The 71621-nt window shown below is 35.8% G+C and overlaps 6 protein-coding genes across 6 annotated transcripts; all 6 read right to left on the reverse strand.

Annotated features, from left to right (window-relative positions):
• Positions 1-13759: 13759 nt before the first annotated feature.
• LOC131643276 (clp protease adapter protein ClpF, chloroplastic-like) lies at positions 13760-17187 on the reverse strand. Its single transcript, XM_058913468.1, has 9 exons — positions 17050-17187; positions 16348-16752; positions 16037-16096; positions 15704-15798; positions 15320-15492; positions 14630-14742; positions 14440-14485; positions 14258-14298; positions 13760-14179 (listed from the first exon to the last, which is right to left on the reverse strand). The coding sequence occupies exons 2-9, from the start codon at positions 16687-16689 to the stop codon at positions 14024-14026; spliced, it is 1026 nt and encodes a 341-aa protein (XP_058769451.1). The 5' UTR covers positions 16690-16752; positions 17050-17187; the 3' UTR covers positions 13760-14023.
• Positions 17188-20833: 3646 nt separating this feature from the next.
• LOC131643182 (acidic endochitinase-like) lies at positions 20834-21884 on the reverse strand. Its single transcript, XM_058913337.1, has one exon. It carries the CDS (start codon positions 21722-21724, stop codon positions 20834-20836), a length of 891 nt encoding a protein of 296 aa, XP_058769320.1. The 5' UTR covers positions 21725-21884.
• A 250-nt stretch (positions 21885-22134) lies between these two features.
• Positions 22135-28485, reverse strand: LOC131643181 (uncharacterized). The gene is made up of 15 exons (XM_058913336.1): positions 28325-28485; positions 27630-28017; positions 27389-27466; positions 27096-27151; positions 26261-26380; positions 26087-26157; positions 25790-25883; positions 25435-25638; positions 24477-24728; positions 23751-23859; positions 23525-23592; positions 22841-22910; positions 22685-22759; positions 22503-22594; positions 22135-22403 (listed from the first exon to the last, which is right to left on the reverse strand). The coding sequence occupies exons 2-15, from the start codon at positions 27945-27947 to the stop codon at positions 22328-22330; spliced, it is 1683 nt and encodes a 560-aa protein (XP_058769319.1). The 5' UTR covers positions 27948-28017; positions 28325-28485; the 3' UTR covers positions 22135-22327.
• A 13193-nt stretch (positions 28486-41678) lies between these two features.
• Positions 41679-42734, reverse strand: LOC131643185 (uncharacterized). The gene is made up of 4 exons (XM_058913339.1): positions 42433-42734; positions 42252-42341; positions 42076-42172; positions 41679-41981 (listed from the first exon to the last, which is right to left on the reverse strand). The coding sequence occupies exons 1-4, from the start codon at positions 42632-42634 to the stop codon at positions 41843-41845; spliced, it is 528 nt and encodes a 175-aa protein (XP_058769322.1). The 5' UTR covers positions 42635-42734; the 3' UTR covers positions 41679-41842.
• Positions 42735-44563: 1829 nt separating this feature from the next.
• On the reverse strand, positions 44564-46181 carry LOC131643210 (UDP-glycosyltransferase 13-like). The gene has a single exon (XM_058913362.1). The coding sequence runs from the start codon at positions 46165-46167 to the stop codon at positions 44761-44763; it is 1407 nt and encodes a 468-aa protein (XP_058769345.1). The 5' UTR covers positions 46168-46181; the 3' UTR covers positions 44564-44760.
• A 3383-nt stretch (positions 46182-49564) lies between these two features.
• On the reverse strand, positions 49565-51443 carry LOC131643174 (uncharacterized). Its single transcript, XM_058913326.1, has 5 exons — positions 51186-51443; positions 50890-51022; positions 50482-50606; positions 50221-50367; positions 49565-49836 (listed from the first exon to the last, which is right to left on the reverse strand). Exons 1-5 carry the CDS (start codon positions 51372-51374, stop codon positions 49705-49707), a joined length of 726 nt encoding a protein of 241 aa, XP_058769309.1. The 5' UTR covers positions 51375-51443; the 3' UTR covers positions 49565-49704.
• Between the last annotated feature and the right edge of the window lie 20178 nt (positions 51444-71621).

Consider the following 71621-nt stretch of genomic DNA (forward strand, 5'->3'; position numbering starts at 1 on the left):
TCAGGAACCTTTCTAGATAGTCTTCTGTAAGACATTACTTCATTTTGATGAATCTCTCCTTCAGATATAATCAATGCATATGATTCAGTCTGAAAAGCATCTGCTTTAAACAAACATCTTGTTAAAAACATCTGAATGGCATCTTTAAGCCCATCTCCAATGACACTGCTTCCTGCACCAGCGAATGCAAAATTTTAGGGCACTTAAGTGTTCAATCATCTTCTACCTTCAGATCACGACCGACAAACATGTCAATCTACCTCTTCAAGTTTAAGAAGATTGAACAGGGGCAGCTGTTGCACCCCAAAATTTGCCTTCATATATTTGCAAATGTTATTTTATTTCGTATAAATGACATAGCACAGTTGGTAAGTATTTGAGGTGAAAATGTACAAGAGCGAGAGGTCCCGGGTTCGAATCTCACCTCCTTACATATTTTAACATTATATAATTAGTTTACAATTTTTTTCAGATTTTTATAAATTAGAACTAGTTTTGATTTTATTAATATTTATTATTAGGATTAGAATGTTATTATTATTGTTATTAAAAATAAATAATTAAAAAAAAAAAAAAAACTAGATAAACTCTTTTGTTTTAAGTATAGGTTTAGTATAGTTTTAATTTTATAATTTTATAATTACTAAAATCTTTAGTTAATTTTTATTTCAAGTAGATTTTCGTCACTTTTTGTTTCTTAGTTTGGAATTAATCCTGTAATAGGTAAGTTTTTCAGGTTCATTACTAGCTAGCTGTATGTCACTTTTATTATCATAAGGAAAATGTCCAAAAACTGCAAAAAGAGATTTACCACAAAAGCACCGGAATCAGAGCAAGACAAAAGAGGGACCAAATCCATCCAAATTCAATGATCATCCAAACATGCCAAGTCCATAACATATAAAGAAACCGTGTGAATCAAATCAAGATCGGAATGTTTACACCTCACAATTATTCCAGCATTTATTTCATGAAATACAAATTGAGAACCAAATCAACATCAAAAAGGGAAAGGTTTTGAATTGTTTGCATAAGACCGTAGAGATTGTCCAAGTTCATACAATCAATTTCTACTATCAATATCAAGCCTTTCCTATTTGTATCAGTCAAAGATCTTCATAATTGAATTTTTTCAATATAAATGGAGACCTTGTTCACAAGTTACAAAAAATCAAAGAAAAGGTGCAATATCGTGTTCTTTATTCCAGCCACTTTTAAGATCAAACAACCATTCTAATTCGTTCTGGAGGTAATATAGGGTGAAATTGTATCGTTACTAGAGCCTTTATAGTACCTATGATGTGCATATCAATTGTCAAATATTCATGCATATTGTGATTTCTATATCTCATGCTTTAATGCATTTCATTCGTATCTAACCATTTGTTTGAGTTTCTGATGCAATATGGAAGAGGTTTGGATCGTTGGTTTGGAGCTTTGAATCCTAGAACACAGCACACCATTGGTAGGGCAAGAAAACTCAAAGCTTTCGTGCTCATGTTTACGGACAGTTTCATCGCGTTCAGAAGATCATTACAGTCGAACCATGGATCTCGTTAACGCTCATGCACTGTCTTTTGTGAGTTTTGATTTTTGCAGGAATTCGAAGAAAAATCCGCAGGAAAATTCATGGAGGATTTCGCAGGAAACTCCGCAGGGCTGGAGGTAGGAGGAGATGAATAGTGGCCTTGGAAGTCTCCCCACGCGTGGCACCCCATCACTTGCTGGTCAACAATTCAGCCTCCCTCTCTCCTTTGTTGATTCACCGTTTCAGGATACTGTGGGCCCCAGTTTCCTTTGGCTTTGACCGTTTCCAATTAGGCTTTTGTTTTTGTATATTTTTCGTTTTTGTTATTTCACTAACAACTTGATAACCATGGCCAAGTGGTGAAGCAGTGACGAGAATTTCTTCTAGGCAAGGGCGTGTGTTCGAATCTCGCCCCTTGCACTTGCTTTTCTCTATTTTTCTTTAATAACTCTTGTTTGCAGGTTACATGCATTCAGCCTATGCATACCCATGATATGCCCCCACTCTTCAGCCATCAGATTTCCAGGACATTTGATCCATCGCTCCAGAAAAGCGTAGCCCACCGTAGACTCCCGGAAATCAACCACACAGGATCCACGCCTGTGTACCCCTTATTTCTTTTATCTATTTATTTTGTTTAGTTTTGTTTTGTTTGTTTAATTATTAAAACTCACTTAATTTTCTTTTATATTAACCTTAAAACCAACACTAACCAACCATTAACCATTAATTAAAAAATCATAAAAAATAGGATTAGGATTAAATAATCAACCAACTTTTTTTTACATAATTATTTTTTCTAAATAACTTGATTGATTTAATTAGATACTTAGTTAATTTTAAAATCATTACAAGTAATTAGTTTTAATTAGGTTTTATTTTGTTTAATTAATTCGATTTTGTATATAATTTTGTTATGACGAATTAGGTCCCGATTAACTCTTAGAGTTTGACAAATAAAATCAATTACTCGTTAAGGTTTAATTTAATTATAATTAGGTCTCTCATTAATATAAATATTTTACTAACCCTAACTTCTTCAATTCGGTTCTTCTTCTCATCCCAAATTCCAATGAATGTCGCGTGTATGTTTATTTGATTATTTAATTATCCATTTACTTTTTTTTAAATTCTAGAAATCGATGTATAGGTCGCATGGGTATTTTTGTAATAGCGTAGGAACTCTTTCTTTTCCGCTTTTACTTTCTGCACTTTTAATTTTCTGCAAATTTAACTGTTTAGATGTATGGTTTAGGATGGTATGTTCAAGATTAAATCAACCGTTAGTTAACCTTAACTCAAGATAAATAAATATTCGAATCTAACACACCTGCACACACTCACCTCTAGGGTACGCCCCTCTCGGTTGCCTTACGATTATATGGTCGTGTCTCTCGAATGTAGAGGTATCTTAGCAAACGATGACCCTTGAAAATATCATCATAGAAAAGATCTTAGTCCCTCGATGACCCTCGATTGTTGCCTACGGTAAAAGATCTTGTCCCTCGGAGTCCCTTCGGAAAATGATGATAGTCCCGCTAAAATGCTAAGGTTCCTCTACTTGTTGCCTTCAACGACCATACGATGACCCTTCGATGACCCGCACGTCCAATATAACAAGGATTTCCTACTTCTATATAGTATGGATGGTCCTGGGAACTGTAAAAATTACGGAAAAGACCAGTTTATTAGGGTAGTTCTCTTAACCTGCCTTGCTCAATAAAAGAAATCTTCTCAAAAACTTTTTCAAAGACAAAGGCTACGCATTTACGCTAAAGTCCTTACGTCCCTTTTCAACTCAAAACAAACAAACATGAGCTAAGCAAGTTAAGAGCCCGTAGAAAACTACGGATGAAAAGGGTGCTTACACCTTCCCTTTTCATAACTTACCCCCCGAGCCCGTTTCTTTCAAATAAGGTCTTTTTCTGTACTTTTTGCCTTTCCTAACATTGGACAAAATAAAAGTCGGTGGCGACTCTTGCTCACCGCAACATTGTTGCTTTTATTAAATTAAAGTCAGTTCACCGTGTTACAGAACTGGCGACTCTGCTGGGGACAATTTAAAAGAGGGGTTACCTTAGAGCTTAGTTCATACTTGCTTGTTTGTTTTGTTTGCTTTACTTTTAAAGGGTACTGCTCGGGAATGTTCTTGTGTGAAAGATCCTACACCCGGATCTAGTGTACCTTAGGTATGTGGCATGAGACTAGGGAGACTGTACGACATGTATCGTTATGGTTGAACTGGTGGCCATCGTTAGTGCGATGCTTTGGTTTGTCCTGATGGCCCTTGAATATGATCGAGGAGACATTTGGCTACCGCGTGGTGTCATAAGCACTAATCCGCCCTTAGAACCCTAGTTGAACTTGACTTTGGCCTATAGGATGTAGCGAGATAGCTGGCTTTGGATTCCTGACTGAAGCCGGTTGATACTCGATGCTACACTCATTGAGATTGGACTCTAGGGATGCTTTTGGCTGGCCGATCGAGTGCCATGTTGAGACAATGCCTGCGAGAAAGATCAGGGATATGAGCACCATAGAACCCGGTTACTATTCTAGGACAGGTTGAACCAACTTAACTTCAGTGGGGAGGATACTTACCTACAAACTTCACGCAGGCCTTTAAACCTAAGGCCACTGGTGTGACTTGTTTGTGCTTGCTACTAACCTTTTGGTTTTCTTGCAGGTTTTTCTTGTGGGACTCACTCGTCCTTACTATCTCACACATTGTGTGATGCATTGCATAACATCATGACATCATGACATCATACGCATAACATGATTCAACTAACCCTTTCAAGGATCTTAGGAATTTAGGGCGCACAATTTCAGGTGCTCTTATCAAGGACTGAACTCTTATCAAGGGGCAAGAGGATTTACTTTCCTCTCGCCACATACCTTCCAATTCAAAAACTTGGTACCTATCAAGGGGCAAGAGGATTTATTTTCCTCTAGCAATATACCGTCAAATTCAGAGTTATCCCGAATCAGAGGCTATGACCCACTGGATATGGTGAGCTTGATTCTCGTAGAAAGACGTCCAAAATGAAAAATTCTTCATACGAAGATGCAATAAACTCTTTTTCTAAGGCTGCAAACTGAATTTCTTAAAGATCCTCGAAAGCCTTGCATTTGCATATCATAACATCGCATCACAGGTTTCCACCACAGGTTTCTCACCTCCTCGCTGTTTATTTCAGCATCATGAATCTCGAGCAATCAGTCAAAGACCTTCAAGCTCAGAATGCACAGTTTCAAGATTTGATCCTGAACTTATCCAAGGGGCAAGAAGAGCTGAAAACCATGCTGAAGAAGAAAGGCAAGAAGACTCTGGGGAAAAAGCTTAGACCGATCTTACAACTCAGAGATGCCGAAGCCTCTGAAGATAGTGACGAAGATGAGCAAGATGATGATGCTAGTGTCAAGACTGAGGCCAAAATTGACCATGATACTGCCAAGCCTTCTGAAGAAGAAGAAGATTATTACCATGAGGACGAACATCCGGATGACAAATACAAGTTGCTGGAGGAACGTATGAAAGCCATGGAAATTCAAAAGGTACCTGGACTGGATTTTGAAGATCTAGGACTCATCTCTGGAGTTGTTATACCTCCGAAATTCAAAGTTCCAATTTTTGCAAAATACGATGGAGTCTCTTGTCCTAAGCTGCACTTGAAATCATATGTGAGGAAGATTCAACCTCATACTGCTGATAAGAAGCTATGGATCCACTTTTTCCAAGAGAGTTTATCTGGAACTCAACTTGAATGGTACTTTCGAACTAACCATGCTTCAGTTAGGACTTTTAAGGGTTGTAACGTGGCTTGGTTCACGGTTTAAGAAACGAAGGATAAAGGCTCAAAATTTGATTGTACCCACCCCTCTTCGTGATGATCTTCGATCCTAAGCTCAGTTAATTCAACTTATGCATTCAGGTTCCAAGAGACTTTTGGATTTGCACCTTTGATAATGATGATGGTTCACAAGCAAGGAAAGCTTTTGAGATGGCAGTCGCTTCTTCCTTTGGTAGTCACAACATTGTGTTGTATATTGACTTCTCTTTTTTCATCTTTTTGATATCCCTAACTTTTGCCTGAACTGTTTATTTCGGAGCTTACAGTCAGCGGGATGCCTTGATTTTGCCTAAGTCGTCTTTTGATTTTTGACTTAGCAGGCTTTTCTTTGTATATATATTTTTCATTTTTTCTTTTGAAGATATTGACTGTCTTGTTTGATGATTGACGAACCATCATTGTCTTTTGATTGACATCTCCAACACTTCTTTGATGTGTGCGGATGACCGTTTGTGATTGAAGCCTTTGTTGAAAGGTGTACTGAATGATTCTCTTAAACTAGAATGCACAGCCAAATTAAATGAGAACTACCATGCCCCAGGTTATGATCAAGGGTTTTAATTAGTACAAGAAATAAACTTCTACTTCTTAGGCTCAAAGGGGTTGACGAGGGATTAACATCCTTATATCTCCACTGTTTAGGAATTGAAACAATGCCTGTACATCGTCAGCATAGTCCGCTCAAAAGCATACTGTATGAGGTTGCGGTATCGTTTTCGTCATCCTCCCTCAAAAGGTATACAGCTTTAGCCAGAGTTGAGTATCATAAAACATATGCAAAGTAAAGACGTAATTTAAAATGAGCGATAACGAAATAATTTATTCAAGACAAATATATGCAATGCACTGATGATGATTATTAAAACAGATAATGTCTATCATAATTCGAATGTTTAAACAAACAGAGAAGAAACATGCAAATGAAAGTAGATCTAATGATCCAAAAGTTCGTTCGTCGAGATGTCAATCAATCTTGTCATGACTAGGCATAGGAGCGGTGATCACCACAGGGGTTTCAAGAGGGTTGGATTTGATTTCTCCGTCATTGATCAGATCTTGTATCTTATTCTTTAATGTCCAGCAATCGTTTATGTAATGTCCAAGACTGTTGGAATGGCACGCGCACCTCGCATTGGGTTTATAGTAGGTGTTAGAATTCTTAGGAGCATCCCTCAGAATAATCAATCTGATTTTCAACAGATGTTGTAATGCTTGAGCCAACGATATATTGATCTTGGTGAATTGACGCTTAGGTGCATCTGGCTTGCGTTGTTGTTGTGGAACTGGTGTAGGACATCAGAACGAGTTATTCATGAAACCATATCTGAAGAGGAATGCCAGAACGGGTCGTACATTAGACCATATCTAGAAGTAGGAAATCAGAACGAGTTATTCATTAAACCATATCTGAAGAGAACATCAGAACGAGCCATACACTAGACCATATCTGATGGAGGGTGTCAGAACGAATCGTACATTAGACCATATCTGATAGAGAATGCTTGCTTGTTAGAGTCGATGAGTTATTCGACGAAGTTTTGGAATGTAAAAGGGCTTGTCAGAATGAATCTCCAGCTCGATTATATTTGAGACGAATGATTGTCGAGGCGGAACCTGAAAACAAAGTTAGAAATATGCAATGTCATGAATGCAAATGAAATGTTTTCAAGGATCTTTAAGGAATTTAGTTAGCAGCATTGGAGAGTGATTCGGTCGCATATTTGTTTGAAGAATTACGACTTTTGTCTTTGAACATCCTTCTTTGAGAATCAAGCTCACCATATCGAGTGGGTCATCGCCTCTGATTCAGGATACATGGCTAGAGGAAAATAAATCCTCTTGCCCCTTTGATGGGTACGGTGTCTTTGAATTGGAAGGTACGTGGCCAAAGGAAAGTAAATCTTCTTGCCCCTAGTTAGGAATTCCGTCCTTGATAAGAGATTGTGCACTTTGAATCCCTAAGATCCTTGAAAGGGTTAGTTTACAGGTGATGTTATGATGTTATGATGTCATGCAGATGCAATGCATTAAGTAAGGCATAAGGTCATAAGGACGAGACGTCCTACAGGAAAACCCTGCGAGGAAATAAAAGGTTAGAGCATAAGGTAACGAGGACGAGATGTCCTACAAGCAAATCTTGCAAGGAAATAGAAAGGTAGAGCATATGGTAATAAGGACGAAATGTCCTACAAGCAAATCCTGCAAGGAAACCAAAAGGTTAGATAACAAGCAAGTCACACAAGAGTCCTTAAGTTTAAAGGCTTGCATGAAGTATGACCAGGTGACTACCCTTCCCCCAAAGGTACTTCTAAGGATAAGGATGATATCAGCAACGGGTTCTACCAAGTGACTCAGAATTGTCAGCCCCCTCTAAAGCACCCTCGAACATGGTACATGCATACCACGCAATGATACTTTAGGAAGAAACCTATCTGAGCTGTAGTATCGGGTAGCGACCATAACTTGGCAAGCACCAAGAATAGCCCTCCCACTACGTTCCTAAAAGTCAGGATGGGTTAAAGGTGACTAAAGGTCCTTGAGCTCCGACGCACCCAAAGATACATGCGTAAACCTCTCTCATGCAAAAGAGGTACACAATAACCAGTGGAGGCCTAACTCAAGCGCGAACTTCATTTTGACCAATCCCAAGCATGCACAAGGGAGGTCTCCATGACTATGCCGCTCCTATCTTAAGGTGCACTCGAATCCGGGTGTAGGATTCATCTTCCATTCAATACCCAAAACATCCTTGAAAAATAAAGCAATCAAACAAACAATTATGTGATCCTAAACTTTAAGGTAACCCCTCTTTTAATTCGAAAGTATCCCCAGCAGAGTCGCCAGTTCTGTAATACGGTGAACTGACTTTTTAATAATGTCGCGGTAAGCAAGAGTCGCCACCGACTTTTATTTTATCCAATTTAAAGAAAGGCTAAAAGAACAGGAAAGACCTTTTGAAAGATTTTGAGTTCGGGGGGTAAGTTATACAAAGGGAAGGTGTAAGGCACCCTTTGCATCCATGGTTATCCATGGGCTCTTAATTGCTTAGCTCACTTTGTTTGTTTGATTTGTTTGAAAAGCGGTGTGCGAATAGTAAAAGGTTTCGTTAAGGACTTTAGCTTATAAATAAGCGTAGCCTTGTTTGAAATTATTTTGAAATAGGAGGTGTGAAAAGTAAACTTTGAAGAAGAACTTTAGCTTGTAAATAAGCGTAGTCTTTTTGAAAAGTATTTGAAAATTAATGGGAAAATAGTTTGATTTTGAATTTTGAATTTGAATGGAGCAAGCAATTACTAGCAACTTACCCTAAGTTTAAAAATTTGTTCTTTTAGCTTTTCGAGGCGAAAGGATCTATCCATGCCATAAGAGGGCAGGAAGCCTTTCAATTGGATGTTTAAGGGTCATCGAGTAATCGTTCGCCATAAGACTGTCCCATGCCATAAAGAGGGCAGGTAGTCTAAGGGAAGGATATAATAGTCATTAATCTTTTTAGGCATCATGCGAGGATACCTTAGCAATTGGGACAATCATCATATAAGGCAACATCGAGGGACAAACTTGATGATGATAATGAACTTAGGGCAACATTTGTTTTGCTTTAGGTATCCTCGGAATCGAGGGACTTGACTATTTAGTACACTTAGAGGCAGCAAGGCAACAGGCAACAGAAGAGGTTACCCTAAAGGTGAGTGTGTGCAGCAATCACGTGGTTAACTTCGATTACATTTATCTTGTAATTAGGTGATCTATGTTCAGTTCATGGTTTGCACTCCCTAAATTACTAACCACGCAGTAAATATAATATAACAGTTTTAAGTGCCTTCAAGGCCAAACAATACAACCAGGGAACAGTTACATAATAATACGGGGAAGGGAACAATGAAACCAGCGGATCCCTTAATAGGGTTTGACATAAGTAATAATAAAGACAGAGTTTAGGGTTACCAACGTAGCTTTGGCAGTCTGACAAACTTTTATCTTTGATGGATGAAGGTTGATGGGCAGAGGCTAGCCTTGAGGCATGAAGCATTGACACTGACCAGATTGTGATGAATCCTAAAAGATGGGCATAAAGAAAAAGGATGCAGTGAGTGTATGGCTGACTCATTGATATTTAAAAGTAAATCATAATTTATTTTATAGGACAAAAATAATATTTAAAATAATAATCAAATTAGGGACTTAGCTTTTGATCTGGCGTGGCGCGTAGGCGGACGAACCCTGATGGTAACCCTGAAAAGAATTGACATGAAGAAGAGAAATGTTAGTGCATTAACTGATTTAAACGTTAATTGATTATAAACCCTAAAAAGTTTACGAACCCTAAAGGGTTATTTAAGAAAACTTATTGTGACCCAAAAGGTTTATAAGGCCTAACAATGCGTTAGTGGAGAACACCTGCCTGAAGATTTTAAGGTTTATAAATGAATCAAGGTTAACAAAAACTTTAATTATTAATTTTCAACTAATTAAATAATTAAAAATATATACAAAAATAAAATTTTTTATTGTTTTAAAAATAATTATTGATAAAATTAAAAAACGAGTTTTCGATTAAAATAAATAACTATGAAATTATTATATATAAAAACTAATTTGGTTAAATAAATAAAAATAAATAAAAGAAAAAAATTATACTAATAATAAAAAAAGAAAGGAATATATATAAAAAATTTCATGCAATTAAAATAAAAACAAAAAAAGAAACTTAGCTCAGATTGGGTGTTGTGCGCTCTTGAGAGTACATGGTGAGAAAGTGGCCAGCAAAATTGTTTGGCCAAAACAAGGTTAATGGCCAAAGGAAGTACCTGCAAACAAGGATAGTAATAATGTTAATAATAATAATAATAATAATAATAATAATAATAATAATAATAATAATAATAATAATAATAATAATAATAATAAGGGTTAGTAATGATAATAGTTACAATAATAAAATAAAAAATATTATAAAATAGGTTTGACCTCATATAATCTAAATTTTCCCAAAAAATAAAGAAAGGTTCAGAAAGTTAGATTATGGCTAAAAGGGCAAAAATTCTCAAAAGTAAAAAAAAATAATTATGATTGTAAAAACATAAATTTAAACTAAAATGTAGCAACAATGACCAAAATAATGATTAAAAAAAAACAAGCCTCATGTATCATCATTGGCCAAAAAAATTGTAATTCTAGATAAAGTATTTGAAAAAGGTTTTTTAAAAAAAGAGAGTTGAAAGAAAATGTTTCGAAACATAAAGAGGATGTCAAAAACATAAGAATTTTGATAAAAGGTGGCCTCAAGTATCATCATTAGCCAAAAACTAAAGTTAGTATAAAAACATATATCAAGGGCCTCATATGATAATCATTGGCCAAAAGGTTTTGAAAACAAAAGGTTTATTTTTAGTTTTGATAAAAAGATTTAGAAAAAGATTTTTTCTTTAAAAAAAGAAGAAGATGAGGCCTCATACGAAATCATTGGCCAAGAACTAAGCAAAAGAAGAACAAAAGATATTGAAGAAACTTGGTGAATTGTTTTGTAGGTAGGAATTAGGAATGAAGAATAAGGTTGAAGGTGTTAAAAAAAAATAAGGGTTTAGTTGTGAGAGAGTAAATTGAGAAATTTGTAATTGTTAGTTTTATTTATATATCATGAATTAGGTTAGAAAAAATAATTATAGTAAAACTATGGACCAAATCAAAGCCCAAAAATCAATTTGTTTTAATTTTAATAAAAAATTAAATCAAACTAATTTAATAAGATTGACTTGTTCTCTAAGTTATAAAAAGTGCTAAAAATAGGACAAATAAGATTAAAAACTTTTTTTTTGGATTTTTTTGAATATTTTATGATTTTTGATGATTTTTGACTAGAAAATACATAAAAGTGAAAATTTGACTATTTTAAAAAATGCATATTTAAATAGTGCGAAAATTAAAAATAAAATGATAAAAAAAATGATTTTTTGTGATTTTTTTAATAAAAATAAAATTAAAACTATAGTTAGAAAAAAAAGAAAAAAAAGTGTTAGAAGTGGGATTTGAACCCGAGACTTTGTACTTGCAAGCCTTACCTCCTTACCAACTATGTTATATTATTTGTTTGAAATAAAAGTCAATTGGAAGTGTATGAAGCATGAGAAAGCATTTTGCTATTTATTAAAATATAAATAATTTAAGAGTAAATTATTATATTTTAAAATAGACTTTAAATTGAATATTTATAAAATTCAAGACGTCAATGTGAATGACCTCAAAATTTTATAAAAAAAATCCAATTTTAAAATAATTTGAATATTTGAATATTGTGGGCAAATTTTGGGGTATGACACTTAGTCTTATTTGTTTTTATTATTTATTGAAACGCCATTATTAACTAATGATTCTTGTATTTTCAGGTCTGTATCCTACAACATTTTCCACGTATCACCGGTTGGTTACTTGATTCTATGTATATTGAGAATAAGCCATGTAATTCTACATTCGACTCGCTCAGAGGGAACCAGACGACAGAGCCGTTCAGGGTGTATATTGACTGTTTGGTCTTTGATGATATACATTTTCATTCTTGTGTTGACCACTGTGTGACAATTCCATTTGATGACATTGTATTATACTCAGGATGGATGGCTTGCGGTTCGTGCAAGACGACTTTTCATCTTCCTGAGCGCGTCATGCACCAGTTCGGCTACATATAGTACATTCCTAGGAATCCTGATGTGTCTGCTCCTCCCCTGGTGAAACACAGAGATATAAATGGCATGTTTGATGATTATGAAAATTATTTGATAGCACATGAGGCACGGAGTACCATAGCACCGAACTATTGGAGCTACGTGGAAGGTTACATCTGATGGTTCTTCCAGGTGTCTCATCCATATTTGGTATGTGATGCTCCAAGACACCTACCTAGGTCAGCTCATCAGGAGATTCTAGAGGAGGAGTAGGCTATGGCTGATCATGCTTATGATGTCTTTCCTAGGTGTCATCGTATCGTGGAGACTAGACAGATGAGTACTGATGGAGAACTTTTTTTTGATGCCTCTGACGCGAGAGGTGTTATAGATACCATGATGGCGAAGGCTTGGGAGGCTCTGTAGTACAGGAGGCAGCGCATGAACGCGTGGAGAGTGCGGAGCCGACTCATAGTCCGACATACGCAATAGTCTTGACATTTGTACACTTGATATATTTTGGATTATATTTTTGTTATCGACTTTGGTGTAACTCTTGATACATTTTGTAGTCTTGGCTATTATCTATATATATGTCGTTGTATTCATATTGCTATTATAGTCGAATCTGAGAAAATGTTATAACATTTTACATTTTGTAGTGTTTATACGAGAATCATTGAGAAATAAGTTGTGGAACTATCTGCATATATTTCGAAAATGCATCTCCAAAACATTTACGGATATACATCTACGGAATAAACATACATTCACCAAAAAAAAGTACGTCCGAAGATATATCTCCGAAAACTGAAAAACTTTTTAAGAATTATATAGGATGTTTCTTGAATATATAGGGTGTTATAAGAAATTCCCAGACAAGGTTCTCTTCCAAATGAAAACCATGGTTCATGGAATGTATTAGCTCAACATCTACATCAATTCTTGTTAATGAAATTTCTGTCGAAAAATTTAAGCAAAAATGAGATTTGAGATAAGAGGAACCTTTTTCTCCTTTCTTATTCTTTAAGGTTTACCTATTGAAGATATATCTCCGAAGATATTGAAGGTTTACCTATTACGTCTGGTTCATTATTTGAAGATAGTTTTTTTTATCTAATTCAGATTATATCATCTTCAATTTTTTTTCTTCTATTTTCCGCACATCTTGTGCTAGAATAAGATCTTTTAAAAGGTGAAAAATATATATATTTTTCATAAATATTATTTTAAAATTTTCTACAAAATTGCTCTCTCAAATAAGGTGAAAAATATCTCTCTCTATTCTTCCCCCTATGTTTTCTCCCTTTTCCCCTTATCTCCTAAACACTCAAACAGAAACCTACAGACTATCCATCAATTTTCTCTCTTTCGCTTTATCTCTTTCTTAATCTCATTCTCTCTCTTGATAATTTTTGTTTTTAATAATGAGTTAGAGTGAAATTAAGAGAGAAAGATAGTGAGGAAAGAAAGGGGAGAAAAAAAATTAATGATGAGGATTCAAGTCTATATATTCAAGACTAGTTTGAATAAGTTATAGTTTTTAGTTTTTGAAAAAATAAAACTACAGTGACCAAAACCTGAAAAAAATATATTTGCAGTAACTAAATTTTTTTTATTTGCATACTCTATTATTCCAATACACTGAAGGTTATATATACTACTGGATTTTGTTGTGTATAGAGTAACATGCTCAATTATAAACACAACCTCTGCCATTTTAGGATAGAAATAAGAGGTAACTTTTTATAATTAACATTATGTACAGACATATGATGAAGGCAGCTTCAGTAGTCACTACAGAATGAAAACATGCAACAAAGTGTAATGTCTAATGTCAATAACCTCACTCAAGGAATGCTTTCAGGTCAATAAGTTTTCTACTTTTCTCCATTACACTTGGGCCAATTCTTTCAATATATCATTTCAAAATTTTCAATCTCAAATCACCAGAAGCAGGCATGAGCATTGCATAGAGTCCTCTAAGGTTTCTTTCCATCTTCATCAGTCGGTGGGTCAAAGGGTATTTCGTGGCGTGGTTTATTGTACTTCTCCCGCAGTTGCTTTATAGGGATGAAATCTCCAGCTGAATCCATTCCATAGAACAGAAACGACATGTAAGGGTGATCAAATCTTCCCTGAAATCAGTTAAAAGCACCGATTAAATAATAGAAATAAAAGATAGCGCGTTTTTTTTCAACTACAGATCCACTTACTTTGTCTGGTTTGTCAGGTATTAAAAGATTCTCCTCTGCAACTGAAAAAAATGAGAAAAAAAAATCAATCTACATATTGTTTGTTTTCAGCAAGAAACCAAAAACATGGAACTGTAAAGTACTGAAAAGAAATTGTAGGTAAGTAACAAGATGTTTGTGAATGACAATAATTCCAGTTTTACCATATGCTACCAGTAGATCTGGCTCAGCACGTACGTCGACAAGAACCTGGACATTTGAAAATAGGGAAGCCGATTAAAGGTAGGAACAATTCTTAATCAAAATCTTTCTGGATATCAACAAATTAAGAAAAGTTGATGAGGCGATATATCAAGAAACAATGAACACATTTACAGTTATATATTTACAAACCTGATAAAACGGTTGAGTGGAACCACAAGACAACTTTTTAACCTGCGCGTTTTGCATCCATGAATTTGATTCACTGCATACTGGATCCATTCCTACGATTATAGCTCTGTAGCCTGCAAGGTATATCGAGTAATAAACTATAACGAGGAAAGGAAATCATACTTTCTACTTTTATTAGATATTAAACATATCTATGTGTTGCCAATTAAATTTTTCCCACTGTTTTATAGAGATTCGAAACTCCCAAAATAGTTCGGGTTTGCATTTGCAATTATAGCACCATAATTACAATTCTAGCTATTGGAAAGCTTCATAGTACAATCAAGAACCTTTGTTATTGTCATGTTGCATTGCACACTTGATGTTTTTAAAAACAGGACCATATCAGCAGGTTCAACCAGTTGAACCGGTAACCAGTCAGTCCGACGATTAGTTTGACTGCAGTAGTGCTTTAGTCTGGTTGAACCAGATTTAACGGCATTTGGTTCAACGGTTTTTAAGTTTTGCATTTTTTATACTTTTTTAATTATCAATTGTTTTCTGGTTCAACTATGATTGAATCAATTGAACCATGACCAAAGGTCTCGCCCCCAAATTCAGGTATAGTTTCAGGTCCTATTTTTAAAACATAGCTCTAAACGCATTTAAAAATAATCTGTTGTATTGATAGGAGAGATTTAAATTACTTACCAAATATTTTATGCTTTACTTTCTGCCCCAAGCGAAACACATATTGTGCATTTTCATGTGCTAAGGCTTTAGCTGACGCAGCCAAAGACTCTGCTTCAAGTTTGGATATTTCATCACGTAATTTAGCCGCCAAGGCATAGTCCTCATTCTCGATAGCACTCTGAAGGTCTGAACTGCAAGAGAAACAGGATTATTTGCTATCAATGTTCAAGCAGACGAAAAACAAAAAATAAGCTTGTTTTTGCGTTGTTGACACCAACCCCTCCAACATCAGTTCACCTCATAAGTATTTTCAAATCTGGATGCTTTGGAATTCAAACACACACACACACGCTTAATCACTAAGAACAAGTAAGCTAAATACAAATGATGAAGAAATCTCACCGAATACGTATAATACTTAGACCTTTATCTTGTGCTTCACTTTTTGAAGACAGTCCCCTTTTTGACTGTTGTTGCTTGATTACCTCTTCTTCCACCTTTCATAAACAATACATAATTGATTACTTTATATATGAATTGCTTTTGCTTCCAAACTTAATCTTATCACTTCTAACTCAACTTTAATGAAATCAATTTACGAAATCGAGCTCATTGAAAATAACCTCTGCTAACACACACACACACGCACATAACCAGTTCAAGTAAGCCTTGTAAACATTATGATCCACATAGGTATAGAATACCAGAACAGTATTAGTCGATAACTAATCTAACCTCAGCAAGTTTGTTTCGCAGCTGCTGCGCAATGTCATACTCTTCCATGTTTAAAGCACACTGACATTCAAAAGTTCCAAACAAACAAAACATTAAGAATTCTTCCAAAAAAACTTATCATGGTTTTAAATTTGTGGTCTGCTACTGTAATTGTGGCCGCAATATAAAATATTTTGAGGTATCAGCATGGCAACCTCAATTTCATCCATACTGGAAACATTTTCCTGCAATATAAAAGGTTCCTGCCGCAACCATATCTGCAACCGCAATTTAAATTGATGCTATTTATAAAAGATTAAAACCAGCTAAACCTGCACTCTTGTGGCTAAATCCAGCTGAAAGAAGAACATCAAGACATCCTCATTCGCACTTTCACTCTGCTCTACACTTGCATCCAACCCTTGTTCTCCTCCTCCTCCTCCTCCTCCTCCTCCTCTAAACATCCATCCCGCTTCAACCTTAAAATCACTTCTTTGTCTTGACACAAAAGGGTACCCGGTTAAGCCTAATCTTTGCACACACTTGTTCCAAATCAAGTGTTTTTCGTCGGCAGACGTAATATGCGATCTTTTAAATCTCTCAAAGGGTGAAGAACCATAGATTCTGCTCTTTCCAAATGTTGCTAGAGTGGTCAATGACACACCCTGCACCATTTTTTGTGAAGCCAAAAATTGATTTTTCAGAAAAAATTCACCTTTTTTCTGAACACAATGTTCCTGCATTATTGGTAATACATGAATTGAAATTATGAAGCTTCAAATCATCAAATTATGTTTAAAAAAATCAACTTTAAGTATAATTATCTTAAAATCCACATATATTTGCAACATGGTTTATCAAATTAAGCTAAAAAAATCAACTACCCCTTAAAAATTACAAATTTTATTGACAAATTAGAGGATTAGAAACGAAAGCAGAAAATAACATGTGGGTATTGTGTGAAGATGAAATTTTGATTAACAGAAAATCATATATATGTGGTTGAAGTGCAAGAAGTATTCAAGAAAGTTTACCAAAAGGTTAGCGGAAAAAGAAGTAGAAGCAGAAGATTCGATGGCTTCACAGTCACAGAACAGAAGCGAGAAAAGGAAATGCGAAAATGCGTTTGTATTTTCAATTATTCTTAAATACTTCTAAATTTTTCTAGTAAAAATCTTAAAATTACGATTGGTTGAGTTTTAGGGAGAAAAAATGAAGATAATAATATCAAGACAAAAAAATGAATATAATTTTTTAAGGATAATTGTGAATTTAGTCATAAACCCCTGTTTCTCAAGTTAATATTTAATTTTTTTCCTTTAATAATTTATTGCGAAAATTTTACCTTTCTAATTATGAAGGGAATGTTATTTGTATCCTGATTAGATATTCATACACATTTATCAACCAAATTATTTTATCACGGCAAATCTTTATAGTTCAACTATAAAAACAGATTAATAATGTGTTTTTTCATCTTTAAAAACTCAAACACAATAAGGATACGTTTGGTTCAAATGAGGGGGAGGGGAGGGGAGGGGAGAGATTTTAATGGAGGGGAGGGGAGGTGAGGAGATTTTTTTAATTAGATAGATGTTTGGTTCAAACGAGGGGAGGGGAGGGGAAGAGAGGGATTTTAATTAAAAATATGTTTGGTTCAGGAGGGGAGGGGAGAGATTTTATTAATAATTTACATTTTTATCCTTATTATCTTATATAAGTGATACAATGTGATATTCAAATGTGAAAAATGTATACATATTTTTTTGTTAGTAAAAATTCTAATATTGAGTGACTAAAAAGTTATAATTTACTATATAATGTTAAAACATTAATTTCACTTAATTCGAATAAAATATTCAAAAACAAATTAAATTATATGTTTATAACAACTTTTAAATTTTAATGAATTATTCAACACATTATATACATAAAATAATTTATTATTAAATATAAATAGTTTAAATGTTTTAATAAAATAAATAAAAAAATTAAAATAAAAGATTTAAAGTTTGATATAAAAGAAAATATGATATGATACATAACAAAATTAGAAAAAAAATATAAATAAACATAAAAGAGTTATAAAAAAATAAAAAAAAAATTACAATGATTATGATTAATATTAAGGACAAATTTTTTTAAATAATTTGAAGGTGGAGAATAATTATAATAAGTTGATAGAAGCAATCGGAAAAAATCACAAAAGAGAGCAGTAATATAAAAGAAAATAAATAATTTTTAAATATTAAAATAAAACTGGGGATATTATAGTAATTATAATAAGTTTTAAAATATCAATGTTCAGATTACTTCCCCTCCCCTCCAAATCCCCCCGATTTGGGGGGACGCAAAAAATGTGTTTTGGAGGGGTTTTGCTCCCCTCCCCTCCCCTTCCCTCATAAAATTTGAACCAAACACATTTAATTAGAAATATTCCCTCCCCTCCCCTCCCCTCCCCTCCATCTACCTCGAACCAAACACACCCTAAAGAAATGTTAGACCATTTACAATGGGGTGTTGAAAAAATTATTCAATAGTTGAATAAGTGCAATGAGGTGTTGAATAAAGAGTTGAAAGTGATGTGGATTAATATGTGTTGAAAACGTTCAACATGTTGAATGAGAAAGTGTGAGCCCACATATATTACTTTGCAAAATTTTATAGGTTGTTGTGATTGTTTAAAATGGTGGGATTGGGTGTTAAATTTTATTAAACAAAATCATTGTAGTGAGTAAAAATTAAATGAGTGTTAAATTATTATGTGGAAGAAAGAGAAGATGATGTGGAGAATAAAAAGTGAAAAAAAAGGGTGTTGAATATGCAAACCATTGTACATAGCCTTAGTTCAATTGACGTCAATCACTGAAAAGTTGCTTTTTGAACTTTGAGATTTATCATGATTCTAGTCAAGATCATAAAAATCGAGATAAAGACCATAAAAGTAAACGATAAAAAATAGAGTGAGAACTTTTATATACTCTTTTAAAACAATAACAATTTTCCTATTAAAAATAAATATATTTGTAATTGTTTTTTTTTACGAAGAGAAATGAAACTCAAATTTTTCATCAATCGCTCAAATAAATGTTAGTATAAGTCCATAGATGATTAGTATCATAAGCAAAACATTTTTTATTTGAGTTCTTCATCTTCCATATCGACCAAACACATGTCGGCCAAATTAAGTTAAACAAATATCTTATTTGTTAATGTTCTGAATTATGTGATTGACATTTATGTTTGGCTAAAATATAGTAGCAGCAACATGTAATATGATGTATAGAACTTACAAATATAAATAGGTACAACAACAAGATGTCTTATGGAATGTTGAGACATGTTCTGTGACAACATGTCTTATGAGATGTTATATGATGAAACTCATGACATCGCGCCTGCTGAGCTGGAATATGAAGATTCAATGTGTACTCAAAAGATGCAGAATATTCTATGGAATATTATGCAATCCTATGTGGCGCAGGTTTAAAGTTCAAGAGAATCAAGTCAGAATATTGAAGATTATGCAGTTTCTAATTATCGGGATAATTTAGGAAACTTATGATTGAAGACCTTTCTTTTAGCAGAAGTTTTCTGCTGATTTGTAACAGCAAATAAGGCTGTGATTGAAGGCCCAAGTCCATTGGGGTATATGTTATAAATAGAAGCTTTGTAACCTAGGTAATAAGCAAGCCGAATTTATCAAAGATGTAACCATTAGGGCTAGAAAAAGTGAACCTCCCGGGTTGTGGGAAGGTCACCGTATGTTCTTCTCAAAGTTGTGAAGCAAGAGAAGTTGTAGTGTCCACCTTGAAGCCTGTAGGTAAAAGGTGTATTGTTCTTGGAAGAAGCTTTGAAGTAACTCCAAGTTGTGTTTGTTTGTGTGCTTAGAATGTTGGTGAAGAGCTGTTGATGTAGTGGCTGAGGTGTTCACTGCTAGACATCATTGCGATGATTGGGAGTGATAGGAGTTTCTCATATCTAGGGAGGACCTAGGTAGAAGGGTCATTGGGTAGAGATTAAGTGCGTAGATCGTCAACAGGTGTGTTGGCTGTAGGGTCTGCAAATTGATACTGCTAATAGTGGACTTCATCCCTGACTTGGAAGCCCCCAGAGTAGGATTGTGAATCCGAATTGGGTAAACAATTCAATGTGTTATTTATTTTCTGCACTTGTTTATTAATCTGGTATAAGATGTCGTAACATCTAATACGACATCATGGAATACTTCCAAAACTTGTGCTTTTACACAGATCAAAATCTGTTTGTGATAACTGTGTTATCATTATGCACAAATGGTTCTGGTACTCTTATTATCTTTTAGCATATTAGTATTGAACCAAAATTGAAATGTTTCTCAGTGCTGATTTTAAATACTATATGCCTGACCATGTGTGTGTTCTGTCAGACCTGATGTCACATGAAATGTTGAGACATCAGGATTCTGCTATACCAGAATTTCAATATTTTACGACATAACACTTCAAAACTCCAAGAGATTTAGTATACATTGTTTCAGATAACGTTTTCTTTTTATTTTTGCATATTTGACGCATCCAAAATTTAAGAATATTTTGAAATGTCGGCGAAGTGTCACTGTAAATCATAGAGTTTATCGAGCAATTCCCTTATTTTTACGAGGAACATAGACACTCATAAATAGTAAAATACATATCTAAATAAAAATAAAATAGTTGTTTAGAATAGAAATAGGTAATATACTACATAACCAAACATAAATATTCATTAATTAAACACACAATAAACATCAAACATTACATAATACAACAAATATATATCTTCATAGGTGTTTAGATTTTAGACATGATTCTTGATGGAAGAACTGTATCCACTCTGACCATCATAGTATCTAGACCAAAGCATAACACCTCCATATTTTGAAGAATCCTTAATTGCTGGAAGCACTTTAGAAGTAAGATCAGTTGCAGCTATGAATCCACTCCCTGCTGCCTCGGGAGAAGCAGGCAGCCCCAAGAAGATTTTCTTGGCTGGAATGTCAGATATCCATTGTTTCCATGCATCTTCAAGATTGCTAATTGCACCCGCACTATATTGACAAGGAGGGTTATTGTAGAATTGGACCCAAACACAATCAAAAAGACCTGTTTTTAGGGCATTTCCTATCCAAGCATCAGGAAAAGGACATTGAGGAGCTGCTGTCAAGTACACATTTTTGCTGTATCCTTTAAGGGACCTTGCGAGATCGTCCCAGTAAAGGTTTGTTCCTCCTTCGATATCGAAATCGATGCCGTCGAGAACGGCGGGACCGAGAGGACGAGACGGAGACTGTCCTCCTAAGAAGTTGTTCCAAAGATAAGTTGCTACTTGTTTTGCATCCTGAGGAGATGCGAGTGAGTAACTACCGGCCCCTCCTCCGATTGAAAGCAACACCTTGATCCCTTTGGCTTGGCAAGATTTAATGTCAGGGGTTAACTTTGTGCAAGCGTTGCTGTATGGATCACAATGCCCTGCTAGGTTTATCATTGGTTTTTGGCCATTTCCAAATGATGGAAGAAAGGCTAAGATAACAAACTCATAGTTTCCTGTGGCGCATGTTTGTGCTAGGGTGCCTTCGTTACCATTTTGACCCCAGTAAATTGCTATGCTGCCAGCATTAGAACCATATGCTAATGCTAATAGTATCATGGAGAAGAATGAAACTGAATTTGCCAACTTAGCCATTTTCATAAAATGCAAGTTTGTTACTTAAATTGAGCTGTTTATAATTTGAATAACTATGGTGTTAGAGGAGGCTATTTATATAGTGAAAATTAACATAACATGCTTCTAATCCCGAACATGGTTTGCTTATGTGACTTGTTCTCATACTTTAGTCCAAAATTGCAATCATTTGTTCATATTATATAAACAGCGTGCAAATTAGCCAGTATTTATTTATTCACTACTGTTTCTATTTTTTCTTCCACTCCACTCTTGCTAATACAGTCAGCATACAAGTCCTACCTTAATGCACAAGATACTTGCTTAAAGACAACAACCTATAGCTTCAACAGCGATCAAAATCACATTGAATTTTATTCAGAAAACTCACTTAGGAGAGATTAGAGAGAATAATTTACAATATTATATTACTTACAGAGAAACGCATCATCATCGACTGGAAAAAAATATTTATCAAAATGTAAATCTTGATTCTTACATACAGACATATAGACCGTCTTCTGCCTATAACAAAGTGAGATTGTGAGAGTAATTGGCAAGGCAGATAATGCAGAAACTACAACAAGTGATGCTCTTTATCAACTGATCTTAGAAATGCGGATGAAATGCTCAAGGTCTATGATAAACATATTTTGTTCTGGGATCGACAATAAGACCCTTTCCTCCATTCACTTCTAAGTCATGCCTACAAAATATTAGTTCAAAACAAATTATAACCAATAATTTAAACATAAGTTATATATTGACAAAAATTAGTTAACAAATGAAAACATTAAGGCTTAACTGAAACACAAAATCTGGAATTGTCAATTGCTCACGCGGTACGTATCTGAAGAGTTGCAGAAGTCTATCAACATATACTACTTTCTTCCAAACCTAGAAATCAAACACCAACGGATATAACACAATTAGGATGTTCTCAAATAGGGATGAATCAATTAAAAGAATTTGATTTTCTTAACATACCACATTGTCCACCAGTAACTGTAGAGCTAATACTGTAACTTTAAGTCCTAAAGTTGGATGAAGAATATATATTGCCTGGACATATCAGACTGAGATCAGAACAAAGACTACAAAGGTCTAACAGTACTGCATCGGGAAAGCATAAATACTGCTTACATGTAGGTTTTGCTGGTGCTTCCGTCCAAGTATTTGTTGTAATTTTTTCATCCAACCCAAGTCTGGTTGCCTGTGCATACAAAAATAGTGTGGAGAAGGGTGACAACTGATCTCTAGAAAACCATATTAGCAAGCATTGCATAAAGTGTGGAGCTACCAATTATAGAAGCTACTTATAAACTATTTAGCAGAGAGTTTAGATTGACAATGTATCAAATGCCTAACATGTGTCAGTGTGAAACACCAACATATGTGGTTAGTTTAGTTCAATCATTTATATTTACTCAAACTATTACCGTTGTTTACGTGTTTGTGTCAGTGTCGTGTTCGGTGGCAGTGTAAGTAGATGTTTCCTTACCAGCAACTAAAAAAAGTACCACTGATACAATGAGATTTTTAACAATCACGTAAAACGCTATATACGCCCGTACATCGAGAGTTGAATTTCTAGTTCTCTTATATTTCTGATTGAATAAAAGGTGAATTTAATTAATTTTAGAATTTAAAATATTTTTTATTTAAGTAAGCGAACAATTCCAAATCCCCTAATTAAGGTTTAGTGCTAGCCAATTTCTGTCAACCATCGAAGTATTTTTCATAGACAACCGTTGGCTTATTTTATACCTTCATTTTTAGCATAAAAGAATAACCAATCTTAAATCCTAGAGGTCCATTAACACTTACACTTGTAGAGATGCGGCAGAATGAGAGTATACAATAGTATAAGGCTTCTGTATTATTGGCTCAAACTCCTGAAATATAACATTAAGATAATTTTCAATATACTTGAAAGCATAACAGGGTGAGGGAAAAAAATATGGATTCAAAATTAATGATAATATTAAATGAGTCCCACTTATGCATGTCAACAGTGAAATATGTCAAACTGAAGGGTGAAAATATGAATCACCTTCACCACATAAAGCACAAATCGCTCCAGATCAAGACATCTGAGCAAAAAATGAGCCCCCACAACAACCATGACAGGACGACCATCACTGTCCACCCCTCCACGATAGCTGAAAAACACAAACATCTTTGAAAATAAATGTCAATTTCATTCTCAATACATGCATGAAAACTTCATTTCAATTGGTTAAGAAACAAAAAGATATTAACCTTTAAAGAGCATAAAACTTCATTATTTGTTTATCATCTATTAAAATATTTTATGTTCTCTTATGTGGATGAACATCACTGTCATCATTATAGGACTTCTTTATAAAGTCTTTAAAATTTTGGTTCAGAAGCCAACAAGAATTGAAGAATGTACGACACAAATGTCAGTTTATCATGTATTGTTCAAACGGCAGAAAACTCCCAAACCCAGAAACCTTACATTTCACTGATTGCATTAGAATCAATCACATTTAAGGTGAATAGTACTAGCTATTACAGAATCATCGGTGATTAGTACTGATTATCTCTAACTTATGAGATGATTTCCCTTATATGATTAATGATTAATACCATAAATAAAAGATATACATGTGTATAATGTTTAGCAATAGCAACACATTTTTCTTCTCAATTTCATGAATCCATATAATGAAGTAAGCAAATATCCCAAGTAATTTTGGAGCTGAAAGTAATCAAAGTATACAAAACAAAGGCGATGAAATAGAAGGACCCTTACACAATCTTCATCTCTGCAATTTCAGATAAATTTAAGGATTTTGCTTTAGAAAGATATCTAGAGTGCAGAGAATATTCTTCAGCGGCAGACAATGGTGGTCCACCTAGGTCACCGAATCCAAGTAAATTAGCAAAATTCCAGCCTCGTTGTGCTTGAACAGTTTTCTCCCACTGTTCCAGACGTCTTTCATCAGGGTCTTTAATCAAAGACATGAAGGCAGGATCTAGAAATGAATCTAAATATGATGAAGTCCTATAAAAGCAACATTTATCAGGAATATTCATCAAGTAAATTTTAGTAATGGATATCCCTTCATTCAAATCAACGGAAAAACTAATGTTTGGGGAAATGATAAAATAACATTATGTTAGTTTTGTTGCAAAAGCTACAAAAATGAAGCAGAAATCGTCATGGTCATTGTTAATGCTGGAAATACACTCTGACAAGATGAAGCACAGCAGCATTGTAAAGAAGAAATAGAAAATTTTAAATTATAATGTAAAACCATATTTTGGTCTGACATTTGCTTTTTCTCAACCCTTCACATTTTTTTCCTTTTAGTGCCAAATATATGCAACCTTTCTTTAATTTATTTAGTCCTCTTGACCTTGTTACTTAATAAACAAAAAAAATGTTCATGTATCATGTTAGGATAATGTGACAGCAATCTCTGCTAATGTGACAATTTGTCAAACTCAACAATTTAGGTAAACTTGTCTAGCATCCTTATACTATTTAAAAATAAATAAATACCTATACACGCCATATATAGAACCTTTCAATATAATATAATCAAAACGAAAAAAAATCATGCCAAGCTGAGATATATATAAGATATGAAAAAATAAAAGTAATCTTGAATGAAATATAAAATATCTTACTAAAATAAAAAATATGAAAAAGTAATCTAGAGTGAAATATAAAATATGAAAAACTCTCTTACTAAAAATTTACTGACCTGCGAAACATGCCAACATCACTAACAGGAAGATCAACTGGTTCTAGAGATGGTTTTGGACCCTTTTTTTTAGGCAAAGGCTTTATTCTGATTTTACGCTCATCTATGGTAGTCTCACCATTCTCATCCCCAACATCCGCAGGAAGCTTTGACAGAGCCACCTCCTCCTCGTGTTTATCCCGAGGAAAGTAAAGTGGAAGCAACCTACATGGAAAAAATGCAAACTGTAACGGGAAAGAATGAATAAGTAATACTTACAGAGTATGAAGTGAAAAGCAAATAAAACAAACTGGCATAATATTTAGAGAAGTTCCTTTCATTTGAAACATTGCAGGTATCAGCAATAGAGAAACACCTTTTATAGATGTCGATATCAATTGTGCTGGTAGTACAAAATACAACAGCTGTTACATTGTTTTTCTGCTTCTCAAGGAACCGCCGCACAGTTCCTAAATAAAAAGACATAAGAAAATGTGAAAGGACACAACTAAATACTCATGCATCTATTTTCCTTCTTATGCTGCACGTTGTCGTCCCCTTTATCATTAATTTAAACAACACTTAATGTTAAACTATTTAATTTATCAAGTCAAGTTTTCAAAAAAAAAGTCAAAGTCAATTTAGAAACTGAAAACATGAGGAGAAAACTCACTTATAGCTACATGTGCAGCTGGCTCACGGGGATAGTTCTTTGCATCTGTATAAATACAGCCCATGGCAATGCTGCATTAACATATGCAGAAAAAATAGCAAATTTTAGATATTTGAGGTGACATGGGAGAAGCTCCAACTATTTCAAAAAAAAAGAAATACAATTTTTAAAAACCTTTGAAGCCCATTTTCAATTAGAAGCTCAAGGCAAGAACGATAACAATGACTTAAAGCATTCTCTGCAGCAGTGTGGTACTTCATTGCATACTTTGGACCAACTGTATGGATAACTTTCCTGCCAGAATTTATCAAGGCATAGAATATCATATTCTAGGTATCTAACTTCTAGCCAAGAGAGCTGCATGCAACTAAGGAAGAAATATAGGTCAGTAAAAAGGGGAAGAATACATTAGCATAATTGGTTGAACACGGCATATGAATAACCGATCTCTCATGCTAAAACATAGAAAAAGATAAAACACGCCATAACATAGAAAACACGTGCCAATATGATGGGTACCCGGAATTCAGAAGCAGAAATTAAGTAAAAATAAATAAATCAAACAATGGAAAATAGAATGTACTTAATTGATGAAGAAAGAAAAACTGTAGAAGGGAAAGAATCCCAATCTATTCCGGAGCCCCGCTCCTCAGCGATGGAGAAAACTCTCTCTGCCTAACCATGGCGGTTCCCTCCAATATTCTTATGTAATAGTAGCCATCAGAACTCACTCGCCTCACTATTTATACTACGAGCTTACTAAGGCATAACAAACCTACCAACTAAGTAGCCTACCCCACTCTTTATTTACTTACCATACCATACTCGTTATTACACCAATGCAACAACATTAACTTCAAAATATTACCCGTTTTCCTTTTTTTCCGGACAGGAGGCAAAAAAGTAAGCCATTATTGCTAATTGGCCTTGGGGCTTCCCAAATGGAAAATGGAGATAACTACTTTCTGATTTTGAAAATGTAAATTTAAAGTGGCCAATATATACAAACCTTGCAGGAAGGTCATAGGCATTGGAAACTTTAGCCATCCCTGTTCGACACCCACCCTGTCAAGAATAAGATATATGATATCATTTAATTTATCATATTTATATATCATTGACAAAAATTGCTTCCCAGGTTTGATGTATATTTATCCCAATTTCCCAGCCAAACTCTTATTCCAAGTATGAATTCCAATATTTTTCAAAAAGATTATATTATAAATACTAAATTTACAAAATGTTATCAACATTGAGCTCATAACAATATACTACTGCAGAAGCAGTTAATACGAAATATACCAAAGTTGCACATTCTTCTGCAAGACCGGGTCCAGCTGCAGCATGCAACCCAGGGCTGCTGTGTGCTTCATCCATGACCTATTGACAAGAAACCGAACCCCGATGAAAAATACAATTTATTAGCAGCATTATATTTTAATTGATCTTTTATCAAGTTTATTTAAAATACAGATCCTTCTTTAATAACTTTATGCAAGCATTCTATCACTTAATATGACAGTAAGCGAGGATTATGACTAACCTCATTTGTTGAGTTCACCACAGCATCCACCTCAAGGTTCCAAGGATTCCCTGTCCACAAATATATCCGCAAATTTATTTCATGGTCCACCGGAAACCTAGCTTCCGAACCACCTGCGCCACTTCCACTTCCCGATTTAAACGCCAAAGGATCAGGAAAATACGGACTGGCAAACGATGAATCTCCATTGCCACTCTCTAACAAATGCTCGACGTCAATCCACCTAGGAACTTGGTCTAATGTCACAACAGAGTCCCCACTGTCATTAGGCAATCCGCCTCGGGACATGGCAGACGAAGCCGCCACATGCCCATACATTTCCGGAACTCCAATGTTCCAACTCTTTTCTTGTAGTTTTATAAATTACCCTTTTCAAGTTCCACAAACACTGTAACAATTGAAACAATGTAGCAATACATAAACAAATTACCATAACCAACCTCAACAATAAAGAACTAGATATACAAGATTCCAAAATAAATTCCAAGAATTAACATTTAACATTTTCTGGCAATGTGATGGAAAATTATAACAAATTAACAAATAGAAAATTCTATCAAATTTTAACGAATTAAGATATGCTGAAGGAAAAACCTAATCCTATACTAGAATTATCAATGTGATAGAAAATTTTAGATATATCTATATAATTGAAAAGGGAAAAAGCTTGATTTGATGTGAAAAACATGAATTACCTGAAATTGAAATCTGGGTTTCGAAAAAGAACACTTTTTTTGTATAGTTTGTCGCTAAAGTTTGATATTTTGGGATCAATGAGAAGGGGAAAAAGTGCAGTGCTGTTATTGCAAGTTCCGCGGGACGAGAGACAGAAGAGAAAAATGAAAATCTTGTTTTGTCTCAATATTAACAATAATGATTAACTACCACTTAACGTTAATTATTATAAATTTGATTTTTTTTTTTATTTCATTTTTGGGCTAAATAGATATTCAATGTATATTTAATTTAATATTTATGAAAAAGAGAAAATATGGGAGTGAGTTTTAATAATTTAGACCATTCCTCTGCCCTGGATATCTTATACACCACGCAAAATTTCAATTTTGTTCCTTTCTTTTGTAGATGCACATTCGGAAGCACCTAATATTTTTAAATAATTTGATTTCTTCCGTAGATACATCTACGAAAACGTATAAAACAAAAGAAAACACAGTTTATTTTACCTTATTTTCAATTTATCAATACTTTCGTATATGCATCTACGGAAGCACCCAATATTTTTAAAACAAAGGTACTTCCGTAGATCCATCTACGAGACTGTCTGCTATTTTTTGAATGTATTGTAGATGAAATTAAGGACTTTTCAAAGATGTTTTCTTGTTGCTTTATTGATCATAAATATACACCACTAAATTCTATATATGTTTATCAGGCTTGTAAATCAATAGAAGAAGGGTATCTACCTAAAGTTACTTTTATAGTGGTCCAAAAGAGACATCACACTCGTCTCTTTCCAGTCAACAACAAAGAGACAGATAGAAGTGGCAATATTATGCCAGGTTCTTTGAAGTTAATTTTATGACATGTCTGTCATATCTTACTCTCGCCAATTGAGAGTTATTTAAACAGTAATGCATTTAAAATACAACAGTAGGTAGACCAATAAAAATACAATATATAAATAATGTCGGTCAAAGTGTTGAGTACATCATCAAATACATACAAAAATGAAATATAAATACACCATCTAATATAACTACTGAGTGTGTCGGGTGTCATGCTGCGTACCATCCTGCGCATCTCCTCTACCCCCGTCTGAGTCCACCAAGGGCTCTGCTGGCTCTACCCCTAGCGTCAAGTGTCCCACGGATCCTAGCACGATGTCGACGGTACAAAAATGCACTATCTGCCAGCCGGATCATATCATCCAGCACACGCCTATAAACACTCCCCTCATAGAATAAACTCTCTACAATGCGTTGATGCCCCTGTCAGCTATCTGACGACATAGAGGAAGAAGATCCTGAGTGTGGTCCAACTGAGTCTGATGCGCACGGAGAATCTCCTCGTGGGCTGGTCTAGGCGGACCTCCCTCTGCAGCTTGAAGCATGTATGGGTGTGAGACTCTGTAGTACCGGGAGATGTACCCCTCGGCACAGCTCCGGTCGTGCTCTACTGGCGTCGCCCGTGCCTCTTCAGGGACCATGTGATGCTCCCAGTCTGTAAAGACCTCATCTAACTACCTGCGGGGTCATGGCGATAGGAGCTGAGACAGTAGGATCGCGAGGTATTGTCTGCTCATATCCAAACTGACGCATGACGCGCTCCGGAAGATAGCGTACAACAATAGTCGAGCTGGCGGCCAATCATCCAGAATATAGAGTTATCTCATCAAACGAAACCGTCTCCCGGTGCTCAGCATAGCAGTAGTACTTGATGTCCTCGACGACCATGCGGTCAAGACTGCGCCTGTAGGGATTCGGCACCTGGTTCCCTCTAAGGGGGTGAAAGCACTAGCACGCGGCATGACCTCTGTGTACTCCTCTACCTTTCCCCAGCCAATAATATTTAGGAAGTGTTGTAGTATCAAACCTTGAAAAAAAACGGTTATTTTAAAGTACTATAAAAAAATATAAAAAAGTAGAAGAGTATAAGATTGTTACCGCCAATAGAGTACAGCTGCCCGCAACTGTCCTTGCCTTCCACAGGCATCCCTCTCCAAGTATGTGGTAATTGTACGTCAGTACAGCCGCTCTCCAGTGATACTCATGGATATATGTGCTATTTCTGATAAGTACGTCAGGTAGACGACGTCTGTGAACGACGAGCTCGTGTCCACAAAGAGCTGAGTTCCTGTCAAATATAGGAAGTAGCATCTCAGCGCCCGCTCTCTGTGTGTAGCATGCTCCAACACGTCCCCCTCAGCCTGGCGTGCCGTAGTGACCTCTGCAACATACTATCTATGCAGGAAGCTAAACCTGACGTAGGCCCCTTGTGTCATCTCCACCTCCTCAATGGCCTCATCGGGATCAGCCCCCAGCTCAGCAATCAGCATCTCTTGAGCTTCCGCCTTCGTCAGCCTACTATGACAAAGGAGGGTACCCCTGAGTACTGTTCCAACCACTACAAACTCTATTTTTGTGGCTTGATCGTTCGTTTAAAACGTCAAACAACCCTTACATTGTCTCTAAACACTATTGCTAAACCTATCAATTCATTTCTACACCTAAATATCACATTCTAATTCAATTTCAAAACTACTCTAAAATAACTAAAAATTCCAAAAACTTACCGATTAAAATATCGCTTTGAACTTGATAGAGATTTGAAGTTGATGTTGACAACGTAGCCGAACTTGATATCGCTTTTGAGGTAGGGGAAAGATAGTTTGGGGTTGAGAGAGTATGAGGTTTGAGAGAGTTTGAATTTGAAAATGTGAAGAATGAGGGAGGGGAAAGGTCTGGCGCGAGTTATAACACCAAACATTTCCGTAAATGCACCTACGGAAGTCTTACGCATGTGCATCTACGGAACAAAACAATGTTAAACAAAAAAATGGTACTTTCGAAAATGCATCTACGAAAGCACGAGGGTATTTTTGTCAATTCAGTGGTGCGTAAGAAGGGCATGAGGTTGGTTAAGAAATCCTCTTAATTTAAATGATTTTATTCATCAATTTTACAAGTGGCTTTACCTACTCTAAATTTAGGGAAGTGGAGGGGGATTTGAATCTAAGTGATGTTATTTTATTTTATTTTGCTATTCGCACCGGTGACGGCCCACCACAGGTGGACCACTAATCCGGCTCGTGCGGAGAGGCATGCTGTTAAGTGCCAAATTGTAGTTATTTTGTGTATCTAAATAGTGGCACTTATCAATGTTTTTTGTTAATACCGTTTGAATAATTCCCCGTTTTTGTGTAAATATGTATACTTTGTGAATAGATGTATTTTCATATACTTTTATACCGTTTGATAGTTTTGTTGTATTTTTGTAGGTATTCTTGCGTTTTTGGAGCCTGGAGGAATAAAGTGTCGAAGACACGGCTGCGAGAGAAAAGAGGAAATAATTCTGCTGTTCTGGTGCAGGGCGCTTCGCGCGCTGTAGGGCGCGTCGCGCCCTCTTTGAGTTTGAAGAACATAAGCTGGCAGAAGTTAGGGCGCGTCGCGCCGGATAAGGGCGCGTCGCGCGCTAGGGCGGTTTGGTAAATTTATACAGGGCGCGTCGCACTGAAGTAGGGCGCGTCGCGCCCACTGCGAAACTCAGTTTTGTATAAATAGTTAATAACAGATTTTTTAGGTTTTTTATCACCTCTTCTTGACAAGTTGAGCTCTGATCCTTTTTTGGTAGTTTAGAGGCTTAGGAAACACCATTGGGTGCGACGTCATGTGGATTGATCATGGATCTGACTCGATTTCATTGTACCGGTGAGATCTTTCCGATTCATCTTCTCTCTTCCCTTTGTTTCATTCCAATGGTGGGTGTTGTATGTATGTTTCTACTCTTATTGTATGTATATTTGTGGATCTTGGGATCGTTTATATATTCGCTTTACAAATCATCATTGTTGTTGTTCTTGATCTTTTTGCTTAAATGCTCTGGATTTGTGTTGTTGCAGACATGGACACCATAGATCTTGATTAGGAATGATAACTGTTAGTTTCTGGGTTGCAGACATGGATTCAGGACTAACAATCGTAGTGGGTATCGAGTCTAATGCCTCCGTGTTGTTTGTGTCGGTGGAGAAATCGCTGATGTGAATAGTACGGTTGAGCTTTCGTCGGTGTTGTAGACATGGACACCGATGTGGCGTCTCGAGTGATGCCCGGTGATGTTGACGCGTATTGTGAGTGTCAAGCGATAGATCTTCAGATTTAAGTATTCGACAGGTAGAACGAAATGCAACTCCATAACTATTTCTCTTAGACTATTGAGATTGTTTATCTGCTTTTATTTACTTTTCCCGCATTTACTTTCCGCACCCAATTCATGAAACTTAGAACGCGAGATAGTCGAACGGCAGTTCTTCTCACCAATCTCTGTGGACACGATAATTCCCGGATGAATACTTCCAAAACTTTTGTTGCTTGCCGCTCTACCGCTCCAACAAAATGGCGCCGTTGCCGGGGATTGGTTGAGATTAATCGCATTGCGATGGTTTTATGTTTTAAGTTTCGTATAGTTTTGATTAAGTGTTTGGGCAGGTCATTTTCTTTAGGTTGCGTTTGAGGCGAAAGCATTGGCGTACCGCGAGGAAGTTTCTTACCATTCGCGAAACAATAAAGGCGTCGAGCTAACGACGTTAAACGAGCGCTTGTTGGGAGGCACCCCAACGGTTTTATTTTTCTGTTTTTCTGTAATTGAGTTGTGTAGGTGTTAAGTGGTGGCTCACTGGAAAATCTGTCTTTTTAGACTGGTCTGGTTTTTCTGGTGTAGCGCGCGTCGCGCGCTCATGGGTGCGTCGCGCGCTGGGTTGCTTTTGGCCAGTGACCTCTTTCTAACGGGTCACTCGGCTCGCCTTTTTCCCACTTACACCAAGGCTTTATAGTATAGTATTTTATCGATTTATTTTTAATTCTTTTGTTTGTGTTTAGACTCAAATTTTGGCCCGATTACTTGGAGTCGCATTTGATAATTCTTCGATTTTGATTGATTCAACAAGCCGGTTGTGCGGTAATGATTGATCGAATTTGTACGTTGCAAGGTACTCGTTTATCGCTTTCTATAGCATAGCATGTTTAGGAGACTTTTCATTTGTACAATTTTCATACTATTCATTCTTTTTGCATAACTTGCTCATGACTTGAATCACAATTAGTTTCCCCTTTTTACCATAAATGTGAGGTGGCTTTCCATTGTGTATATATGTGAGTGACCGACATTTCTTGTTTTAACTGGATATTATTATGTTTAATCTTTCGTTTGTATCGATTTTGTGAATGCACGAAAGTGATCAAGGCACTTGTTTGATTTTGAGCACAACTACCATAAGCCAAATGTCATTTTACCTTGTGAGTGTGTGACCATTTGTACCCCCTTTGAGCCTTTTTGTCATTGTCCATTTTGTTTTTGAACTTGAGACATAGTTCACCCTTTTTGATGGATTTTGATTATCTTTGTTTTCTTGACCTTAACTATGATGTTTAGTTGGATTTTTACCTTGCCTTAGAAAGTAGGGAGTATTCACTTTATGTTATGGTTGAATTCAAGTTGGGGAGAAGGTGTTTGCCTCTTTATGTTGTGATTGATGTGAGGTTAAGAAAAGAAAAAGAAAAAGAAAAAAAAAAGTGAGAAAGAAAGAAAAGAAAAAGAAAGAAAAAAAGAGAAAAGCTTGAAAAAGAAAAGAACAAAAAGAGTTTTGAATAAGAGTGTGCTAATAAGTTTTGTGTTTGGTGTGAAATTTGTGATGAAGAGAAAAGTTGGATTGAAATTGTATTGTTTGAAACTTTGTGGAAGTAATTACTCCCTTAGGTTTAGGCAAGTTTTTGTTTCGATTAGCTTTAGGACTTATCACTTGTTTGTTAACCGAGCCACATTACAACCTTGAAAGCCCTTGTGATTCGTGTCGTTGCATTTTCAATACTATTTTTAGATGAACGCATAATTTTGTCTATTGTTTGCAAGATTGTTGGATGAGTGTTCAAAGTCCTCACCTTTCTGTGTTTTTCATCTACCGATGAGTTTTTGCTAGACGTGATTCGTGATTGAGCTTATTTTTGTTTAGAATGTTTTGTATGATTTTTGTACTTAGGAATCGTTTCATTTTCATGTTGTCGTTGTAGGATAGTGGTAAGTGTTTACTTTGTTCGTACGTTTTTGTTTGAACCGTACAATTGTTTTGTTTTTCTAAACTTTGTTGATTCTTGATTCTTTGGATTTTTACTTTTGCGATTTGAGTGTTTAGCCCTGTTTGAGGACAAACAGATTCTAGTTGGGGAGAGTTGTTAAGTGCCAAATTGTAGTTATTTTGTGTATGTAAATAGTGGCACTTATCAATGCTTTTTGTTAATACCGTTTGAATAATTCCCCGTTTTTGTGTAAATACGTATACTTTGTGAATAGATGTATTTTCGTATACTTTTATACCGTTTGATAGTTTTGTTGTATTTTTGTAGGTATTCTTGCGTTTTTGGAGCCTGGAGGAATAAAGTGTCGAAGACACGGCTGCGAGAGCAAAGAGGAAATAATTCTGCTGTTCTGGTGCAGGGCGCTTCGCGCGCTGTAGGGCGCGTCGCGCCCTCTTTGAGTTTGAAGAACATAAGCTGGCAGAAGTTAGGGCGCGTCGCGCCGGATAAGGGCGCGTCGCGCGCTAGGGCGGTTTGGTAAATTTATACAGGGCGCGTCGCACTGAAGTAGGGCGCGTCGCGCCCACTGCGAAACTCAGTTTTGTATAAATAGTTAATAACAGATTTTTTAGGTTTTTTATCACCTCTTCTTGACAAGTTGAGCTCTGATCCTTTTTTGGTAGTTTAGAGGCTTAGGAAACACCATTGGGTGCGACGTCATGTGGATTGATCATGGATCTGACTCGATTTCATTGTACCGGTGAGATCTTTCCGATTCATCTTCTCTCTTCCCTTTGTTTCATTCCAATGGTGGGTGTTGTATGTATGTTTCTACTCTTATTGTATGTATATTTGTGGATCTTGGGATCGTTTATATATTCGCTTTACAAATCATCATTGTTGTTGTTCTTGATCTTTTTGCTTAAATGCTCTGGATTTGTGTTGTTGCAGACATGGACACCATAGATCTTGATTAGGAATGATAACTGTTAGTTTCTGGGTTGCAGACATGGATTCAGGACTAACAATCGTAGTGGGTATCGAGTCTAATGCCTCCGTGTTGTTTGTGTCGGTGGAGAAATCGCTGATGTGAATAGTACGGTTGAGCTTTCGTCGGTGTTGCAGACATGGACACCGATGTGGCGTCTCGAGTGATGCCCGGTGATGTTGACGCGTATTGTGAGTGTCAAGCGATAGATCTTCAGATTTAAGTATTCGACAGGTAGAACGAAATGCAACTCCATAACTATTTCTCTTAGACTATTGAGATTGTTTATCTGCTTTTATTTACTTTTCCCGCATTTACTTTCCGCACCCAATTCATGAAACTTAGAACGCGAGATAGTCGAACGGCAGTTCTTCTCACCAATCTCTGTGGACACGATAATTCCCGGATGAATACTTCCAAAACTTTTGTTGCTTGTCGCTCTACCGCTCCAACAAAATGGCGCCGTTGCCGGGGATTGGTTGAGATTAATCGCATTGCGATGGTTTTATGTTTTAAGTTTCGTATAGTTTTGATTAAGTGTTTGGGCAGGTCATTTTCTTTAGGTTGCGTTTGAGGCGAAAGCATTGGCGTACCGCGAGGAAGTTTCTTACCATTCGCGAAACAATAAAGGCGTCGAGCTAACGACGTTAAACGAGCGCTTGTTGGGAGGCACCCCAACGGTTTTATTTTTCTGTTTTTCTGTAATTGAGTTGTGTAGGTGTTAAGTGGTGGCTCACTGGAAAATCTGTCTTTTTAGACTGGTCTGGTTTTTCTGGTGTAGCGCGCGTCGCGCGCTCATGGGTGCGTCGCGCGCTGGGTTGCTTTTGGCCAGTGACCTCTTTCTAACGGGTCACTCGGCTCGCCTTTTTCCCACTTACACCAAGGCTTTATAGTATAGTATTTTATCGATTTATTTTTAATTCTTTTGTTTGTGTTTAGACTCAAATTTTGGCCCGATTACTTGGAGTCGCATTTGATAATTCTTCGATTTTGATTGATTCAACAAGCCGGTTGTGCGGTAATGATTGATCGAATTTGTACGTTGCAAGGTACTCGTTTATCGCTTTCTATAGCATAGCATATTTAGGAGACTTTTCATTTGTACAATTTTCATACTATTCATTCTTTTTGCATAACTTGCTCATGACTTGAATCACAATTAGTTTCCCCTTTTTACCATAAATGTGAGGTGGCTTTCCATTGTGTATATATGTGAGTGACCGACATTTCTTGTTTTAACTGGATATTATTATGTTTAATCTTTCGTTTGTATCGATTTTGTGAATGCACGAAAGTGATCAAGGCACTTGTTTGATTTTGAGCACAACTACCATAAGCCAAATGTCATTTTACCTTGTGAGTGTGTGACCATTTGTACCCCCTTTGAGCCTTTTTGTCATTGTCCATTTTGTTTTTGAACTTGAGACATAGTTCACCCTTTTTGATGGATTTTGATTATCTTTGTTTTCTTGACCTTAACTATGATGTTTAGTTGGATTTTTACCTTGCCTTAGAAAGTAGGGAGTATTCACTTTATGTTATGGTTGAATTCAAGTTGGGGAGAAGGTGTTTGCCTCTTTATGTTGTGATTGATGTGAGGTTAAGAAAAGAAAAAGAAAAAGAAAAAAAAAGTGAGAAAGAAAGAAAAGAAAAAGAAAGAAAAAAAGAGAAAAGCTTGAAAAAGAAAAGAACAAAAAGAGTTTTGAATAAGAGTGTGCTAATAAGTTTTGTGTTTGGTGTGAAATTTGTGATGAAGAGAAAAGTTGGATTGAAATTGTATTGTTTGAAACTTTGTGGAAGTAATTACTCCCTTAGGTTTAGGCAAGTTTTTGTTTCGATTAGCTTTAGGACTTATCACTTGTTTGTTAACCGAGCCACATTACAACCTTGAAAGCCCTTGTGATTCGTGTCGTTGCATTTTCAATACTATTTTTAGATGAACGCATAATTTTGTCTATTGTTTGCAAGATTGTTGGATGAGTGTTCAAAGTCCTCACCTTTCTGTGTTTTTCATCTACCGATGAGTTTTTGCTAGACGTGATTCGTGATTGAGCTTATTTTTGTTTAGAATGTTTTGTATGATTTTTGTACTTAGGAATCGTTTCATTTTCATGTTGTCGTTGTAGGATAGTGGTAAGTGTTTACTTTGTTCGTACGTTTTTGTTTGAACCGTACAATTGTTTTGTTTTTCTAAACTTTGTTGATTCTTGATTCTTTGGATTTTTACTTTTGCGATTTGAGTGTTTAGCCCTGTTTGAGGACAAACAGATTCTAGTTGGGGAGAGTTGTTAAGTGCCAAATTGTAGTTATTTTGTGTATGTAAATAGTGGCACTTATCAATGCTTTTTGTTAATACCGTTTGAATAATTCCCCGTTTTTGTGTAAATACGTATACTTTGTGAATAGATGTATTTTCATATACTTTTATACCGTTTGATAGTTTTGTTGTATTTTTGTAGGTATTCTTGCGTTTTTGGAGCCTGGAGGAATAAAGTGTCGAAGACACGGCTGCGAGAGAAAAGAGGAAATAATTCTGCTGTTCTGGTGCAGGGCGCTTCGCGCGCTGTAGGGCGCGTCGCGCCCTCTTTGAGTTTGAAGAACATAAGCTGGCAGAAGTTAGGGCGCGTCGCGCCGGATAAGGGCGCGTCGCGCGCTAGGGCGGTTTGGTAAATTTATACAGGGCGCGTCGCACTGAAGTAGGGCGCGTCGCGCCCACTGCGAAACTCAGTTTTGTATAAATAGTTAATAACAGATTTTTTAGGTTTTTTATCACCTCTTCTTGACAAGTTGAGCTCTGATCCTTTTTTGGTAGTTTAGAGGCTTAGGAAACACCATTGGGTGCGACGTCATGTGGATTGATCATGGATCTGACTCGATTTCATTGTACCGGTGAGATCTTTCCGATTCATCTTCTCTCTTCCCTTTGTTTCATTCCAATGGTGGGTGTTGTATGTATGTTTCTACTCTTATTGTATGTATATTTGTGGATCTTGGGATCGTTTATATATTCGCTTTACAAATCATCATTGTTGTTGTTCTTGATCTTTTTGCTTAAATGCTCTGGATTTGTGTTGTTGCAGACATGGACACCATAGATCTTGATTAGGAATGATAACTGTTAGTTTCTGGGTTGCAGACATGGATTCAGGACTAACAATCGTAGTGGGTATCGAGTCTAATGCCTCCGTGTTGTTTGTGTCGGTGGAGAAATCGCTGATGTGAATAGTACGGTTGAGCTTTCGTCGGTGTTGCAGACATGGACACCGATGTGGCGTCTCGAGTGATGCCCGGTGATGTTGACGCGTATTGTGAGTGTCAAGCGATAGATCTTCAGATTTAAGTATTCGACAGGTAGAACGAAATGCAACTCCATAACTATTTCTCTTAGACTATTGAGATTGTTTATCTGCTTTTATTTACTTTTCCCGCATTTACTTTCCGCACCCAATTCATGAAACTTAGAACGCGAGATAGTCGAACGGCAGTTCTTCTCACCAATCTCTGTGGACACGATAATTCCCGGATGAATACTTCCAAAACTTTTGTTGCTTGTCGCTCTACCGCTCCAACACATGCGCACTGGCCAAGCAAGATTGTTCCGCCTGGGAATCGAACTCGGTATTCCCCGAGTACGTCCTTGGACGGGGCTCCTTGCCAATGGAGCTCAACCGCTTGGTTTAAGTGATGTTATTTTATGTTGCAAACAAAGATCATTTAAAAGGTTTGTCCTTTATTAATAGTTTGAGAAAAATAATTTAAAAAATTAAAGAGGGTTTAAGATTCATTGGGTGAGAAAATATAATACAAATACTAATGTTTTAAAAGTTAGATGAACCCTCTTATTGAATTGGTTTAATTTTAAACCGTAATCTAATTTGGTTCAGTCTAGACTAACAAACCGCTAAGTCTGCAAAACTGGAATAAATCTGTTTCAACAAAAAAACAAAATAAATGCATAATTGGGACCGATCTTGCTAAATCAGATGGTTCAAAAAATAAAAATTAATTTTTATATTTTACTTCTCTTGTTTTCTTTGTTTAGATTAAAAAAATTGATTAAAACAAATAGTTAAAATTATATAAATGAAAGATAAAAAATGAAATTAGAAGACAAGAGATAATATAGATGCAAATAGAAGGAAAAGAAATAATGTAGTGTTTGTGGACATTGGATAAATAATGTTGATCTCGAAATAAATGATAAAAATTATGCTAATGAAGAACCTAAAATTACAGAAACGACACTTACTAGTGTTTACGAGTGTTGAATCATATTGTGTGAGTTAAGGAATTAAAATAAATATATAACTATTAGGCATTAATTAGTTTTTTGATTTTTTATTAGGCCTTACATTACATTTATTTTCTTTTGTAAGACAGTTTATTATATTTGTTTGAGAATTTATTTTATAAATTATAATATAAAATAATTTATATTAACTAACTAAAAGTTAGTGTTGGTTTTTATCTCTCAACTCTATCCGTCGTCACTTTTCTTCTTCTTCTGTATCCTCTAGAGAGGGGTGATTTAGGATCGATTTTGATCCAAAATCACCCCTCCAAAATCGTTCTTGTTTCTCTATTAGTTAAATAAGTTATTTTCACATATATTTAGTGTTTTTTTTTGTGATTTCGTCATTTTAGTGTGTCGTTGTTTGTTTTGATTTCTCGTCTTTGTGCGGTGTATTTTATTTTTTTGTCTTTGTGTGCAGTGTTCATTTGTTTCAGGTTGAAAGATGAGTTTCGATCTAGTGCAGATTCTATCTATGACTTTGGTGCCATTAACGCTACAGATCTGGAGGCATGAATATTTCAGATATTTCAATATAGTCATAGTTATATTTGTAGGCATATGTAATTTTCCGTTTTATGCTATTAACACGGATGTTGTGAGTTTGTTTGCAGATTCATCCTTTTTGTTTTTGGCAATTTTTAATTTGTATTGCAACAATGTACTCTATTGATTGGAATGAATGAATATTTTATTTAGTAAAAAAAAAATATAAAATAATTTATTAGAATGTTTAATCATTTATTTTTTCAACTTTTAAGTTTAAATTTAATATTCAGTTCAACCACAGTTTAATCGATTGAACTTTGACCCGCACGTTTTGTCTATTCATTCTTGTGTTCAATTTTTAAATCACGGCAAAATATCTATTTTGGTCCCTTAACTTACCCTTAGGTTCATATTGATCCCTTAATTTTTTTTTTTCGTGTTACCTTGGTCCCTAAACTTCTAAAACGTTTCATTAGAGATAGATTTAGCGACTGATTTCAAAGTTTTTCCGTCGCTAGACAAAAAGGACGAAAATGAAATATTTTTAAAGTTAAGAGACCAAGAGGACACGAAAAAAAAATTAAATGACCAATTTGAACGCAAAAGGTATACTTAAAACATCAAAATGAATATTTTCCCTTAAATCATTGACAAAATACGTATACATGTTTTTGAGAAAAATAGTTTAAAAGAATTAGTTTGAGAAAAAATTAAAAGAGGGTTTGACAAAAATAATTAAAAAAAAATCATTGGGTGAGAAATATAATACAAATACATATACATGTGTTAGACAGTTTTAATTAAAAGAGGGTTTAATATTTCTCTTTTGTTTTCTCTTATGATCTTTGTGTGGGTTTAATATAAAGAATAAGAGATAGAAATTATAAATTAGTTTTGGAGAACATGAGAAAAATTTTTTAATTTTTTTTTTTTGTAACTTCTTTGATAGTCTTGTAACAACTTTTACATTGCGGATAATTTGAATTGAAATAGAGACAATCATATACAATATCAAATACTTAGGGTCTGTTTGGTAAAAATAGTGGTTGACTGATAAGTTAGCTGATAGCTTATAGCTTATGACTGATGGCTGATGACGGATGACTTATAGCTTATAGCGGATGGTTGAGACTAATAGCTTATAAGCTCATCAAAGTGTTTGGTAAAATTAGCGGTTCAATTAACTTATAAATGTAAAATGACATAAAAGATATTTAATATATAATTATTTTATTTTAAATTAAAAAAATTATAAGAGTTAAAAATTGATTTTAATTGAAATAATAAGGATAAAAAAGGAAGAAAAATAATAAGTTATAAGACATAAGTTAAAACGCTATTTGAAATAGCGTCTGAAAAATAAGCTATAAGCTAGTAAAATAAGCTATAAGTTCGTGATGAAAAGACTGTTATCAAACGGGTCTAAATTATCATATGAGCTTATAAGACATAAGACATAAGCTATAAGCTCGAAAAGTTATCTTACCAAACAGAGCCTTAATCAAAAATTGGGTCTTCAAGTAACACTACAATCATTTAAACTAGTAACAAAATTTATAGCAAGTGTTGTCTTTTAAATCATACATAATAATAGTCCATTGTACAATAAGTAGAATTCAAAAACAAAATTTTGAATCTCTGCAAAAGGCCTAAACCTTTTCACATTTTGTATCTTTTCTATGATCCTAGCTGCATCATATTACTTTTCTCCAACCTTCTCTTTCAACATTGCTATGAATTTATCCCTCTCCTCTATTGTCATTCCTTCTGCTGAACAATCACCAACTCCCCATTCTGCACCACGCAAGCAGTACTTGTTCTCTATTTCCTTACTATTCCTGTAAAGTAAAACTCAAAAATGTTATTGCTGAATGCTTTTAACAAAAAAACACACAGATTCAACTATCATCATAATAAGAGCTAAAGAATTACTTTTCTTTATTCAACTTAGATTGCTCAAGCAATTTCTTCACCAACGGAGACTCTTTGATTCTTGCATCATTCTCAGCATATCTCTTCTGGTTTTCTTCTGTTAAAATAAGATAAACATATATATTTTAGTTTCATCATCACAATCATGTTATAAGAGTTTGAAAGATATATGTAACCATTTATTCTGTTGAGGAAATCAATCTTAGGAAGCTGAGGACCAGGAACAGCTTCTAGTCCTGAGATTCCTGACATGAATCCAGCATGTGCTGCAAGAAAGAAAAAAAAACAGTAAGCAATAAAATGAGTTGAAATGAAATAATGCATGCTACATTGAAAGAGGGATATAGGGTGTTCTACCAGGTGTTGACCAGAGAAGAATTGCGAGTGAAGCAGCTAAAGGAAGTGATTTTTGAAGAATGTTGTGGGAAGGAGAAGAAGATAATTCTTTGTCTCTTTTTGTTATAGCAAAGTGGAGATTGTTTTGAGAGGTAGTGAGTTTTTGAGAGAAGGTTGGGATTTGAATGAAGGAATGTAGTGAAGAGGAAGCCATGATTGACATGGCTTGGGTTGGCTTCCCCTGTGGAGACTCCTGCTGTGTATAGGAGATGGAGAGTTGGTTTGGAAGGGAGATAAGGGGGAACAGAAATACAAGGCTGATATTGTTTCTATTATTATTATTATTATATTTTTGTATTATGGCTCCACTTTTACTCTTTACCCTGTGCTACTTGGTGATATTGTCAAGAGTTAGACTTTCTTTTTTCTCTTGTTAATTAATGATAAAAAAAAGTTAGGAATTTTAAGATATATTTTATGGCTTAACTGACTTCTATATCTTCATTTAATTAGGGGTGTTCACGAGTGCGGGTCGACCCACAAACCTGCTAATTTAAATTGAATCAATTTATAAATTATTCGAACTCGTTCATTTACGGGTATACCCAACTCAATCCGTAATAATCTATATAGTTTTGGTTCGGATATCGGGTTTGAGTTTTGCAACCCGCAGACCCGTTGATCCAACTGTGACATTAGTAATTTCATATTTTTTATTATTATTTTAAAAAAATATATAAAATTATTATGTCAATACTAACTATAATTCTAAGATTAAATGTTGTTTCTTATTTTCTTTTGTATCATTTCTAACTTATGTATTTTATAAAAATAATGTGTCTGATGAAATTTTATACTATTATCCAATGTTATATCATGTTAATGAATATTATTAGATATTGGGCCCGTTTGTTTTGGCTTTTTTTAAAAAATGATTTTTATAGTGTTACCAAATTTTGTGAAAAAAATTTTACAAAGAAACTTTTTATAAAAGCTTCAAATAAAAATTTTGTTTGAATAGTTATTCTTAAAATGTGATTTTAGGTATTTCATCTATTTATGGGGAAAAATTTGGATATCAAAATTTCAAAAAATCACTTAATTTTGAAGCTATTTCAAATAGATTTTCATAAAAATCATTTTTGAAATATAACTTTTTGAAAAAATTATGATTTTGACAAAGTTTTGGTCTTCAATTATGTATGTTTATGTTATAGGATGTCAAAACTAATGTTTCATTTTAGAAAAAGCGAATATAAAAGAACTTGTAATATTTTGAAAAACGGTTTTAGAAAATCTATTTTCAAAAATACAAAAAAAAAATCATTTTTTAAAGCTGGAACAAGCTGGCCCATTATATGATGTACTTCATCATTTTGTGCGTTAGAAATGAGTATAAATGTATTGAGTTGTGTTATAATATTTTTAAATTGAAAAAAATTATTATATTTTTATTTGAAACACAACCACAAACCAAACTCAACCCAACCCATAAATGAACGGGTCGGTTCGAGTTGATTTTGATAATGAAATTGCGGGTTGGACGGCGAACTCAACTCATTGAAGTTTTAACGGGTTGGATAACAAGTTGACCCAATCCAACCCAACCCATATACATTCCTATTTAAAATGTGGAGTTTTTTTAGTGTTTTATAATTTTTTTGTATTGGGTACTCAAAATTTAATTAATTTAAATTTTAAATTTGTTTTAAAAAAATATTAAAAATTAACGTAACACTAAATAATAGAATGTTAGATATCCTGGGTAATATTCAAGACTACTAGAATGGCATTTTAGAAATCGCTCAAAAGTTAATAAAAATATTTGGATTCAAATTCATTGATGGGGATGCATTAGTGTTAGATTTTTTAAAGAAGGTCCAAGAGATTAATTTCTATACTTACTAATTTCTATACTTACATATATGATATCTGATTTATATCGAAAAAGATATTATACTCGATTAAATTTTAGGATATTATGATGCTTAACTTAATATTTATTAAACTTAAATAATATCATATATTTTATTAAAAAGAAGTACATTACAGAGAAAATAAAAAAATTAAAAAGAGTTTCATATAAGAAAACTGATCATTTATTCATAGCCTTTGTTTTCTCTTTGATACCAAAATATGTGTTTGCCTCTTACAAATTCAGAATTCTAATGAACAAACCACAATTTTGCATGTAATAATCTAGATGTTACACATGCAATGACTATTGTGGTGTTCATGAAACATTTTTATTATTTATTTTCCCCTAACCATATCCTAAATACTAAACAAAATCAATACTCAATCCCAAATGCTAGAATCAACTTCTTTAACCAAATCATAAACAAACTCTCAGTTCTTTTCAACTTTTTTCTTCCACACTTCCTTTAAGGCTTGAATAACAACCTTAGACCCCCCACCAACACTTGCAGCCTCCCTTGCAGCCTCTTTAATTTGTGTTGCTTTCATACCAACAGATTCATCATTCATCATCTCTTTTATAGCCTCACCAATCTCTTCCCCTTTCACCAAACATTCACCTTCCCACCCCCATTCTTTCTTCCACACACCCCACCCTCCTTTTGAAACCAACTCAGCATTTATCTTTTGGTCTCCAATCTGAGGCCACCCCATGATTGGTACACCAAACCATGCAGCCTCTATCACTGAGTTCCAACCACAATGACTCACAAACCCTCCCACACTTTTGTGACTCAAAATCTCACTTTGATCCACCCATTTCTTAACCACCAATCCATTTTCCTTTATCCTCTTCATTAACTCAAATCCTAATACTTCTTCCAACCCTTCTTCTCCTTCCTCTTCCCTATCAACTTTCTTATCCTTCACCACCCACAGAAACTTGTATCCACTTCTCACCAACCCTTCTCCTATCTCTCTTATTTGATCTCTTCCTACAGCAGTCCTACTTCCAAAGCTAACGTAAATCACCGAACCGTCCGGTTGATCGTCGAGCCAGCTCACTGGAGTAGCACTAGTAACTCCATTTTGCTCAATTTTTTCAAACTCACAAGGTACAAAAGGACCAACTCCATAGATAGGTGGCAACTCCTTCACCACTTTTCCATTGTTAAGAGCCTCTAGGACATTTCCTTCAAGTCCTTCGAAAGTGTTTATCAAAACTCCATGAAGTTTCTTGAGCTTAGGACTGTCCTCCATGAAAATCTTAGAAAATAAACTATTTGGAATCAAGAGTGGGGGAGGGATTGATGATCTTGGTATAGTATCAACTTCTGGAATCTCGACGACATCAGAAGAAGATACAGAAGCAGCCACAGATGGAAAGTAAGAGAAGAAAGAGAACATGGAAGCAGAAGAAGTGAACAAGATATAGTGAGGAACACCAAGGCTTTCAAGAATGGGAAGAATAGGTGAAATCAATGTCATGTCAAAGATGAAAGCGGATAAAGGCGGAGAAAGTGAAGCAAGAAGAGGGGAGAGAAGGTGTGAAGATCTACGAATGGATGCAAATTGGAGGTAAAAAGGGTCGGTGGAAGCATCAGTGTCATGAGAAGGGAGAAGGTGAAACTCAAGTTTGTTGACTTGAGGGAATGAAGAGTGGAACTGAGAGATAAGAAGCTCTTCTGCTTTTGAGACTGTTGGTTGAGGGGTTATGAGAGTGACATGGCACTGGTTTTGGAGAAGCAGTGCTGCTAGCCTGAGAAATGGAGTGAGATGGCCCATGCCAGAGCTTGGCAAGAGTGCCACATGATGAGTTGTAGGAACAAGCAGAGACATGTTTTTTTAATAATGTTTTGTTTCTGCTTCTTCCTTAATGTCATCAAGATGATGGCTATATATATATATATACTCACTCTGGCCTTATTTTTAAACAAATTTTTTTTTAGATTCATTGAATAATGAATGTATTTGGTCTATTATATAGGCTAGATATATTCATTACTCAATAAATCTAAAAAAGAAATATTTACTAAAAAATATATGTTAAGGGATAAGTAAGCGTAAGGGTGGTTGGTAGGATCTCCTTTGAAAAAATTTAGAAAAGAATTGTTGGTGGAAATGAATATGACAAAGAAAATAGGGGTAAAAGATGCTCCAATAATTACTATGAATGTTAGTTTGTGACTCATTTTTCATATTAGAAAAGTAGTTAAAGTTCTTTAATTAGATTAGAGTCTTCCTATATAAGATTTAATTAGATAAAAATCAAATTAATTTTATATGTCTACTATTATAGAGAAAATATATGGTATAGAGACATAGGAAATATAAGACTTAATTAGAAAAGTTGTTAAAAAATTTCTATATACTTCAAATTAATTTTGCATTTTCTCTACTATAGAAAAAAGATTATGGTATAGAGACACAAAAAGTAAGGGTGACAATATAAGATTAAATTAAAAAAAAAGTAAGATTAAATTAAAAAAAAAAGTAAGATTTAATTGGATAAAAATCAAATTAATTTTGCATTTTTGCTACTATAGAAAAAAGATTATGGTATAGAGACACAAAAAGAAAGGGTGAAATATAATATTTAATTAAAAAAAGTAAGATTTAATTGGATATTAATCAAATTAGTTTTGCATTTTTCTACTACAGAGAAAAGATTATGGTATAGAGACACAAAAAGTAAAGGGGACAATATAAGAATTAATTAAAAAAAATAAGATTTAATTAGATAAAAATCAAATTAATTTTGCATTTTTTGCTACTATAGAAAAAAGATATGGTATTGCGACAAAGTAAATAGGGATATTAATATAAAATTTAATTAGAAAAGTAGCTAAGACCCTCCCGTATAAAATTTAACTAGATAAAAATCGAATTAATTTTTATGAGGAAAATATGATATAGAGACACAAAGAAGGGGAGGCAATATAAGATTTAATTAAAAAAAATAGTCAAAGTTCTCGCATATAAGATTTAATTAGATAAAAATCAAATTAATTTTGCATTTCTACTAGAAAAGATGTGATACAGAGACACATGTAGGGTTGACCATCAGAGCCTCTTTTAACTAGGGGTGGTAAAACGGGCCGGGGCCCGACGGACACCCCGCGCACCCGCTAAAAAATAGCGGGTTGGATTGAGATTTTAGGCTCGCCGTTCGCTAAAACCCGCCGCCCGCCATACCCGCCCCGCCAAAATCCGCCGCTCGCCAAAACCCGCTCCTCCTCGAAAACTCACTATTTTTTTAGTTAATTTTAGTAATTGCAATCCTTGATGGTTATTTTATATATTTATTTATAAATATATATAATATTTTTTAGAGTAAATTTGTTAAAAAATTACTTTTATAAAAAATTATTTTAAAAAATAAGTGAAAAGTTTAATTAAAAGGTAAAAAAAGCATATTAATCTATTAAAAAAATATAAATAAAAATAGGCGGGTAAGCTCGCCGCCCGCCAACCCGCCATCTTGGCGGGGTGGACATGATTTTGATGCCCATTTTACTTGGCGGACATGCCCGCCCCGCTCGTTTTTTGGCGGGCATAAGGCGGGGCGGACGGCCCGTTTTGCCACCCCTACTTTTAACATAAGCTACACAAATTCAAGTCGAATTAAATTTTCTTTTTAAAATATTTTTTCTGTTGTTCTAAGATAAGAGTCTTTCTAACTAAAGTGTCTTAAAATAAGAGTTGTTTTATGTTTTCAATATAATATTAATGAATTTTTATCGTCTTTACTATTTTCAAGCTATTACATCATACTTACTTTTATGAGAATCAATAATAATTAAGAGTAATTTTGTAAAATTATTATATTTAATTATTTAATTATTACTTTTCTTAATCTAAAAGTGGTGATTGGCGCTGGACTTGGTAGGGAGAACCACGGTTCGATCCCCGCAACTGCGATCGGGAGGGGAATGAAACCACTTGATGTCAGAACTCGCCCCCGAACCGGACTAAACCGGTGCTATAAAGCAAAAAAAAAAGACTTTTTCTTATAAAAAAAAAAAGACTTTTATTTTGAAATGGAGAGAATAATAAATCCGTAAACTATTTTATAAACTTATTTAAGTAAAAAGATTAGACAGTCTTTTTATATATGATAATAACATATTAAAATTATAAAAAACTTTTTTATTATTGTGATTATATTATATTTTATATTTTAAATTAAAATTCAAAAATAGAACTTAGTAATTCTAAACAACTTATGAAAATAAGTTTAAAATTTTTTATCCACAATGTTATAAATTATTTTCATAAGTTCTTTCAAATTAATAACATCACAAAGACTTTTGCTATTAGATAAATTAAATAAATCTACAATAAAAAAATTTAATCACGTCTTTTAATTTGTTAGTTAAATATCAGATGAATTTCTTATTTATAAATGTTCAAGTAAAATAAATTTTTAAGTAGACAAACTGACTAATCAAACTTTTGAAAATATCGAACTGCTACCTAAAATTTCTTATTTATAAATGTTCAAGTAAAATAAATTTTTAAGTAGACAAACTGACTAATCAAACTTTCGAAAATATCGAACTGCTACCTAAAAATAACCCTATGACAAACTGCAAGTAAAACTTAGATTTTAAATATTTTAGCAAGTCAAACTTAAGTTTGACAAAACCAAGCTTAGCAACCCCTATTGAAAAGGAAATGTTAGGTACTCCCTCAGTTTTAATTATATATATGTTTGGTTCAAAATATGAAGGGGAAGGGGAGGAATTTTATTTACAAATATGTTTGGTTCAGAATGGGAGGTATTTTAAAACTAATTTACATTTTTAACCTTGTAATTTTACTAAATTTACTATAAGATTCATGATATTTACTATTTATAAGTATTCAATTCGATAACATCAAAAAAAAATTACATTAGTTAAAAAATAACATAAAAATATAAAAAATAAAATAAAAAATTTAATTATAATTATAACAAGGGTAAATATGTAAATATAATTATAATTAATATGAATCACCTCCCCTCCCCTCCGAATCCTCCAAATCGGAGGAAGCAAAAAGGGACTCAGAAGGAATTTGGTCCCCTCCATCTACCTCCCCTCCCCCTCTTAAAATTTGAATCAAACACCTAAACTATTAAAAATCTCCTCCCCTCCATTTACCTCCAACCTAACTTACCTCCAACCTAACGGACCCTAAGTGTTAGTCATAAAAAACCACCAATCTTGTTAAAAAGAGACAAATGCAAGGTTGGTTAATGAAAATGCAGAACATTCAATGCTCTAACTGGTCATACAAATAAAACAGATGTTAAGCAAAAAACTTGTTTCTTTTACATCATAATAATGCTCTATATTGCATTACAGATAATTTTCTCATTATATTTTGCTTGGATCACTCAATCATGGTCTTGGCAGCATCAATTAATATTGCTCTAAAATCATCGGCAGCTCGACCAAGCACTGTGTACCCTTCTTTGTCCTCCACATCCACATCTGCTCCATGCCTTATAAGAAGGAGAGCTACCTGTAACCGAACGCAGGATAGATATTTAGACCATAACAATCAATGGTGGATCCAAGACCCTAATTACCGATGAGTAGTTCTGCACCAACAATGATGAAATTGGTGCAAAACTGCATTTGGGACCACGGAAAGGGGCCATTACAGTGGGATGAAAGTTCTAAGAGCCGGTTTGTTTAAACTTTTCACGAGGAAATGTTGAGGTTGTGTAAAATAGTGATTTCAGATATTCTAATGTCACGAGCTTAGTGTCAAAAAAATTGATGCTTAGACACTTGCGATCAATTAGGGACATGTGTAACTTAGGCATCAACGTAATCAACAAAAGCATGATAAGAAATATGATTTATATATCCTCTAAATTGAGCATTGCACCAATGAGCATACCTCTTTGTTATAACAAACCACAGCATTCATTAGAGGAGTTTGACCAGCTCTATCAACAGCATCAACATCTGCTCCTTCTTCAATCAAATATTCACACAACTCAGAATTCCCAGTGCTAGCTGCCCGATGCAACGGAGTGCAACCAACCTGATCATATCACAATTTACAGGATACATACTTTAATAATGTGATTATAATGAAGAACGGGGAAATTGAAACCATAGTGTCAACAAAAAAAATCAAATGAATCCATGTTGCAACCTTGTCCTTTAAATTAAGCTTGGCATTATGAGAGATGAGTCTTTCAGCAATCTCCATCCGACCTTTGCTGGCTGCATAGTGTAAGGCAGTGCGTCCTCCGTTGTTTTTTATGTTAACATCAGCTCCTACCAAAAATGAAGAATAAGAACGGTAAAGATGGTTGATGAATCTTTCAACCTATATAACACCGAACACTTCAAATTGAAGGTGTGTCTGTGCCCAACACCGACACTTGTGATTGCATACAATTGCTTCTATTTTCTCAACTTATAAGTTGTCATCTAAGTTATAAGTTGTTTTCACGAGCTATCCCGAAAACCCGAGGAATAAAATGTGAATACTCCCCTCTAAAACCCTAAATCCAAAAATTCCCTAAATCTCATTAAAATAGATTAAAAAAAAATAGACCTTTGTTCAACAAAGCCTCTACTATCTCCAAATTCCCAATGCTGGCAGCAGAATGAAGCGGTGCCCACCCTTCTTCATCACCACAATTTATCACCTCAACCGATGCATCAGAAGACAACAATATCTTCACCACCTGAAAAATTCTCATCCACAGTCACAAAATAGAAAACAATAACATTCAATTTCCTAACTAAGAACCCCAATTTAGGGTTCTGATACAAATACAAAAAAGATTAAATTTTTATGAGATTGAATGAAAATGGAAGAGACCCATTTGAGGAAGGGGAAAAGGGAACCTTAGAGTGACCAGAAGAAGCGGCGACATGGAGAAGAGAACGAGCGTCTTCGTTTCTGAGAGAGAGTGATTTGGAGAGTGATTGAGGGGATAATGATTCGAAGATTGAAGAATTTCCTTCTTCAGCTGCTTTGAATAGATCCTTCTCTTCTTCTCTGTTTTCAGTGTCTACTTCCATTTTCATTTCCATGGACTTTACTTTGATTTCAACTTTGCTCAAACAATCCCTCCTCTTTTGGTTTTGTTTTTTTCTTGTGGATTAAGGTATTTTTATGTAAATGTTTACCCTAAATTATATTTTGGTCAATTTTGTATTTTAGTTTATGTAATTTTTTATTTAGTTTTATTTCTTACAAATAACTTTTATCATGATTTTTATATGACAATTTTTCATCCCACATCCAATGACCTTCTTACGCACCACTGAATTGACCAAAATATCATCGTGCTTTCGTAGATGGCATTTTCAAAAGCACTCCTTTTATTGTTTAACGTTATCTTATTGTTTAGGGTGATTTCCGGTAAACAACCGCTAGTCTTCCAAACTATAATAAATATGATTTGGTTACTCGCAGGATCGACTAGATTGATCCTAGGACACATAGTCAAAAAGATTGTTATCAATGTTCATTCGAACCATATTCATGATTCGTCTTCTTCAATAAGCGTTGTTCGATTAAAGAACAAGTAATCTTGATAATCACTTTGTTATATGTAAGTATGATTTCAATGAAAAGATAAGTAACATAACATATGAAACTAAAAGGACTGTTAAAACGTAAAGAATCTTAGAATGCAGAAACGTTAAAGACTTTGAAAATAAATGACATGAAAGTAATTCGAAAGTAAATGACATTAAAGTAAAGATACAGAAATGTAAATGGCAAGAAGTAAATGGAATGCAGTAATTCTGAAAGATATTCGAAAACGAAAGATAATACACATGTATTAAAGTGGTGGTGTCATACGTACATTTTCTCAGCGAACTCTTTCTCTTAACACTTGATACTTGAGTAAATATGTGAGTGATTTGTACAAAATGAACACACAGAATCCTAACATTAAGACTCCTATTTATACTAGTTTCGACCTTAACGGTCCTACACTAATCTGCTGCCACGTCTCTCATAAGAACTTCCAGCGATGCCATCTGTTCCTTGGACAGTTACGAGACCGTCTTCGAATTTCAAATCTTCCCGCCTGAGTCTGTCTTCGACGCGTGGCAGTGTAAAAAACACTACGAAAACACGCTAAGTAGTAATACTTGAATATATTTTATAAATTTTGTCTAAGTCCCCGAAGACACATACTTTCGCTAGCTTTCAGTATTCATTATCTTCATAACGAACTTAGAAATCTTTATTCTTGAAGCATGGCCATCAGTAGCCATCTTTCCTTCGATTTTCCACTTCTTCGAAGGACAAATATTACAAGACGGAATCTTCAGCTAACAAATTGCCCCCAATAAATGCCTGTTTCGAAAATCAACAGAAATAGGCGTTTCTTGTCATCATAAGATTTCGTTTCTTATTGATCTTTGAGAGTTCCAAGACTGCTGACTAACGTCATAATCATTGATGACCCTGTTCCCGAAACGTCTTGTCATTTTCAAAGATGTCTTCTCATAACTTACATTCCCACGTTTTTGACCTTACTTCTTGATCATTACTCCTACATACTAGGAGTGAAGCCAATTTATTCAACCACCGTCGGATTAAATCACCAGCCGCCACGTGTTCTTTGGGCTTTACCCAAAAGATTTAAAAAGGGTTTCCGTTAAACCTTTAAATACTTGATCTTGCATTTCTATACAACCTTTCATTCCTATTTCTTCATCTTCTTCAACAGAAGAACCAACATCCTCAATCTTTTCAAAATCTTGCTTTCTTAATCAAAATCTCTCTATGGCTTCATCTTCAAATGTTCTTCAACCTGTTCTGAAGCTCCAATCAACAACACGGTCTGGGGAACAAGAGCACATTCCAAACCCTAACACCGAAGAAGTACGCGCTATTTATGCTTCCCAGGTAATCATTCCCTTTGAACTTTCTGGAAAATCTCTTGCTTTTATGGGTCCGTTACCAGGTGAAAATATTTCATCTCTGAATAGATTCTTCCCTGCTTATTACAATACTAGACCATTAGTTAGCAAAACTAAGATAGATGAAGATGGCTGTTCTCCCTCAGGAAAATCTGCCAACATTGAAGAAACTTCAACTGTAACCCCTTTGGCTTTGACGAAAATTAGGTTAAACTATATGACCAACGTTGTAAAAGTGTTTAGGTCAATTCCCTTAGCCAAAGATCCTGATTTGTACTATGCCTGGTTAGAAAAAGTAGAGAAACAGAAAGAATCCTTCTGGAAATCGTTAGGAATATACGATTTGATTCAACTGTCAAAAACAGGCCTAGAATATAACCAACCCATGCTAGTAGCAGCGGTTCACTTTTGGGATGCTTCTCACAACACTTTCCATCTCCCATGCGGAATGGTTACCCCCACTCTTTTCGATGTGGCTGCGATTACAGGACTTCGACCAACTGGCGAAACCTTCGATCCCAATGAGATGGATACTGATACTATTGGTTTTAATGACTCGATAGTCACTTATACTGCATTCATCCAGAAGCACCATATCACCACCGAAACGGCAGTATCCGATGAAGAGCATATTGCTTTCTTAGCGCTATGGCTCTCACGATGTGCCTTCTGCTCAAGATCCATACAAGTTGCAAAGAGATACCTTTGCATGGCTAATCAGTTGCATGCTGGAAAAAAGCTCAACCTCAGCCAACTGCTTTTAGGGTTTCTTTATGAAAACCTCAGCGAAGCTGCAAACCTTACCAAGAATTACAAATCCGGTACTTTGCTTTATGCTGGTCCTTTCTAGCTATTGCAACTGTGGCTTAACGCTACATTCGAAACTCATATTCCCTTTCGAGGAAACGTCAATGAGGAAGATAGCAAAATCAAGAATCGAACTATAGAAGGGACCAGGTTAGCTTACCTGACTCCAAAAGAAGAAACTGGGAAGCTTCGTGAACACTTTCTGGCGTATTCAATGATGTTTGCCCAGCGTAATCAGTTCGATCCTTCTATGGCCCCGTTTGTACACAAAACAATAGGTCCCGAATGGTTTACTCGAAAATTCCCATCAACATCTCAGGATCAACAAACTGAGTCTATGGAAATTTGGAAAGCCTTTCTGACTCCAAGGTTATTTTCTCATCGTCTTCGACCATCAAAAGGTCAATGTATTCTCGTGTGCTATCAACCAAATTTGGTCTCAAGACAGTTTGGGTTGGTTCAAATAAAACCCAAGTGCTTATATGAGAAAAGGAGCCATATGTGTTTCCATACCTTGTACTTGACTGAAGGAGAATGTGAAACAAAAATCAACAAATACGTTGGCACCACCAATTTTTCTCCTATTCCTTTCGAACTTGCTTTTTACTCTACACCAGATTTTCACCAATGGTGGACGGATTATTATAGCTCCCAAATCTTTAATGCCGGTAGTCTTGCTCAAGAACTAACTGCAGCTTTTGCTGATGTGCAGGAGAATTTTCACAAAGGTACTTCAACTCATATTAAAGAAATCCAAGCTTTTCAAAAATTCTTTGAAACTATCTACAGGCCTGATGATCTTAGTCGGACCGTTCGTGAGGCTGCAGTCATTTTGCGCGAAAAGTTTTCCGCCAAACTGGATAAGTTGAAATTGCCCTCGTATGTTCGACCAGAACTACGTTATGAAGTGGCTTTCAAACTTAATCCTCCAAAATTCCCTCCACTGCCAAGTGCGGATTTTGGTGTGGCTTTGAGCCCTCCTTTTCCAAATTGGTTTGTGTGTGGCAACGTTCTAAAAGATCTTCAAAACAGTACTAAAAAACGCGCCGAACGAGTGGTTCCGACTAAGCATACCTTGGATACTTTCAAAGGACATCTACATATAGACCTTGAACATGTTCGTGTCTTGACTCCAATACCTGAAGGTTTGGATTCAGACAATCTTTTCGACTGACTTTTCTTTTCTTTGCTAATATACTGATTTCAGTTTCAACTACAACTGTTGCACGAAGGAGGAAGATTAAGGAAGCTCCTGCCCAAAAGGATTCTGGGACATCTAAAAGCAACAAACCAAGTGAGAGTGACTCCATCGTCACTGACAAGAAGCCCACGGTACATACCCATCTCATATTCTTAATCTTGTACAATCTGTGAGTAGTACTCATCTTACTTATCATCTATTTTCCAGAGCTCGAAACCCCCAACAGGTTCGAAGCGGAAAGTTTCTTCGACAGCTGCCTTAGATGGCGAAGATAAATCCCCTCCTCGTACTAGAGAAGGACACAAGAAGAAACAAAAAGCTGTCACCCCTTCAAGAAAAGGGAAAGAGATAAGTCCCTCTAAAGCTGCTTCTCCTGGCGATAAGGCATCCTCTGAAGAATCTCCTTTAAAAGTTGCCAGCAATGCTTTCGTTGTTGAAAGTCATAACTCAAGTCCAGATAATATCCCAACCAAGGTATTTGGGTTTCACCCCACATATTATCCTGTAATTTTAACTAAATGATTGAACTGACATTTTACCTTGTTATTGCAGGATGATGCTGGCACTGCCACTTCAGGTTTTAAGGATCATGGCCTTACCATTAATGTTGACAAACTTTACGGTAATCGCCAATCTTTAACTTTCGTCAATAAACCCCTCAAAGGCTTATCTTTATGACTAACTCTGCTCCGTTTAATACAGATACCTCTCAAAACAAAACTCATGTTCTCTCCCCAGTCTTCGAAGATGCTAGGCCAATCGCCACCATATTGCCTAATGAACCAATTGAAGAAAGCCAATCCACTGACGAATCCCCACCTACTCACCAAGACAAAAATTTGGAAGAAGATCACCCATTCTCAGGCAGCGACAATGTGAACCTACAACCACATGACAGTGAAGATACTGCATCGGAGCAAGATGCTATGGAGGAGACTTCTAAACCAGAAAAACAAGATCCTCAAGGAACTTCGGCTCTTGATACAAAAGCCATTCCTGGGACAACTTCGACGCTTGCCCCTGCGAAGCCTACTTCTTCGGAGTTGGAACAACTTAAGCAAACTGATCCTCTTAGTTTCTTAAAAGCTATCATGAATGTGAATACTTCTTCGCCTTCGGAACTTGATGTCTCTCCAGCTGTGACTGTAGAATCTAGTGACAAGGAAGATATTCCTAGCCTCCTTCGACAAATAAAAGAGAGATTCTTTGGGGTCAATCTTGTGGATGTTCTCAGCCGGGAACCTATTAAGAGTCACAACTTAAATCAACTTTTAAAGAAAGTAGATTTGCTTCAAGTCTCCACAGAAGTTTCAGAGGTAATTGTTCTGCTAGGTTCTCTGATTGATCAACTCCAGGCCAACATTCTTCGAAAGCAAAATGTCGAAAAAGAGCTATCTGAGACAATGGCCTCTCATGACTCTTCATGGAGCTCTGTTGTGGATGCAACGAAACAAGGTGAGGCCCTCAAGCTTAAGCATTCAGAAAATCAGAAGGCTTTTGATGATTATGAGAAGAACATCCACTCCTGGAAACAAGAGATAAAGGTACTTGAGGACAAGATAAAGGAAGCTGAACGTTGTCAGGCAGCCATACAAAAATTCAACCAACAGGATTTGCTCGAAGTGGTGCAGTCGGGGATTAAACATTTCGAGACTGCACAGAGATTAGTGCCAGAGATCGAAAGATTGAAGAAACAACGGGCACTAATTGAGCTTCGTATGTCTTCGTGGGAAACTCAATACTTGAAGATTAAAAACAATCTCCCTGAGGATTTTAACTAGCTGTCTCCAATCCTGTAACTTGTTGCATTTTCGTTTTGTAATCGAAGCTTTTTGTAGAAACATCTATTTGTATGCTTGACTTCTATTTTCTTCGTTTATATCTACAATGTTCGCCAACACTACTTTAGCGAATCTTTCAATTTCTGCCAAAATATATCTTTAGATTTTCTACAGTGCTTTTATTTAATGCAACGTATAGACCCTGAACATCCTTCGCAGCATCCTTTCCTCTAGACTTGACGTTTCCACTTCTCTAGCCATAATCATTATTGAATAGTGACGTCACTTCCTCCAAAACATCAATTTAAGACGTGCGTGCATCAGTTTCATGATTACTTCTCAACTTCCAAGGGCGGGAAACGGCGGAAGCCATAACTTCTCTCTTTGGAAAACCAAACGCAGTCCAATCAATCATTAACAATTTAAAACCACCCTTCAGTATCCCCAGTCTATATAAAGGGTCTAATATTGCCTTCAGTTCTTCATTCATGCGCTTTCTCTCCAAACTAAACACAGAAAAAGAAAACACACAACTTCTTTCTCAAAAACCTTTCTTTTCCTTGCAATGGCTGGACCTCTTTCCTTTAATAACATCAAAGCCCTCCTCAAGAACGAGTTCAGACTTTCTGAGGATGAACTTGTTCGTAACTTCATCAACATCGAAACCCTCTTTGTCAATCAAGAACTGGACTTCTATTTTGAAGAAGTCTTGGAGGGTGCTATCTACCCCAACATGTTGGCAGAATTCTGGATGAATGCGTCCTTACGCATAGATCCTGAAGGTAGGACCACCATTGATTCTTCTATTCGACATGCTCGACTTAGCATCACTCCCACCACTATTGCCAACCTAATGAGATGCAGTAACTCTGGGGAAACTTTTGATGACAACAGTTTCAACATGACTACTCATCTCATGTTGAGAACTCTTATGGATAACGACCGCTTCAGTGCCAAAGTTATCAGGATCTGGCACCAGATGCTCGTGGGAAACTTTCAGCCTCGGAGGATTGATGAAAACAACATCATGGTTGAAGACTTGGAGTTTATCCTCTGTGGTCTTCGAGGGAAGAAAATTAACATTCCTTTGATGATCTTTAAAGGACTTGTTAAGGCTGTCTCTATTGGTGTCAACCGTCAAGGGAGTGTGACCTGTCTTCCATACGGGAGACTCCTCAGTTACATTTTCCTTAGGAAAGGTGTAGTGAAGAGGATGCGCATTTCTGGAGCCATGGATATGTTCGAAGCTGAACCCTCGCCTGTGCTGTCCTTGGAAGGTTTAGACCAAAGGATTAACTAGCAAGTTTTTATCTTAGGTTTTTTTTTTGTTTTTGCCCTTTTTTTTTTTTAATCTCAGATCCTGTTCTTTGGATCTTTTTGTAATGCACGTACTCTATTATGAATGAAAAATATTTTGGTGTCTCTTTAGACTCTTTTCCTTCCATTTAACAATCTATTCTGATTGTAAAGCCATTTTGATCAATGCGACATATATGTTTTGACACATGCCTGACCATTTTGGCTTTCGTAGTACCCTGAGTATCTACGTTTTTGCAATCTTTACTTCGTACATACTTGGTTTATATCTCTTCAAATATTTCCCGTTTACTCTTAAGATCCTACGATCTTCTGCTAACTCTTCAATTTCGTAAGCATTGTTCGAAAATACTTTTAAGATTCGAAAGGGTCCTTCCCAATGTGGGGACCATTTACCAAGTGCCTGATTCTTTCGATCTATAGGTAAAATAACTTTCCAAACTAAGTCATTATTAACAAAAGTTTTACCTTTCACCTTTTTGTTGTATGCTCTGGACACTCTTTCCTTTTGCCTTTTTATCATTTCCAGTGCTCGAAGTCTGTCTTCGTCCAAATCTACTAACTCATTCATCATTAACTCCCAGTACACGTTGGGAGGAATGTCTGCTTGTCTTTCTATTCTCACCGATTGCAAATATATCTCAATTGGGAGTACTGCATCATGTCCAAATGTCAACTGGAAAGGAGTTGTATTTGTAGCTTCTTTTGGAGATGTTCGACAAGCCCAGAGTGCTTGATCTAAAGTCTTATGCCAATTCTTGGGTTTCTTTCCCACATGTTTCTTAATAAGGCCAATTATTATTTTGTTTGCTGCTTCAACCTGTCCATTTGCTTGAGCGTAGTAAGGTGTAGAAGTAAATAACTTGAAACCTATTTCTCTGGCAAAGTCTTGCATTTTTCGTCCAGTAAAGACTGATCCCTGATCGGTTGTTATACTTTCTGGGATTCCAAACCTATATATAATATGTTTCTGAATAAACTCAATCACAACCTCTTGATCCACATTTGCCAGTGGTATTGCTTCGACCCATTTTGTGAAATAGTCTATTCCTACCAAAATGTACCTTTGACCTTTAGATGACTTGGGGTGAATTTCTCCAATCAAATCTAATGCCCATCCCCTAAAAGGCCACGGTTTTACTATCGTACTTAATTCGTTTGCTGGAGCGTGTTGGATACCTGCATGTTCTTGGCACTCTTGGCACCCTTTCGCAAACTCTATGCAATCTTTTAACATCGAAGGCCAATACATCCCATAACGAAACAAGAGCCATTTCATTTTGTGCCCTGCTTGATGTGCACCACATGCCCCACTATGTACGTTCGACAGAGCCAAGTATGCTTCTGCTTCACCCAAGCATTTCAACAATACCCCTTCAGGAGTTTTCTTGAACAATTCATTTCCCATCAGGAAATATGACAAGGCTCTATACTTGATTTTCCTATCTGTATCCGTCGAAGGATTTTTCAGATAGTTAATAATTGGACTCCTCCAATCTGTGTCTGCCAACGAGTCTATATTTAGTACTTCAAATTCTTCTTTGTTGGCATAACCCAATTGTGAGTTCTCTAGATCACTTGGAGAAAGTTTAGTCGACATTGCTCTTCCTCTTACTTCAATCAATTCCTCCAACTTTTCTTTTAATACTTTATATCCTGAAGCTAATTGTGCCAAGTCGTTTGCTTCCTGGTTATTCACCCTTGATACGTGTTTTAATTCCACATATTCGAATCTCTTGAGTAGCCTTTTTGCAATGACAAAGTACATGATCAAATTCTCTTTGATACACTTGTACTCCTTTGTCAATTGTTTGATGACCAATTCGGAGTCTCCTTTAATTTCGACTCTGGTTGCCCCCAATTCTAACAAAGCCTCAAGTCCAGCAATTAATGCTTCGTACTCAGCTTCATTGTTGGAGCATAATGGACCTTCGATTTTATACTTGAGCTTTGTTGGAATTCCATCAGGAGAAATTATCAACATTCCAACTCCAGTACCCTCTCTATGCGTTGAACCATCGAAGTATAACTTCCAAGGTTTTAATTCCACATAATGCTGATGATTCTCAACCACCGCATGGTCGACAATGAAGTCTGACACAATTTGACCTTTCATTGCCTTGAGAGGCTGAAATATTAATGAATATTCAGTAAGGGCCAAAACCCACTTGCCAATTCGACTATGTAGTATTGGCTTAGATAACATATGTTTAATAACATCACAATGAGATGAAACGTAAACATCAACTGGCTTTATATAATACTTAAGTTTGATACAGGAGAAATACAAGCAAAGGCAGAGCTTTTCTATATCAGTATATCTAGTCTCTGCATCATTGAGTACTCTACTTAAGTAATAAATGGCTCTTTCGATGCCATTCTCATCTTCTTGTGCCAGCATGCTGCCTATTGTTTTATCTGACGCTGAAATGTATAGGCGCATGTGCTTCTTCCCATTTGGGGGAGACAGAATTGGTGGACAAGTCAAGTATTGCTTTATCTGATCGAAAGCTTCTTGATGTTTAGCACGCCATTCAAACTTTCCTTGCTTAAGCCGTAGTAGAGGTGAGAAAGCTTGCGTGCGTCCACTCAAGTTAGAGATAAATCTCCTTAAGAAATTTATCTTACCCAATAATGATTGAAGTTCTTTCTTCGTGGATGGAGACTTGGTTTCCACAATGGCTTTTGTCTTGTTCTGGTTAATTTCTATCCCTTTCTTGTGGACTACGAAACCCAAGAAATCACCTGCCTGCACAAAGAAAGCACATTTGAGGGGGTTCATCTTCAAGCCATATTTCCTCATTCTTTCAAATGATTGGCTCAGATGATCGAGATGACTCATACCTGAGGTAGATTTTACCACAATGTCATCTATATATACTTGCATGAATGTTTCTATAAAGTCATGAAATATAGAATTCATTGCTCTTTGATAAGTTGCCCCAGCATTTTTCAAACCAAAAGGCATCACAACCCATTCTGTTAGAACAAGATTTGTTCTTATCAATTATCTTAGTTTTGATGATAACAATAATATGAATTTTGCTTAAGATAATATGGTACTCTAATCCAATGCAATTTCCCTTTCAGGAAATATATATAAAGAGTACGCATAATTCAGCGCTCAGAAGTTGTGTCTCAAATGGTTCAGCATGCAACATCAGAACATGGTCTGGCAAGACATCAGAAGATGGTCGAAGCAGAATCAGAACATGGGTCTATGGAAGCATCAGAAGAACATGAGATCAGAAGCACTGAAGATCAGAAGATGGTATCACGCAACAGAAGCACTTCAAGATCAGAAGATCAGAAGATGCTATGCACCAAGCTGTTTGACTCTGATGATATTCAAACGTTGTATTCACAAACATCAGATCAGAAGGAAGTACACGTGGCAGACTACGCTGACTGACAAAAGGAACGTTAAAAGCTATTAAAGGCTACGTCAGTAGACACAGCGTGAACAAGGCTCGAGGTAGTTGACAAAAGCGTATAACATTAAATGCGATGCTGTACGGAACACGCAAAGCATTAAATGCATTCAACGGTCATCTTCTCAACGCCTATAAATATGAAGTTCTGATGAGAAGCAAGGTTAACGATTCTGCACCAAAACAACTAATATCAAACTTGCTGAAACGCTGTTCAAATCTAAACTCAGAATCTTCATCTTCATCAAAGCTCACTACATTGCTGTTGTAATATCTTAGTGAGATTAAGCTTAAACGATTAAGAGAAATATCACAGTTGTGATTATCGCTTTTAAGAAGCATTTGTAATACTCTTAGAATTACATTAAGTTGTAAGGAACTAGAGTGATCGTGTTGATCAGAATACTCTAGGGAAGTCTTAGGAGTGAACTAAGCCTAGAGTGACCGTGTTGATCAGTAGACTCTAGAAAAGTCTTAGAGGGTATCTAAGCAGTTGTTCCTGGAGTGATCAAGTTGTGATCAGAATACTCTAGAAGACTTAGTCGTGGACTAAGTGGAAAACCATTGTAATCCGTGCGATTAGTGGATTAAATCCTCAGGTTGAGGTAAATCATCTCTGCGGGGGTGGACTGGAGTAGCTTCGTTAACAGCGAACCAGGATAAAAATAATTGTGCAATTTATTTTTATCGTCCAAGATTTAAAGTCACACTTATTCAATCCCCCCCCTTTCTAAGTGTTTTTCTATCCTTCAATTGGTATCAGAGCCTGGTTCTAAGGTGCAAGCACTTAACCGTGTTTAGAAAAGATTCAGGAAGAGAAAAACGCTTCAGTAAAAGATGGTTGATGAAAGTGAAAAGTCTACACCTACACCTGCATCTACATCTGGCTCTGCTGAGCAATACAACGGTAACAATGGTTATACTAGACCGCCGGTATTTGATGGTGAAAACTTTGAATACTGGAAAGATAAACTGGAAAGTTACTTTCTGGGTCTAGATGGTGATCTATGGGATCTTCTGATGGATGGTTACAAACATCCAGTAAATGCCAGTGGCGTAAAGCTGTCAAGGCAAGAAATGAATGATGATCAGAAGAAGCTTTTCAGGAATCATCATAAATGTAGAACTGTTTTGCTGAATGCTATCTCTCATGCTGAGTATGAGAAGATATCTAACAGGGAAACGGCCTATGACATATATGAGTCCTTGAAAATGACTCATGAAGGAAATGCTCAAGTCAAGGAGACTAAAGCTCTAGCTTTAATCCAGAAGTATGAAGCCTTCAAGATGGAGGATGATGAAGACATTGAAAAGATGTTTTCAAGATTTCAAACTCTTACTGCTGGATTGAGAGTTCTTGACAAAGGATACACCAAGGCTGATCATGTAAAGAAGATCATCAGAAGCTTACCCAGAAGATGGGGTCCGATGGTGACTGCATTCAAGATTGCGAAGAATCTGAATGAAGTTTCTCTGGAAGAGCTTATCAGTGCCTTGAGAAGTCATGAAATAGAGCTGGACGCAAATGAGCCTCAAAAGAAAGGTAAGTCTATTGCATTAAAATCAAATATCAAGAAATGCACTAACGCTTTTCAGGCTAGAGAAGAAGATCCTGAAGAATCAGAATCTGAAGAAGAAGATGAACTGTCCATGATTTCCAGAAGGCTAAATCAACTCTGGAAGACCAAGCAAAGGAATTTCAGAGGCTTCAGAAGTTCAGAGGCTTCAGAAGTTCAAGGAAATTTGAACGTGGAGAATCTTCTGATGAAAGAAGATTTGACAAGAAGAAGGTCATGTGCTATGAATGCAATGAGCCTGGACACTACAAGAATGAATGTCCAAATCTTCAGAAGGAAAGTCCCAAGAAAAAGTTTCATAAGAAGAAAGGTCTTATGGCAACCTGGGATGAGTCAGAAGATGATTCAGAAGATGAGCAGGCCAACTGTGCGCTGATGGCGACAGAAGATGACGAATCAGAATCTACATCAGAATCAGATTCTGAAGAGGTATTTTCTGAACTTACTAGAGATGAGTTAGTTTCCGGTCTAACTGAACTTCTGGAACTCAAGTCTCAGATTAGTCTCAAATACAAGAAGCTGAAAAAGCTATTTGAATTTGAAACAAAGAAGCTTGAGTTGGAAAATTCTGAATTAAAAGAAAAACTTTTAAAATTATCCAATAATGTTGGATCTCCTTCTGATTCAGAAAAATCCACTCCTAGTCTAAACCATATTCTGAAAGAATATGATTTAAGTTTCAGGAAGTTCTTATCTAGAAGTATTGGCAGAAGTCAGCTAGCTTCTATGATATATGCTGTGTCTGGAAACAAAACAGTCGGCATTGGTTTTGAGGGTGAAACCCCATACAAACTTGAACCTGTTGATGAAATGAAAATTACATACAAGCCATTGTATGATCAGTTCAAGTATGGGCACTCTCATGATATTAGGCACACTTCACATGCACAAAGTTTTCACATAACACACACCAAGAAGCATGTGACACAACCTAGGAAATATCATGAAACTCATATTAAAAATTATCATGCTATTCCTCCTATTGCTTATAATGTCAAACCCAAGTTCAATCAGAACTTGAAAAAATCTAACAAGAAAGGACCCAAGAAAATGTGGGTACCTAAGGATAAGATTATTCCTATTGCAGATATCCTTGGCTGCAAGAAGGACAAAGCACAACATGTCATGGTACCTGGACTCTGGATGCTCACGACACATGACAGGAAGAAGGTCTATGTTCCAAGACCTGGTGCTTAAGTCTGGAGGAGAAGTCAAGTTTGGAGGAGATCAGAAGGGCAAGATAATTGGCTCTGGAACTATAAAGTCTGGTAACTCTCCTTCCATTTCTAATGTACTTCTTGTAGAAGGATTAACTCATAACCTCTTATCTATCAGTCAATTAAGTGACAATGGTTATGATATAATCTTCAATCAAAAGTCTTGCAAGGCTGTAAATCAGAAGGATGGCTCAATCCTATTTACAGGCAAGAGGAAGAACAACATTTATAAGACAGATCTGCAAGATCTTATGAGTCAGAAGGTGACTTGTCTTATGTCTGTTTCTGAAGAGCAGTGGGTCTGGCACAGGAGATTAGGTCATGCTAGTTTGAGAAAGATCTCTCAGATTAACAAACTGAATCTTGTCAGAGGACTCCCTAATCTGAAATTCAAATCAGATGCTCTTTGTGAAGCATGTCAGAAGGGCAAGTTCTCCAAACCTGCATTCAAGTCTAAGAATGTTGTTTCTACCTCAAGGCCATTAGAACTCTTGCACATTGATCTGTTTGGACCAGTCAAAACAGCATCTGTCAGAGGAAAGAAATATGGATTAGTCATCGTAGATGATTATAGTCGCTGGACGTGGGTAAAATTCTTGAAACACAAGGATGAGACTCATTCAGTGTTCTTTGATTTCTGCATTCAGATTCAATCTGAAAAAGAGTGTAAAATCATAAAGGTCAGAAGTGATCATGGTGGTGAATTTGAGAACAGATCCTTTGAAGAGTTCTTCAAAGAGAATGGTATTGCCCATGATTTCTCTTGTCCTAGAACTCCACAACAAAATGGAGTTGTAGAGCGAAAGAATAGGACTTTGCAAGAAATGGCCAGAACCATGATCAATGAAACCAATATGGCTAAGCATTTCTGGGCAGAAGCAATAAACACTGCATGCTATATTCAGAATAGAATCTCTATCAGACCTATTCTAAATAAGACTCCCTATGAATTGTGGAAGAATAAAAAGCCCAACATTTCATATTTCCATCCTTTTGGATGTGTATGTTTTATTCTGAACACTAAAGATCATCTTGGTAAGTTTGATTCCAAAGCTCAAAAGTGTTTCCTTCTTGGATATTCTGAACGCTCAAAAGGCTACAGAGTATACAATACTGAAACATTGGTTGTAGAAGAATCAATCAATATCAGGTTTGATGATAAGCTTGGTTCTGAAAAACCAAAGCAGGTTGATAATTTTGCAGGTTATGATATTGACATATCAGAAGTTGTTGAGCCAAGAAGCAACGCATCAGAAGCAGAGCTTCTCAGAAGCAAAGAATCTGAAGATCAAGTATCAGCTTCTCTGGAGGATCTAAGTATGTCTGAAGAACCATCTGTCAGAAGATCATCCAGACTCATCTCTGGTCATTCAGAAGATGTCATTCTTGGAAAGAAGGATGATCCAATCAGAACAAGAGCATTCCTTAAGAACAATGCAGATTGTCAATTAGGTCTTGTATCTTTAATCGAGCCAACTTCTGTTGATCATGCTCTAGAAGATCCAGACTGGATAATTGCTATGCAAGAAGAACTGAATCAGTTTACAAGGAATGATGTTTGGGACCTTGTTCCTAGACCAGATGGATTCAATATAATTGGTACAAAATGGGTCTTCAGAAACAAGCTCAGTGAGAAAGGTGAGGTGGTAAGGAACAAAGCCAGATTGGTGGCTCAGGGTTATAGTCAGCAAGAAGGGATTGACTATACAGAAACCTTTGCACCAGTGGCCAGGTTAGAGTCTATTCGTCTATTAATTTCTTTTGCCACTCAACATAACATCACTCTCTATCAGATGGATGTTAAGAGTGCCTTCTTAAATGGTTATATAGATGAAGAAGTTTATGTCCATCAACCTCCTGGTTTTGAAGACTCTATGTCTCCGAATCATGTGTTTAAACTAAAGAAATCATTATATGGATTGAAGCAAGCTCCCAGAGCTTGGTATGAACGCTTAAGTTCTTTCCTTCTGGATAATGGTTTCGCTAGAGGAAAAGTGGACACTACTCTCTTTTGTAAAACCTTTAAAAGGGATATTTTAATTTGTCAAATATATGTAGATGATATTATTTTTGGAACATCTAATGCTACACTTGGAAAGGAGTTTGCTAAGTCTATGCAGGCTGAGTTTGAAATGAGCATGATGGGAGAACTCAAGTATTTCCTTGGAATACAAATAAATCAAACATCAGAAGGAACGTATGTTCACCAAACCAAGTATGTGAAGGAACTTCTGAAGAAGTTTAATCTTCTGGACTGCAAAGAAGCCAAAACTCCTATGCATCCAACATGCATCTTAGGTAAGGATGAGGTAAGTAAGAAGGTAGATCAGAAGTTATACAGAGGTATGATTGGATCTCTTCTATATTTGACTGCTTCTAGACCTGACATTCTGTTCAGTGTTTGTTTGTGTGCTAGATTCCAATCAGATCCTAGAGAATCTCATTTAACTGCTGTTAAGAGAATTCTAAGGTATCTGAAAGGTACTACTAATGTTGGTCTAGTTTACAGAAAATCTAAAGAATACAACTTAGTAGGATTCTGTGATGCTGATTATGCTGGAGACAGAATTGAAAGAAAAAGTACTTCAGGAAGTTGCCAATTTCTTGGAAGTCATTTGATCTCCTGGTACAGCAAGAAGCAAGCAACTATTGCTCTATCAACGACAGAAGCAGAATATGTCGCTGCTGCTGGCTGTAGTACACAGATGCTCTGGATGAAGAGTCAGTTGGAAGATTATCAGATATATGAGAGTAACATTCCTATATTCTGTGATAATACTTCTGCTATATGTTTATCTAAGAATCCTATTCTTCATTCAAAAGCTAAACATATTGAGATTAAACATCATTTCATAAGGGACTATGTTCAGAAGGGTGTTATTTCTTTAAACTTTGTGGATACAGACCATCAATGGGCTGATATCTTTACAAAACCCCTGGCTGAAGATAGGTTTAAGTTCATTCTGAAGAACATCAGTATGGATTTATGCCCAGAATGAGAAGATGAGAAGTTCTCATGTATGAGTACCTTCTGAAATGAAAATGGATTTTTTTTCAGAAGTTCTGATTGAAATCTTTTAGAAATTATGATTCGGTTATTACTAACGTTTCATTGTCTAAGTTGATTCAGAACCTCTTTTAAAGCAAAACAGCTGTTACGTTTTATCTCGGGATGGTAAACCTGTCGTTACTATTCATGGATAAACGTGCGTGCAGTTGAAGGGACACCGACCATAGGTAACTGTGCTAGTGACCTCATTTGTCTTTATTATCTCTCCTCACGTCACGTAACATTAAATGCTTTTCATCACTCGTTTCATTTTATTTTCTTTTAAATACTCTTCAAAATGGTTTTTGGTTTCCTATCTCTTTGTTTTCCTTTTAAAAGTTCTTTTTCTTCTCTCTCTCTCTCTCGTTTTTCATTTCTTCTCTCAAAACCTAGCGTTCACCCTAAGCCTGTTGAAGCTCCATGACTCAAAGGCGACAGATCTCTGTGCATCTCGGGATGGCTCTTCTAATACCTCTCAAGTCAGACCCTTCTTTGATGTTGTTATCAACTTTCATCCAAAGACAGAAGACTTTCTTGAGTTGTAGGAAGATATGCTCAACTTCTATGTTGAGTTTCTTGACCGAATGTTGTTTTTTTTTAATTTTTGTAGTCATTTCCTCTTTGGAAATTCTACTTTGTATTTGCTAGGAATGTTTCTCATCTTGTTAAACATAGGAACCTTTTGTAAACCTTTCTGATTATCAATGAAAAAGTGTCCTTGATTTACATTCCAGTGATTTTATTTGTCGTTTTATGCATCTGAATCTTTTTAAATATTCTTTTTGATGTTATGACAAAAAGGGGGAGAAGATAAATGATAAATGATTTGATTAAATCTATCAGTTGCTGGGTAAAGCTCCCACACATTCACTAACAAGAACTGCAAGTTCTATATGGTTTAAGTGTTTTGCAGGTACAAAGAAGTGAAGTGAATCTTCAGAAGCAAACACTAGAAGCAAAACCATAAGAAGCGTTATTCTGTAAAAGGAATAAGCTCTTGGAAACTGAAGCAAGCTGAGTGCTGTCAAGCTTCAGAGATCAGAAGCAAGAAAGAAGAATGAATCAGAAGCACTGATAATAGAATTTGAATATCATTGTCTATCCTGTTCTGACTAAATTCTATTTGCTCTGATACATATAATGTTATGGCTCTGATACATTATTTGCTCTGATACATTATTTCAGCCTATATGGCTCTGATACATATAATGTGTTCAAACATACATTTTATGTTCTAACTCGTTCATGCTGACTTTTGTCGTTTAGTTTTTGTTCTGTAACATTTCAGGATGTAGAGATGCTCTGATGATGCTCTGGTACATTCAACAATGTTCTGATACAAATCTAGCATGAAGTGATGTTGGTAGACATTCAAAGTTCTGAAGCTATCCGAGGGAAGCAGAAATCAGAAGATGTGAATGTTCTAAAAGATCCAGAAAACTCAAGTTCTAAAGCTGTCCTGAATGGAAGCAGAAATCAGAAGCTGTGAATGTTCTGAAGATCAAAGAAATTCAAGTTCTGAAGCTGTCCTGAATGGAAGCAGAAGTCAGAAGCTGTGAATGTTCTGAAGATCAAAGAAATTCAAGTTCTGAAGCTGTCCACGATGGAAGCAGGAATCAGAAGCTGTGAGTGTTCTAAGGATCTAAAGAAATTCAAGTTCTGAAGCTGTCCAATGGAAGCAGAAGTCAGAAGCTATGAATTCTCTGAAGGCAGAAGCTTATATGATCGTCTCTACCGAAATAATCAGGGAAGTCTTTTATCAAAGTTCTTCGAGTATTTATTTCAGGGGGAGATTATTTATCTCAGGGGGAGATTGTTAATCTCAGGGGGAGACATATTCATATGCTTATGCTATAGATGTGTAATTTGTCTTTTGCCGTCTACTCTTTCTGATCGCAAATTCATATCATTTATATATGTTTTTGTCATCATCAAAAAGGGGGAGATTGTTAGAACAAGATTTGTTCTTATCAATTATCTTAGTTTTGATGATAACAATAATATGAATTTTGCTTAAGATAATATGGTACTCTAATCCAATGCAATTTCCCTTTCAGGAAATATATATAAAGAGTACGCATAATTCAGCGCTCAGAAGTTGTGTCTCAAATGGTTCAGCATGCAACATCAGAACATGGTCTGGCAAGACATCAGAAGATGGTCGAAGCAGAATCAGAACATGGGTCTATGGAAGCATCAGAAGAACATGAGATCAGAAGCACTGAAGATCAGAAGATGGTATCACGCAACAGAAGCACTTCAAGATCAGAAGATCAGAAGATGCTATGCACCAAGCTGTTTGACTCTGATGATATTCAAACGTTGTATTCACAAACATCAGATCAGAAGGAAGTACACGTGGCAGACTACGCTGACTGACAAAAGGAACGTTAAAAGCTATTAAAGGCTACGTCAGTAGACACAGCGTGAACAAGGCTCGAGGTAGTTGACAAAAGCGTATAACATTAAATGCGATGCTGTACGGAACACGCAAAGCATTAAATGCATTCAACGGTCATCTTCTCAACGCCTATAAATATGAAGTTCTGATGAGAAGCAAGGTTAACGATTCTGCACCAAAACAACTAATATCAAACTTGCTGAAACGCTGTTCAAATCTAAACTCAGAATCTTCATCTTCATCAAAGCTCACTACATTGCTGTTGTAATATCTTAGTGAGATTAAGCTTAAACGATTAAGAGAAATATCACAGTTGTGATTATCGCTTTTAAGAAGCATTTGTAATACTCTTAGAATTACATTAAGTTGTAAGGAACTAGAGTGATCGTGTTGATCAGAATACTCTAGGGAAGTCTTAGGAGTGAACTAAGCCTAGAGTGATCGTGTTGATCAGTAGACTCTAGAAAAGTCTTAGAGGGTATCTAAGCAGTTGTTCCTGGAGTGATCAAGTTGTGATCAGAATACTCTAGAAGACTTAGTCGTGGACTAAGTGGAAAACCATTGTAATCCGTGCGATTAGTGGATTAAATCCTCAGGTTGAGGTAAATCATCTCTGCGGGGGTTGACTGGAGTAGCTTCGTTAACAGCGAACCAGGATAAAAATAATTGTGCAATTTATTTTTATCGTCCAAGATTTAAAGTCACACTTATTCAATCCCCCCCCTTTCTAAGTGTTTTTCTATCCTTCACATTCGTAAGTGCCTATTGCCCCTGGGCAACGAAATGCTGTTTTGGATACATCATCTTCTGCTATAAAGATTTGATTGTATCCCGAATATCCATCCAACATGCTCAAATACTCAAAACCTGCGGCTGAGTCTACTAGCATTTCCGCTACAGGCATGGGATACTCGTCTTTAGGAGTAGCTGCATTAAGGTCACAAAAATCTATGCATACTCTTAATGAGCCATTCTTTTTAATTACAGGTACTATATTAGCAATCCATTCAACATACCTTGTAGTTTGGATAAATTTGCAACGCAAGAGCCTTTCGACCTCTGCTTTAATCTTCGAGTGAATCTCTGGCGCGAATCTTCTGGGAGTTTGCTTTATAGGCTTCTTCCCTTCTTTTATTGGTAATTTTAATTCGACTAAGTCTCTTCCTAGACCAGGCATCTCATCATAATCCCAAGCAAAACAATCTCTGTTTTCTTTCAGCATTTTGATGACCGTTGTTTTTAATTCTGGTTCTAGTTTTGCGCTGATATATGTTATCCTTTTTTGATCATTGTCTCCAAGATTTACTTCTTCAAGTGGATCTTGGGCCAACATCTTTATGTTCGACGCCATTGGGTCTTTTTCGAATCCCAAAGGTTCCTCGTCGTATATTGCATCTAACCTTTGATTTGGTTCTTCTCTTATGATCTCTTCGTCTGGAGCCGTGTCTTCAGAGAGTTCGAAACTCGTACGTATCTCCAATTCTGTTATTCCTTCTTTGGTTAGAACTGCATCTATCTTTGTATCTGATAGTTCGGCTTCGAGAGCCGCCTTCCTTTTGTTCTCGGCCACATAGGCCGAAATCTTTTCGAAGAACGAAGACTCAGACATGATTAA

Source organism: Vicia villosa, unplaced genomic scaffold, assembly GCF_029867415.1.
Source record: "Vicia villosa cultivar HV-30 ecotype Madison, WI unplaced genomic scaffold, Vvil1.0 scaffold8, whole genome shotgun sequence".
Classification (NCBI taxonomy): Eukaryota; Viridiplantae; Streptophyta; class Magnoliopsida; order Fabales; family Fabaceae; genus Vicia; species Vicia villosa.

Excerpts from the sequence above, each read along its gene's own strand:
- LOC131643276 (XM_058913468.1), bottom strand. The coding sequence starts at position 16,689 with ATGGTGCAGGGTGTGTCATTGACCACTCTAGCAACATTTGGAAAGAGC. Across the intron at positions 14,743-15,319 it reads AGTAAAGCATAAAATATTTG|GCTACAGAGCTATAATCGTA; the intron begins GTAAGTAATTTA and ends TATACCTTGCAG. Across the intron at positions 14,299-14,439 it reads AGATCTACTGGTAGCATATG|TTGCAGAGGAGAATCTTTTA; the intron begins GTAAAACTGGAA and ends CATTTTTTTCAG.
- LOC131643174 (XM_058913326.1), bottom strand. The coding sequence starts at position 51,374 with ATGGAAATGAAAATGGAAGTAGACACTGAAAACAGAGAAGAAGAGAAG. Across the intron at positions 50,368-50,481 it reads AGCTTAATTTAAAGGACAAG|GTTGGTTGCACTCCGTTGCA; the intron begins GTTGCAACATGG and ends TGATATGATCAG. Across the intron at positions 49,837-50,220 it reads TGGTTTGTTATAACAAAGAG|GTAGCTCTCCTTCTTATAAG; the intron begins GTATGCTCATTG and ends GTTCGGTTACAG.
- LOC131643181 (XM_058913336.1), bottom strand. The coding sequence starts at position 27,947 with ATGTATGGGCATGTGGCGGCTTCGTCTGCCATGTCCCGAGGCGGATTG. Across the intron at positions 24,729-25,434 it reads GATGTTGGCATGTTTCGCAG|GACTTCATCATATTTAGATT; the intron begins GTCAGTAAATTT and ends TTGCTTTTATAG. Across the intron at positions 23,593-23,750 it reads TTGTGCTTTATGTGGTGAAG|GAGTTTGAGCCAATAATACA; the intron begins GTGATTCATATT and ends GTTATATTTCAG.
- LOC131643210 (XM_058913362.1), bottom strand. The coding sequence starts at position 46,167 with ATGTCTCTGCTTGTTCCTACAACTCATCATGTGGCACTCTTGCCAAGC.
- LOC131643182 (XM_058913337.1), bottom strand. The coding sequence starts at position 21,724 with ATGAAAATGGCTAAGTTGGCAAATTCAGTTTCATTCTTCTCCATGATA.
- LOC131643185 (XM_058913339.1), bottom strand. The coding sequence starts at position 42,634 with ATGTCAATCATGGCTTCCTCTTCACTACATTCCTTCATTCAAATCCCA. Across the intron at positions 42,342-42,432 it reads TCTTCTCTGGTCAACACCTG|CACATGCTGGATTCATGTCA; the intron begins GTAGAACACCCT and ends TCTTTCTTGCAG. Across the intron at positions 42,173-42,251 it reads TTTCCTCAACAGAATAAATG|AAGAAAACCAGAAGAGATAT; the intron begins GTTACATATATC and ends TTATTTTAACAG.